Consider the following 72,089-nt stretch of genomic DNA (forward strand, 5'->3'; position numbering starts at 1 on the left):
TGCAACAATGTGAAATCCGGGGTTTCATACCCCCAGGACAACATTTACAATCATTACTCACCTCTATCCGGTCCAAACCCTAGCCCGCGATGCCTTTGCCCCTCGAATCGGTCTCCAGATGCTCCAAATCTAACCAAAATCAATATATAACCATCAAAATATGCTGAGGGAACAAAGCCCACTCGAAAAAATCAAACTACAACACAAATTTCGAAATTAACCAAAACCCGACCCCCGGGCCCACATCTCGAAATCTGATAAAATTACATCAATAAACTCCTTATCCTCCCACGAGTTCATCCATATCAAAAGTACCAAAATCCGACAAAAAATGACCCCTCAAATCCTCAAGTTAAGGTCTCTAATACAAGCCCTAATCCCTCAATTTTCTTTCCTTAATTTTCACTAATACCATGATTAAACAATGGAAAAATAACCCAGGGATTCTGCACTTGCGGTCCATTTCCGGCTTCTGCGGTCCCCCTTCTACGGTCTAACCACGCATCTGCGGGTCTCATTTAAAGGTCTGGGACTCGCCCCTGCGGTCTCTCACTCGCCCCTGCGCCATCGCAGATGCGTCCAGGCATCCGCTTATGCAGCTCCTCATGACTCGCCTCTTGGCCGCTTCTGTGGCTTGATTCTGTATCTGCGGGAATCGCACCTGTGGCCTCCCAACCGCAGATGCGATTATGACAACAACCATAAACTTCAGCTGCAACTCCAAATTCCTAACTTTTCGTCAACCATCCGAAATCACCCCGAGGCCCTCGGGACCTCAACCAAAAGCACAAACAAGTCACACACCACTATCCGAACTTATACCAATCTTCAAAATACCTCAAACAATATCGAATCAACCAAATCACATCGAATTCAAGCCTAAGGTTCCAAAATTTTTTCGAATTTCACGTTTGATCAAAAAGTCTATCAAACCACGTTCGAATGACCTGAAATTTTGCAGACACATCCCAAATGACACGACAGACCTACTGCAACTCTCGGAATTCCATTCCGACCCCTATATCAAAATCTCACCTATAAACCAGAAAATGCCAAAATTCCATCTTCGCCAATTCAAGCCTAAATCTACACATTCCGATCACGCTCCTAAATTTCAAATCATCTCCTTAAGCTATCCGAACCATTGAAGTTCACATCCGAGCCCTTTCTCACATAAGTCAATGTCCGGTTGACTTTTCCAACTTAAACTCACTCAAAAGAGACTAAGTGTCTTAAACCTTTCGAACCCGAGCCAACCAACCCGATAACACATAGTACCGATAAACACAACAATAAGAAGCAGAAATGGGGAAAACGGAACGGTAACTCATGAGACGACCGGCCGGGTCGTCACAGTTCAAGTTCCGTAAATATTAAATATCATATGAAGTCGTACATATATAGTAACATCTCCAAAAATGAGTACTTAATGCCGAAAAATAAAAAGGAAGGAAGAAGAAAAAAAACCAAAAAAAAATAATATTCCACAAATTTGAAGATCATGCAGGAAGCAAATAAATTCTCATTGAATTTTGAAAGGCACATTTATAAACTAAAGAGGGAAACACACTTGTCCTAATCACATTATTGAAAAAACACTCCTATTTCTGATAGGTATCCATCTTTAGTTTCTTCTCAATATATATCTTACTTTATTGAACCGGCATTCTTCAATTTAATTACTTAAAAGAAATATTCATGTATCATATAAAACTATAATACTAAACACTTTATTTACTAATATTGAAGACTTTGAAATCAATTAATAGAATTCTTTAAACAAGTGATGTAACAAAGTTCCATTGCATACTAATCCCTTAGAATAACAATGGACAAGGAATGTGAAATTGAATTTCATTACGTTGTTTATAATTCCTTCAACCTTAATTTTGATAAGGTTCAAGATGAGCATGACTTTTGGGAAGTACATTGTCACGACCCGAAATTCCACCCTCGAGATCGTGATGGCGCCTAATATATTACTTGTTAGGCAAGCCAATGTTAGAATAGTTTCTAGCCATTTTTAGCAATTCAAATTAAGTGATACCGAGTAAACTAAATAAACTGACATAAAACTGAAACAGTGTGAGAAAACCCATAATAACAACAACATCTTGATACAATCCCAGAACTGGTGTCACAAGTACACGAGCGACTAGAAAAATATAAATAATAGTTTGAATGAAAGTAATGCTGTCTGAAATGAAATAAACAACTAGGATAAGGTAGAAGGGACTTCAGGGCTGCGAACACCGAGCAGCTATACCTCAAGTCTCCAATCCGACAATCAATCCGAGCAATCTACTGACCGCCGCTAGGACTGACTCCAAAATCTGCAAAAGAAGTGCAGAGTGTAGTTTGAGTACAATCGACCCCATGTACTCTGTAAGTGTCAAGCCTAACCTCGACGAAGTAGTGACGAGGCTAAGGCAAGTCAATAACTTGTACACAGTATAAAAACAATAACAGAAAAGGAACATAGGAAAAATAAGGCAGTCAACTTATGAAAATAAACTCAATCCTCGAAATCAGTAAAACCAGGAATATCAGTCCTCAGAATCTCGTACGAAAACCCTGGAAGCTAACACAATACACAAATTAATACAAAACGCACAATTTGTTGCGACGCGCAATCCGATCCCAACGTACAAACACAATCCTACCTTATTTCACTATTTTAATATCAAGAATAATATGTAAAATATGTTGCGGCGTGCAACCCGATCCCATCATATAATCAGAATTAATATCATATTCCTCCCTTATTTTACCATATCAAAATCACATATAAAATTCGTTGCAGCGTGCAACCCGATCCCACCATATCAATATCAATCTTATCTTATTTCACTTGTTGCGGCGTGTAACCTGATCCATAAATAAAAATCAATAAATGTAATCCACTCAACAACTCAAATCACAAGAATCTCTATGATTAAGGAATATGAAAGCAAAGTTATAAAGGAACCTCATACCAAATTAAGGAATAGTACGATTAATACAAAGCAACAAGAAAAGTCAAATAGATAACAATTAAAGTGTACAAATAAGACAATTAAGGCAAATAGCAACTAATCATGGAAGCGTGGAAGAAACGAACATTTTAATATGAGAGAAACAAGTGCCAAGAAGCAAGTTAAGGCATAGGAAGCAATTAAAGCATGTAACAATTAAGACTTGGAATAAAATAATTAATAAAATGTGGGAAAGCATGTAAACAAGTATTTTTGATGGCGTATACACTCCTCACCTCGCATATACGCCGCTACACATGTAATTCACATAGCACATAGCTTAAGGGTTCCTAATTCCCTCCAATCATGGTTAGACCCAACACTTACATCGCTCCGCAAGCAAATCAAATCTCAACTGGGGCCTTTCCTCTAAAATCCACTTCCAAACCAATGGAATCTAACCAAAATTGACTCAACAACATAAAATGTTACGGCCCAATTCTATTATAGGTCATGATGGTGCCCAACACCATTGTCAGGCAAGCCAACGCAGAAATATTAATATTTCTCATTTTACTTTACTAAAACAAGTACAACAATTTCTAAATTTGAAGTTTAAAACAAGTGATAATTAGTAACGTACAAAAATAATTATACAATTCCCAAAAGAATAGTCTACTAATATGTGTGCCAAGACCTGGTGTCACAAGTATGTGGGCATCTAGTAGAATATACAAAAGAATAAATCTATCCTACTGTCTGAAATAGAATAGATAGCCAAAAGTAAAGAGAGACTCCATCGTGATGCTTAACGACATAGGAAGGGAGCATCTCACCGTGGAATCTCGGACTACGATCAAGAATGTGCACCAACCTGGTAACCATATGTACCTGCCTCAGATCCTCGCTCCAAAGCGTACTTTCAATACCAAGAACGTGCTCAAACTCTCAATTTGGAGCCGAACGATCCGAAACTCAAGATGCTAGGTGAAAGTCTTCTCTCAAGAGCTCCAAAACCGCCCAATAAATGAGTGAAAATGAGCAAAAATGGCCTAGAGTCCGTAATAAATGAAGGCCACTGCCTTTTGTGATTTCTGCATTTGCGGTCCTGGGCCGCACTTGCGCCCACCGCTTCTGCGAAAAGAAGACCGCTTCTGCGATCTGGGCCGCTCCTGCGGATAGGCCCATCGCTTATGCGGCTCCGCTTCTGCGGATTAAGGGCTGCATCTGTAGTCTTGGGCTGCCTGGCCTGGGCATCATCTGCGATAGATAGACTGCTTTTGTAGTCTCGCACCCGCGGCTTACCAACTGCAGGTGCGGTTTTGACAGCAACTAGCAGCTTCAGCCCTTTCCTAAATTCCTAACTCAACTCGAGTCGCATTCGTTCGACGCTCGAGGCCCCCGGGGCCCTTCCCGAACATACCTACAAGTCCAAAATAATAAAATGGACTTGCTCGAACCCTCGAAATGCCCGAAACAATGCTAAATCTAAGAATCATCCCAAAACCAATTGAATCAAGCTTATGAAGTTCAAGTTCTTCAATTTACTTCTAACGCGCCGAAACATACTTATACTACTCGGATTGACACCAAATTTTGCGTGCAAGTTTTAAATGACACTACAGAACCATTCTCGATCTCGGAATTTCGTTCGAACCTCGATAACACAAAAACCCGCTCCAAACCAAATATTTAAGAACTTCAAAATCCTTAAGGAATTAACTTTCACTATTAGGCACCAAAACGCTCCCGGGTCATTCAAAACCCAATCCAAATATATGCCCAAGTTCGAAATCATGATACGAACCTGTAGGAACCTTCCAATCTGGATTCCGAGGTCGTTTACTCAAAACGTTGACCGAAGTCAAACTTGGCCTTTTAAGCCAACCTTAAGGAATCAAGTGTTCCTATTTTAACCCAAACTCTTCCAAATCCCGAACCAACCATTCCCGCACGTCACAAATTAGTAAAAGCAAGTACATGAAGTCTTATCTAGGGGAACGGGGTTCTAAAAGGCAAAACGACCAGTCGGGTCATTACATTCTCCACCTCTTAAACAAATATTCGTCCTCGAACGGGTTTAGATTCATACCTGAAGTGTTGAATAAATGTAGATATCTGCTCTGCATGTCCTCCTTGGACTCCCGGGTTGCCTCCTCGATTGGTTGGCCCCTCCACTGGACCTTCACTACAGAAATCCTCTTGGATATCAACTAGCGATCCTGTCTATCAACAATGGCAACTGGCTCTTCCTCGTAACCCAAACTCTCATCCAGATGAATGGTACTGAAGTCTAACACATGGGACAAGTCGGCATAATACGTCCGAATCATAGATACGTGAAACATTGGATGAACTCCTGACAGACTGGGAGGTAAAGTGAGCTCATAAACAACCTCCCCAACTTGCCTCAATGCCTCAAATGGGCCTATAAACCTGGGTCTCAACTTGCCCTTCCTCCCGAATCCCACAATACCCTTTATCGGCGAGACTTTCAAGAGAACCTTCTCACCGACCATGAATGACACATCACACGCCTTCTGATCTGCATAACTCTTTTGTCTGGACTGTGCTGTGCGAAGCCTTTCCTGAATCAACTTTACCTTTTCCAAGGCATCTTTCACCAAGTCTATACCATACAACTTAGACTTACAAGGCTCAAACCACTCGATAGGAGAACAACATCGCCGACCATATAAGGCCTAAAATGGAGCCATCTTGATGCTGGACTAATAGCTGTTTTTGTAAGCAAACTCTGCCAAGGGCAAGAACTGATCCCACTATCCTCCAAAATCAATCACACATGATATCATGACCCAAAACCATGTGTGAATTATGACCCAAGTCAATCATACAAATATTTGATATAAAACGATAAGAAATTTAATCAATTCATGACCCTTGTTATTTTAAATAACAACCAACTCAATATAACTCACAACATAAACTTTTAAATCATTTACATCAATCCAAGATTTTGGATAAATCGTACAAAATCATTTTATATACTTTAAGTCATCGAAATCGCTTTCGGCTCCTTAAGCCTAATCATAAGAAATTTATCCTTACCTTTCACTGGGAGTATCATACCATCACCGACATAAGAAGGTCAACTAGGTTATATACCTAGCGGCAAGTATCATATACCCTACTTGCTCAGGTCATCTCATCGTAGTGCCGTACGAATCGACTCAGCCGTGCTAATAATAACACAAAATAGTACTCTCTCAAGGGAGAGCACTCTGCCGTAGTCTATACCACAAAGTGGCCATCTACGCCTACACCGACACATGTAGTTTCATGACGACGAACACAATATATCCGAAATCAATCTCGGTGAACACAAGTAACTCCCAAAACATTTGATACTTCAAAAATAGATTCATAGCATAGTAGCTTCAAATCATAGCATTTATATAAAATCTAAATCATTTGAATAAAAATTAAATAAACAGCCTTTTACATGCTAAAGCCTTTAGCAATTTAACGTCAACCTTTAAAAGATACCAGAGGGCTATTCTGCACATCAATTTCCAAAAGAAATACTTTCCATGAAAAATTTTCTTTAGAACTCAAATATGTATCCTCTTGTCCATACATAATTTTTGATAAAAACTTATAACATTTACCTTGAGTGTCATCTTGCCAACTAGATTTAAAATAAAATTTTACAAAATGACATGACACTACGTATGCAACATAGTATTAGTATATGGAGACATCCGTACTTGTTTGTCCCCACAAGCACAAAAGCACATTTGCAAACAACTTAAGTATTAACTTGAAACATGTTTTTAGCTAAAGTCCCTCAAGAAGAGTAAATTTTAATCAACTTACCTTGCTTTCGCTTTATTAACATTCACAAGCTTTCAATCCTCTTCCTTCATTCCAATATTGATTAAGAAGCTCAACATCACCAACAAGTCGATATCTACAATTAGATATCCTAATTATATGAAAATATGGCCTAAGATATTAACCAATATCCATATATGGCTCAAAAATTGGCTACAAGCCTCCAACAACTCAAATCGCCAAATACATTTACAAGCTAGACCATTCAACTTCATCCTTATATTTTAATACCCATTCGAAGTCATTAATGATACTACATCAATTTTCCAATGCCACCAAGTTACTCTTCATCATCTTCCATAATCAAAACTTGCACAATATACAATTTGGATGATTACTTACTTGATCACTGCCATCTTTTGCTAACAATAATTCCATAGGTTGATTGTATTCAATCAATTTCATCACCAAGATTCACCATTCATCTTCTCTCTTATTTTCTCAAAAGTACTATTCATGCCATGAATTAGATTTTTATAATCCAATCTTTCAACCAATAAAACTTGTAAAAAATAGTTCAAATACTTCTAACTACTCATAATAAACGAGTTTGAAGCATTGGAATTACCTCTGTAGATCAATCTTGAAAAATCACAACTTTGGTGATTTTCATGTTCTTGAGGATTTGATGATGAAATCTAGAATTTGGATGTTATAATGATGTTAGAACTCATGTATATTGATTAATATCAACTCAAAACATCATTAAAAACTTACCTCGGTTGATTTGGACTTGATTTGAGCTCAAAATCGCCCCTTCACCTCAAGAACCTTAACCCCCAACACTCAAAATACTCTCTCCCCCAACTTGGTATTGATAAGCCCAGATTTCTAGGCTTCGGACGCGATCTGGACTCTATGGAAACACTTCACTGCTAGCCTTTCTTTCGGACGCGTCGCTTCCGCAGGCTCCTCCGCCAGCTTTTGGTAATTTGGTCATAACTTCTTGTAGGAATATCCAAATAACAAACGGTTTGAAGCGTTTGAAACTAGACTCAAAGACCTTTAATTTGATATAGTTGTCCATTACATAACTCTTTATAAATATGTAGATATGCTTATCCAAAGTTAAGTCTTGTGCGTACTTATTTGGAACTTTAGTCTACCATGTAATTTCCAATTTGACTTGGACTTAGGGCTATCCTTAGACCCCTCATCACTTATAATATACCTCGTACACTTATTATCATATTGAATTAATATTCATCATATTAATAGTCCTCGTCTGCATACAAAATAGTACAATTAACACACGTCAGCTTTCTTAATAGCGCTTATGTACTTCGAAATTTTCCGGGGTGCTACATTCTCCCCCACTTAAGAAAATTCGTCCTCGAATGTTTTACAAGTCGCTTCTAATAATAGAGTTACCATCTATTTACCTCCAACCATTATGCATAGGTACTTATGACTATATGAGTCTTATACTTTCTTTCCCAAATCTCAACTTGCTCATGGCCCTCAAAATTTGGCTATCTTTACAAATTCTTAATATTTTTGGCAGAGTTTCCCCTATAACTAAGACTATCCAAAAATATTAACCTGTCCAGAACAAGCCCCCACACGGGCACCAATAACAATATCGCTCAACAACCAACAATACACGACATAATGTACCATCTTGACCCCACGCGGCCGTACATATACCATAAGTGCATCAAATGTGAATCTTTAAAACTTTTAACTAGTGACATATATGAATACCATTCAATATCAATAATAGCTACTACACATAGCTCCCATATTATTATTAAACCTGCATGCCTTTTCTTTAGTCATGCATAGGTCAAATTGTACCTGAAAAGTATCTTTAAATAAACCAAAAATCTCTCTGTGATGGGACGTCCTTAATATTTTTTTTTTGAATAACGTAGAATGGCACATTTTTATACTGCCTAAATTCTCAGCTTCCTCAAAGCTATGGCTCATGCTTGGTGAGAGCAAAATTATATTGCCCACTTGGTACCTGTAAACTTATCCATTCCAACTCATAGTCTCAAAATTTTCTTATAATCAATACTTTCAAATTAGTCTATTGCTCTTTTGAGTCCTGTTTCCAGGAAAAGTTTTCCCACTTAAGACTTTTAAAATTCTCTAATCATCAAAATTATTTTGGAATATCCTTTTATTCCTTCCAAAGATTAATAAGATATTTGTCTCAGATTTATCCATCATATGATAATTTAATACCCCTACTTTTGCTCATACCTTTAGATCTCATGTTAGATTCATAACTTGATAAATATCATTACCAACAAGTTTACCCGGAAAGCAATTCAACTCACTTCATTCGATTTCCTGATACTAGTTTGCCACGTAATCGCGGGCATCTGTGTCCCAGTTTTATTTCTTAAATTTTAACAATTCTTTGATCCCATTAAGTATCTTGTAATATTTTTCTACCAAAAACTTGGGATTGCATTTATCTCCATGCGCACCATAGACATGCTACCGTAGCCCGTAAGTTTTCAACAATCGAGAGTCACTGCTATTACGATGGTACTTGCTCCCTTGTAATATTAGTGCTCTTCCTTGAACCCATACCCTTTACTGGCATACATTATTTTTATATAGGAGAGTCTTTTATCATTCCAAAATGCGCATTACATTACCCTTTTTTTATTTTATCTCGTGCTAAAGTGTGCACACATTAAAATACCATCTTATTCCACTTAATCCCACGTGCAATTTAAAGTACTTCCTTGTTCTCCGCCAATACTTGAATTTAATTCAAATTGCACATGCCCCCAAAGTTGTAGGAATACATTCGAGTTGCCCATTAAATCTTTGACTATCAAGCATAAATTTTAATATCCCTGATGCAGAACATCATAACTATTACTTGTAATATGAGTCTTTGAATCCCAACAAAAACTTTATGGTAATTGTGCTCATTCCGCCATGACGTTACCGAATGTTTCCTCTTCATCTTGACTCTAGTAAATAAAATATCTTATTTCTCAAACCATTATCTTTAAGGTGAATCCTTTTTGTTCCGATGCTCCCCACTTAGGAGTAAACCCAATTCAAAAACTCTTACTTGCCACTCGAAGTCAATATTAAACTTATTTCTCAGATAGAAATTTTCATTGAAAATCAATTTGTCCACCCACTACAATAGGTTATTTACCACTCCCAATTAGAAATCTCTATTTCAGCGCTTCAGTCTTTCATCGTACATTGACTTTTATCTCATCATTATGCCGATATGCTCATTATTCTGACAATAGGATAGATTGATTATGCTCATAGGAACTTTCTTTATTCATTTTCGTATCTAACATATATTTTCCGCCCTTACAACATCATTATAGTTACCACTTCACTCTTTCATGTTCACTCTACCATTGAGATCTCTTACAATATTTCACCCTTCAATCCATGTTCTAATACAGTTCTAGCAAGTACAACTGCCTTGCGCCTCTCCACTCACGCTTAAATATGCTGAACTAGTATGACTCCCTTAGGCTAAATTCACATATTCACATCAACATCATATGATAAATATATACTTGCATATTTTTCCATTATTCATGGTATCATTGACCTTGTCCATACATATCATGTTAGGGATTTAGACACATTATCATGTACACTTAGAATTCTTGTAACTCCTCAATCTCCAAATCCATACCATAATTGTTTTCAATTTTGTTTTTGAGCCTTACGTCGTACACATTATATGTATAACTTTCCAACAACTTTAACTTAGCCCATGAGCCAATCAATATTTATTCTTCTTAAATCATAAGGATCCGTTCATTCACAAGTTAACTGCTCTTTCAATATTGGACACATACAGAGTTGCTTTGGGATCATTCTTGGAAATTCTCACTTTGTTTTTCATCATTTCAGCAGAATAAAATAAAACATACCTCAATTAGAAAAACTCAAGATTATTATTCCATATCAATCTTTTTTTCTTCCTTCTCTAATAATCTATATTGCTTCTTATAACCTCCATGATTACGCCTTTTGTGCATCTCATGCCTTAATATTTTAACGCTTATCCATTTAAGTCAGCATACTTTATCCTCCCATGCCTTGACATGCATAATTAGAGGTTTACTTTCACTTGTATTACATTCATCATCTGGAGGAACTCAAGGTTGTCATGCCCATCTTTTATATACGACATGCTTCGTCCATCCTCAACTCTTACTTACGCGTGGAACTTTATTTCTTCTGCATCACTTCTATTACATATGACACAATCATGATGATAATCAATCATGCTTAGAAGAAACCCAATCTCTAGTATAATTAAGGGTCATCTCCCTCATCTAATATTATTCTCTTTCCAGATAATCAAGAACGTCTTATTTTTTTCTTTTTTTTTTCCTTCGAGAAGGTGTCTTTGGCCATTGTTGACATTGTCTTAACTACGCCATACTCTTTATGAGTCATACAATGTTTACCATAAATTTGACTGATTCATATCGACTTATCAATTAGATCCATATCACCTCTCTATATCTTGTCATGACAGTTTAAGATGCAACATCTTCATTTAAACTTTTTTTTGTAGCTTTGCTTAAATCATTATTGGTGATTACCATAGTAAACAGTCGCTCCAACATCTTGACCAACAATCTTAAATTGAAATCTAGGTCTAACATAGGTGCCCTTATTCGCATCCTTTAGTAAAATCCTTTATAATTCAGGACACCATCCTGTCAATACTAGCTGATATCATCACCTTATTTTCTTCCATGATTTCTCAGTATTTGACTGATAATTCTTATTCACCAAAGTCAAACATGTTGACTATCTCATTCCCAATCTATTCTTAATTTATCCTCCCATTTTGAACAAATCTGACACTTTCTTGCTATTAGCCCAAACATCTTGTATTGTAACTTGAACCTTGAACATTATTCTCGTTACCTCTATATCTTCCACAACAGGTAGTTAATACGATCGAGAATCCGTACTCTCACTTCAGGCACAAACGCACGATCTGGAGTATGAAGAAAATGAAACACCCTATATATCATTGTAGCCTCCCCGATATAAGTGTGGCCGGCAACACACCGATAAGAGGGAATCTACTTGACACGGCTCCATAGACTTCCTAGGACTCGACTTAGAACCTAGTGCTCTGATACCAAGTTTATCACTACCCAAAACCACGTGACCGGCACCCGGCACACTACCCGACCCTAGTGAACCAAACCATGTGATGCACCCAAATCATATGCATGAAAACCAATTTAACTGCAGAAGCTCATTGAAAATCTTATACATTTTCAAGTTAAATTATAAAATATTTTCCAATTCAAAATCACACATGACGCCCTTTCATAATAATAGTAACAATGAGACTAAGTAAGATAAATACACTTTCATGAATGTCGTGTACAACTCCGTTATACAACTTTTCACAACTATCTATGGAGCCTCTATACCAAAGAATAGAACCAACGGTTAGGGTAATTCCAACAAAATAAAATAAGGAAGAACATGATAGCTACCACGAAATAAAAGTGGTTCTTCATAATACCTCGGAAAGAGAGTCATCCTGGCCTGACCGCATGCCACATATCATACATCATCCTGAAATATGTAAAGTAAGCAGGGCCCTGGAGGGGGGCCCTAAGGGCTGAGTATACCACATCTGTACTCAATAAGTATCATAGACTCTCTCTACTTAAGTTCTTGGGACAAACTTTATAAAAATTAATGCACCAATATTTGATATAAAATGATAAGAAATTTTATCAATTCATGACCCTTGTTATTTTAAATAACAACCAACTAAATATAACTCACAATATAAACTTTTAAATCATTTACATAAATCCAAGATTTTGGATAAATCGTACAAAATCATTTCATATACTTTAAGTCATCGAAATCGCTTTCGGCTCCTTAGGCTTAATCATAAGAAATTCATACTAGTTTATCACGACCCAAAACCACGTAACCGGTACCCAACACACTACCCGACCAGAGCGAACCAAACCATGTGATGCACCCAAATCATATGCATGAAAACCAATTTAACTGCAGAAGCTCATTGAAAATGTTATACATTTTCAAGTTAAATGATAAAATATTTTTCAATTCAAAATCACACATGACGCCCTTTCAGAATAACAGTAACAATGAGACTAAGTAAGATAAATACACTTTCATGAATGTCATGTACAACCCCGTTACTATAACCTTTCACAACTATCTATGGAGCCTCTATACCAAAGAATAGAACCAACAGTTGGGGTAATTCCAACAAAATAAAATAAGGAAGAACATGATAGCTACCGAGAAATAAAAGTGGTGCTTCATAATACCTCGAAAAGAGAGTCATCCTGGCCTGACCTCATGCCACGTATCATACATCATCCTGAAACATGTAAAGTAAGCAGGGTCCTGGAGGGGGGCCCCTAAGGGCTGAGTACACCACAACCTTACTCAATAAGTGTCATAGACTCTCTCTACCTAAGTTCTTGGGACAAACTTTATAAAAATTAATGCACCAATATTTGATATAAAAAGATAAGAAATTTTATCAATTCATGACCCTTGTTATTTTAAATAACAACCAACGGAATATAACTCACAATATAAACTTTTAAATCATTTACATCAATCCAAGATTTTGGATAAATCGTACAAAATCATTTCATATACTTTAAGTCATCGAAATTGCTTTCGGCTCCTTAGGCCTAATCATAAGAAATTCATCCTTACCTTTTACTGGGAGTACCATACCATCATCTACATAAGAAGGTCAACTAGGTTATATACCTAGCAATAAGTATCATATACCCTACTTGCTCAGGTCGTCTTATCGTAGTGCCGTACGAATCGACTCAGCCATGCTAATAATAGCACAAAATAGTACTCTCTCAAGGGAGAGCACTCTGCCATAGTCTATACTACAAAGTGGACATCTACGCCTATACCGGCACGTGTAGTTTCATGACGATGAACACATTATATCCGAAGTCAATCTCGGTGAACACAAGTAACTCCCAAAACATTTGATACTTCAAAAATAGATTCATAGCATAGTAGCTTCAAAGGATCTATTTTTTTTATCAAATCATAGGATTTATATAAAATCTAAATCATTTGAACAAAAATTAAATAAACAGCCTTTTACGTGCTAAAGCCTTTAGCAATTTAACATCAACCTTTAAAAGATACCACAAGGGCTATTCTGCACATCAATTTCCAAAAGAAATACTTTCCATGAAAACTTTTCTTTAGCACTCAAATATGTATCCTCTTGTCAACACATAAGTTTTGATAATGACTTATAACATTTACCTTGAGTGTCATCTTGCCAACAAGATTTAAAATAAAATTTTACAAAGCGACATGACACTACATATGCAACATAGTATTAGTATATGGAGACATCCGTACTTGTTTGTCCCCACAAGCACGAAAGCACATTTGCAAACAACTTAAGTATTAACTTGAAACATGCTTTTAGAGAAAGTCCCTCAAGAAGAGTAATTTTTAATCAACTTACCTCGCTTTCGCTTTATTAACATTCACAAGCTTTCAATCCTCTTCCTTCATTCCAATATTGATTAAGAAGCTCAACATCACTAACAAGTTGATATCTACAATTAGATATCCTAATTACATTAAAATATGGACTAAGATATTAACCAATATCCATATATGGCTCATAAATTGGCTACAAGCCTCCAACAACTCAAATCGCCAAATACATTTACAAGCTACACCGTTCAACTTCATCCTTATATTTTAATACCCATTCGAAGTCATTAATGATACTACATCAATTATCCAATGCCACCAAGTTACTATTCATCATCTTCCATAATCAAAACTTGCACAATATACAATTTGGATGATTACTTAGTTGATCACTTCCATCTTTTGCTATCAATAATTCCATAGGTTCATTGTATTCAATCAATTTCATCACCAAGATTCACCCTTCATCTTCTCTTATTTTCTCAAAAGTACTATTCATGCCATGAATTAGATTTTTATAATCCAATCTTTCAACCAATAAAACTTGTAACAAATACTTCAAATACTTCTAACTACTCATAATAAACGAGTTTGAAGCATTGGAATTACCTCTAGTAGATCAATCTTGAAAAATCACAACTTTGGTGATTTTCATGTTCTTGAGGATTTGATGATGAAATCTAGAATTTGGATGTTATAATGATGTTAGAACTCATGTATATTGAGTAATATCAACTCAAAACATCATTAAAAACTTACCTCGGTTGATTTGGACTTGATTTGAGCTCAAAATTGCCCCTTCACCTCAAGAACCCTAACCCCCAACACTCAAAATACTCTCTCCCCTGATTTGGTATTTATAGGCCCAGATTTCTGGGCTTCAGACGTGATCTGGACGCTATGGCAGCACTTCACTGCCAGCCTTTCTTTCGGACGCGTCGCATCCGCAGGCTCCTCCGCCAGCCTTTGGTAATTTGGTCATAACTTCTTGTAGGAATATCCAAATGACAAACGGTTTGAAGCGTTAGAAACTAGATTCAAAGACCTTTTATTTGATATAGTTGTCCATCACATAAATCTTTATAAATATGTAGATATGTTCGTCCAAAATTAGGTCTTGTGCGTACTTATTTGGAACTTTAGTCTACCATGTAATTTCCAATTTGACTTGGACTTAGGGCTATCCTTTGACCCCTCATAAATTATAATATATCTCGTACACTTATTATCATATTCAATTAATATCCATCATATTAATAGTCCTCATCTGCATACAAAATAGTACAATTAGCACACATTAACTTTCTTAATAGCGCTTAAGTACTTCAAGATTTTCCGGGGTGCTACACATGATCTAAGCATGTCCTCCAAAATCTGAACTGTCCGCTCCGACTACCCATCGGTCTGAGGATGGAATGATGTGCTAAGCTCTACACGGGTCCTCAACTCACTCTGAATAGCTCTCCAGAAATGGGAAGTGAACTGAGGGCCTCTATATGATATGATGGAAACAGGCACGCCGTGCAACCGGACTATCTCTCAAATGTAAATCTGAGAATACCTCTATGAAGTATATGTAGTTGCCACTGGAATAAAGTGGGTCGACTTGGTCAACCTGTCAACAATGACCCACACTGCATCAAACTTCTGCAAAGTGCGGGGCAACCCAACTACAAAGTCTATAGTAATGCGCTCCCACTTCCACTCTGGTATAGGCATCTACTGAAGTAGGCCACCCGGCCTCTCGTGTTCATACTTAACCTGCTGGCAATTCAAGCACCTAACCACATACTCCACTATGTCTTTCTTCATCCTCCGCCACCAATAATGTTGTCTCAAGTGACAATACATCTTCGTAGCACCCAGATGAATGGAATACTGTGAACTATATGCCTCCTATAGGATCCTCTCCCGCAGACCATCAACATTAGGAACACATAGGCGACCCTGGAGTCTCAAAACACCATCCTCGCTAGTAGAAACCTCCTTGGCACCATCCTGTAGCACTGTCTCTCTGAGAACCGCCAAATGTGGATCATCGAACTACCGGGCCTTGATCCATCCCAATAATGAAGACTGAGCAACAACACATGCAAGAACTTGGCTGGGCTCTGAAATATTCAACCTCACAAGTCTGTTAGCCAAGGACTGAATGTCTAAAGATAGTGGCCTCTCCTCTGCTGGAATGAATGTCAAGCTACCCATACTCCCTGCTTTCTTAATTAAGGCATCCGCGACCACATTTGCCTTGCCCGGATGATAAAGAATGGTGATGTCATAATCCTTCAGTAACTCAAGCCATCTACGCTGCCTCAAATTGAGATCCCTCTGCCTGAATAAATGCTCTAAGCTGCGATGATCAGTATAAAACCTCACATGACACCCCATACATATAGTGCCTCCATATCTTAATAGCATGCACAATCGCGGCCAACTCTATATTGTGCACAGGATAATTCTTGTCACGACCCAAAATCCACTAAGGGTCGTGATGGAGCAAGACACCGCTGTCAGGCAAGTCAACCATAAATACTTAATTAAATTCTCGTTTTAATAATTTTGAAGACTATGATTTTTCCTTTAATTTTACTAGTAAAAGATAATCATTTCAACTCAAATAAAAAAATGTTTAGAAGTTAACACAAAATTTCCCATAATCATCCTAGAACCCGGTGTAACAAGTGCATGAGCAGTTTCTAGGAAATTTTGTAATACAACAACTGTCTAGAATACAAATCGGACAGAAAAGAAAAAAAAATACAGTACAATACTCTGAAGGAGACTCTACTGGTTGCAGATCGTCTCGCAAGATGCAGCTCACCCAAGTCCCCGCATCAACCATGCCACTGCGCCTAGCTAGGCGACTAGCCACACATGAACTAGTGCAACAAAATGCACAACAAGTGTAGTATGAGTACGAAAATAATGTGTACCTAGTAAGTATCTTGTCTAACCTCGAAGAAGTTGTGACGAGAGGCCGAATTCTACACTTACTAGTGGTCCGGTAATAATATATTGAAAATGTGAGGAAATTATGGAATTTATAAAGCAAATATAAACTCATATAGCCTAAAAGCAAGTAAACAACTTCTCAAATAATAATGGATTTCCAAAGATTTATTTTTCATCATCTTTATCAATTTATCTCAGTACAGGAGAGGCAATTATCAACATCTATAAATCTCAGGCAAGCAATACAAGCATGCACATATCATGTCGAGGTCGTACGGTCCGATCCAATATAAAAATAAAATGTGCACTGCCATAGGGTCGAATGGCGCGAACCATAGATGCATCTATTACCCTGCTCGCGAATCATATGTGCGACGCGATCAAATATAAATAATAGAGTTACCCCGCTCACGGATCATATATGCGATGCAGGTACTCAGAGATACACACATTCAAATAGTCAATTAAGAATTTATCAGGAAACATTTCTCCAAGGAAAAGCCAATTCTCTTTTAACGATTTAAGAAAATGAAGTTTAACCCTTTTTAGAAATTCTTTTACTAATTCAATATGATTTAAGCAATTTAAGTTGCCAATAAGATTACAAATAGTTCAGGTATAGCATGCTTTAGGGTCCTAGACTACCCGGACTTAAGCACAATAGTAGCTATGCACAGACTCTCGTCACCTTGTGTATACGTAGCCCCCACAAATAGAAGCATATAACCAATTATTTTACCTATGGGGATAATTCCCCCTTACAAGGTTACAAAGGAGACTTACCTTGCTCCGAAGCTTACTTCCAAATTCAAGAATGCGCTCCAACCCTCAAATTGGAGCCGAACGATCCCAAACTATTCAAATGGGGTAAGAACTAGCCAATATACGCCCAAGAGTTCATATTCCATCTATTAAAATAATTTCCCAACCCTAAATACAAGTTTCCTAAAATTCATCTGCGGGGCCCACGTCTCGAAACCCCATAAAATTACGGAATATCACCCCCGTCCAACCATGAGTCCAACCATACCAGTTTTGCTAAATTCTAACATCAACTCGACCCTCAAATCTTTAATTAAAGTTTTGAAAGATTTCTACCATTTTCAACCCAAAAACAAGTAATCATGACGAAATATTCGATGATAATCTCATATTATTGATTAACAATGATCACAAGTGACTTATCTCAAGTTTCCCGTGAATTCTTGCTAAAAAATCATCCAAAACGAAGTTGAAGATTAGGGTATAGAACCTTACCTCTTAGATGAAGATTTTGTGATTAGGTTCCTTGATTCTTGAAGATTAGATGATTTGAATGTTGGATTTCCTCCTTATCTCTCTAAAATTCTCTCACCTCTCTCTAGAATGCTCAGAGAATCATCCCAAAGTAAACCCCAAAGAATATTTATCAAAATGGGGTCGGGTTATAAAAATAGGAAGATTAAGCCTTCGAAACAAGGTCTGCAATCGCATAATGCGTCGCAGAATGGGTATGCGGGCCGCAAAACCATCGCATAACTCGGTGCCCAAAACTGGGCAATTTTGGCCCAGTATGCGACCTAATTTGCGGTCGCATATCAAGTATGTGGACCACATATTTTCTATGCGATCACATAGTTTCTCCTCCAGGATCACATTTTCCAACCTTTGGTAATTTGGTTATAACTTTGTGTAGGAATGTCCAAATGACGAACGGTTTGAAGCGTTGGAAATTAGACTCAGAGATATTTAATGTGATAGGTTGTGCATCACATAACACCTTATATACATGCGGATATGCTCGTCCAAAATAGGGTCTTGTGTGCATTCTCTTTGAAAATTTAGTCTATTATGAAATTTTTCAACTGGGCTTAGACTTAGGACTTTCCTTAGACCCCATATATCTTATAATATGCCTCGTACACTTATTATCATATTCAATCGATATCCATCATATTATTAGTCCTCATCTGCACATAAGATAATATAATTAGAACGCGTTGACTTCTTATTGATGCTTATGAAACTAAGAACTTCCAACTTCTATGTTCGACGTCGAAACCTATCAAATCAAGTCTGATTGCCCTCAAATTTTGCACACAAGTCATATTTGACATTAAGGAACTACTCCAACTTTCGAAATTGGATTCCGACCCCGATATCAAAAGGTCCACTTCCGGTCAAACTTCTCAAAAACCTTCAAATTTCTAACTTTAGCCAAATGACTCCAAAATGACTTACAGACCTCCGAATTTACTTCCGATCACGCTCCCAATACCATAATCATCGTACGGAGCTATTCCTAAACTCAAAATCCCAAACGGACATCGATAACACTAAAATTCACTTTAACCAAAACTTATGAAATTCTTCTAAAATGATAACTTCCACAATAGGCGTCGAGACGCTCCCGGGTCATCCAAAACCCAATCCGAACATACGCCCAAGTCCAAAATCATCATATGAACCTGTTGGGACTTTCAAATTCTGATTCCAAGGTCATTTACTCAAAAATCCAATCTTAGTCGATTTTTCCAACTTAAGGCTTCCGAATGAGAATTCTCTTTCTAAATCGACTCTGAACTTCTCGAAATTCAATTTTGACCACGTGTACAAGTCATAATACCTGAAATGAAGCTGCTCATGGCCTCAAACTACTAAACAACGCATTGGAGCTCAATATGACCGGTCGGGTCGTTACAATTCTTCTCATGAATTTTCAGCTGACGCAAAGCATATGCAATAACTCGCCCCTCCTACATCAACACACAACCCAAGCTAATGCATGAATCACCGCAATATACCGTATACATCCCTAAACTGAAAGGCAACACAATAACTGGTGTTGTAGTTAAAGCTGTTTTGAGCTTCTGAAAGCTCGCATCACAATCATCGAACCAACGGAAAAGAGCACCCTTCTGGGTCAATCTAGTCAGAGGTGACGCAATAGATGAAAAGCCCTACACAAATCGTCTGTAATAACCTGCTAACCCCAGGATACTCCTGATCTCGGTCACTGAAGTAGGACGTGGCCAACTCTGAACTGTCTCAATCTTCTTGGGATCCACCTTAATACCCTCTCCTGACACAATATGCCCCAAGAATACCACTGAATCTAGCCAATTCTCACACTTGGAGAACTTAACATATAGCTTCGCAAGGTCTGAAGCACTACTTTCAAATGTTGCTCATGCTCCCCCAGGCTACGAGAGTATATCAAGATGTCGTTAATGAAGACGATGACAAATGAATCAATATAAGGTCTGAACACCCTATTCATCAAGTCTATAAATGCTGATGGGGCATTAGTCAAGCCAAAGGACATCACCAGAAACTCATAATGGCCATATCTAGTCCGAAATGCAGTCTTCAGAACATTTGAGTCCCGAATCTTCAACTGATGGTACCCTGACCTCAAGTTGATCTTAGAGAACACCCTAGAACCCTACAACTAGTCGAACAAATCATCAATGCGTGGCAATGGGTACTTGTTCTTGATGGTAGCCTTATTCAACTGGCGGTAATCAATTCACATCCGCATGGTCCCATCCTTCTTCTTTACGAATAACACTGGTGCACCCCAAGGTGGCACACTCGGTCTAACAAACCTCTTTGCTAAATACTCCTCATGCTGCTCCTTCAACTCCTTCAAATCTTTCGGAGCCATACGGTATGGTGGAATAGGTATAGGCTGGGTGCCTGGAGCGAAATCAATATAGAAATCAATATCACGATCCGGTGGCATTCCAGGAAGGTCAGAGGAAACACATCGTCGAACTCCCGAACTACTGGAACTGAATCAATCGTCGAAGACGCTACAGTGGTGTCCGAAACATAAGCTAGGTAAGCCAAACAACCCTTCTCGACTATATGTCGATCCTTCAGAAAAAAGATAACCCGACTAGATGTATTAACTGAGGAACCCTTCCACTCCAACCTTGGCAACTCTGGTATTGCTAATGTAACAGTCTTGGCATGGAAATATAGGACGGTGTGATATGGAGATAAGCAATTCATGCCCAGGATGACCTCAAAATCAATCATGTCAAGCAATATAAGATCTGCTCTAGTCTCAAAATTGCAAAATATAACCACACAGGACCGGTAGATCCAATCCACAACCACATAATCGCCCACAGGAGTGGACACATGAATAGGAGTACCCAAAGGCTCACTAGGAATATCCCGAAAATGAGAAAATAGAGATGACCCATATGAATAGGTAGACCCTGGATCAAATTGTAAGGCCCCGTGAAAATTTTTGCTCAAAAACCCAAGATCTCGTAGTGCCAAGTTAGGAATATTTGTTAGAAATTCGTAAAATTCTTTGTGGCGAGATTGCAAACCGTTGTTCGGACCCTTTGGATTAATTTGTGCATTAAAAAGTTAAGGAATAATGTTTTTCAGAAAAGCGTGTTTCTGTGGTCTATTATGCAGTCGCATAATAGCTATGCGAACCGCATAGTCACCGTAGAGTGAGGCAGTTTGATGGTTAATTTTGAGGTCAACTATGCGGCCAATTATGCGATCGCATAATAAATATGCGGGCTGCAGAGTCATCGCATAATATCCTTGGAATTTTTGCAAGGGGCAGTTCTGCGGTGCATTATGCGACCGCAGAACAGATATGTGGACCGCATCTTGTCGCATACTCGGATAGTTTGTTCAGGTTTTGGGGGCTATTTTTGCGGTCCATTTTGTGGGACGCATGTCCATTATGTGATCGCATATGCGATCACAGATTGTGTCGGGGCTCCTATTTTCTAACTTTTAAAACCCGACCCCATCCCATTAAAAACACCCCATTAGACCCCTTTAATGTATTTTACTGCAAATAGAGTGAGAGAGGGAGTTCTAGAGGGAGAAACTAACACTCACCAAGTCACTTTAATCCTTGCCCAAATCTTTGTAGACTTTTAAGTAAAATTTGCTAGACCTCCATCCTAAGAGGTAAGAACTTGTGGCCTAATCTATGATTTTGAAATTTCTATTAAAATAAGTGATTAACAAGTAGGTTCATGGGTATAAGGATTGATTATCTTGCATGTATAAATGATAATAGGGTATGGGGAGATTATGAGTTAAAAAGATAGCAATTGGGGTATAAGATGATAAAATGTTGTAAGTCCGAAATTTTATTGATGTGGTACTTGTTATATCAAATGAATTGGTGTTGTGATGATATATGTGGAAGGTGCGTCTCCATGTGTTTATTGTGCTGTTCTTTGTAAAATTGAGGATGTGTGGAGAACATAAACGATGTGCTAAAATGCCTAAATTTCAAGTCGAGATCACATTATGATTATTATACTGAACTAGGTGAATTCCTCTCTATGCTTACAACTTGAATTGATCTTGTGTGTGCCTATGATCTTCAATGGCAAGGTTAATGTTGAAAATGGCAATAATGTGAAACGTGAGTTATGAAATGTGGCCTAGTGCCAAGTATGATGTGGTAATTTGGCCCCAAGTGTCAATGAACTAATATATATGAAACCAAAAATTGAAGTGAGATAATTAATGGAAAAGGGTAACGTCTTGGTAAGACGGCTTAGACGATCGGGTCGTGATCGGATGCCATGCTACACACATGGTGGTATTGTGTTGATAATTGAAACCGGAAAGTGAGAATGAAATAGTGATCGATGTATATGTCTCAAATGAGGCAGCTTAGCCGATCGGGCCGTGATCAGACTCCACGCAAGAAAGCGGTGGTATTGTGAATGATGATGAAACAATATGGAATGCCCCAACCTAAAGTTACGAAAATTGTATGAAAGCTATGTGAACCCTTTTATTTGATGACATGGTGATCGTTTGAAGCTTTGTTAGTCCTTATGTTTTCTTTACTCTTGTATGGTTGTTCTTTCTAATAAGATGACGTTTAGTTATACATACTAGTACTATTCCATGGTACTAATGTCCCTTTTGGCGGGGATGCTACATTTTTGAATGAATATGATAGTTCTATAGTGGATAATGCTGATCGTAGGTAGCAGAGAATCCTCCTTTAAGCAATCTTGGTAAGCCCCTCTTCTTCCAGGGGTTATGCAGCATGTCTTTTATTATAAATTTCCACTTTTGAGGTATAGCCGGGACCTTGTTGCCGGCGTTATCATGACTGTCTTTTGTATCTTTAGAGGCTCCGTAGACGTTTGTGTAGGTTATGTTTGGGTGTTGGATGGGTCACTAGACTATGTTGTAATTCTAAACTCATGTTTCCTCTAAATTGTAACTGCATAATGTTTTGGGAATATAACTATGGTTTGAGGATTGTAACATAAAATGAACTAGTAATGTTTCATGTTCGATCTTTCCTACTGTCTAATTTAAACGAGAGTATGGTTTCTTGATCATAGTGAGTTGGGTAGAAGGTGTCAAAAAGGCTTGTTCAGTTGGGTTCACTCGATTGAGCGCTGATTGCGCCTCCTGAGGTTGGGGCATGACACAAATAACACTAAAGCATCCCTACCGTAGATGGAAATAATACCTATGATAACGACATCTGAGGCCAATGCATTTGGTCTGGCTGGAATGGCATAGAATCTGGCTGGAGCGCCAGCTGGCTGGCCTCCACCTGTCTGAGCAGTAGCTGGCTGACCTCTCCTTGTCTGGCCTCCACCTCTATGACGGCCTCTACCCATCTGTCCCCTGCCTCTGGGAGGCTGGGCAATCGGTGCTGAAACCATGGGCTGCTGACCCTACTGTACTGCCTTGCCCCAAAGTCTAGGGCAGGTCCTCTTCATGTGACCCCGATCTCCACACTTGTAGCAACCTCTCGGCACCATAGCTTGTTGTCCTGAAGTCTGAGCCTGCTGACCTGAATATCTACTAAAACAACCCTGAATGGCTGGTGGGCGATATGAGCTCTCTGGCATGGCACTGGAGTAAGGACTGGAAGAACCTGGATGACCATAATACCCGTCGGATGAATCCTTAATAGCTGGTGGACGGAAGAACTCTCCGGCATCGCACTAAAATAAGGCCCCACTGGAGCACCTTAGGGAGGTGGTGGTGGTGCTGAATACGGGGGGCTGCTGGGCTGACCCCTCCCGAAGTGACCTCTGCCCCTAGCTGGGACATCTTTAAACTCTCCAGAAAACCGAGCCCTCTTGTCCTGTTGAATCTTCTCTCTACCCATCTGGCGATAACCCTCAATCCTACGAGTAATCTCTACCACTAGCTGATACTCAGTAACCATCTCCACCTCTCGGGCCATGCTAGCTCGAATACCGGGGTGTAACCCCGCAACAAATCTCTGCACTCTCTCTGCATCCGTGGGAAGTATCATGAGTGTGTGGCGAGATAACTCAGAAAACCTCACCTCATAATCTGTCACAGACATCTGACCCTGCTCAAGCTGCTCAAACTGATACCACAGCTCTTCCCTCTCAGAGGGTGGAATATACCTATCCAAGAATAATTGTATGAACTGACCCCAAGTGATAGGAGGGGAACCTGCTGGCCTTCCAAGAACATAAGACTGCCACCATCTACTGGCCCTGCCCTCTAGCTAAAAAGTAGTGAAGTCAACCTCATGCAACTCCAATATCCTCATGTTGTGCAGTTTGTTCCTACACCTATCAATGAAATCTCAGGCATCCTCATGACGCTCACCCCCAAAGACAGGAGGGTGAAGTCTAGTCCATCTATCCAATAACTTTTTTGGGAACCACTACAGCAACTGGCTGAGCCCCATCCGTGGGTAGTACACCCGGAGTCTGATACACTACAGCTGCATGACCAGGAGCCTGAGCGGTAGGGGTTTGTACTCCCCCTCTTGGCTGTGATGTAGCTGGACCCACTGGAAATAAACCAGCCTGAGTCATGGTGTCTATGAACCGCAGCATACGGCCCATGACCTCTTGGAAACCTGGTGCTGTCATAAAGTCCGTCGGGTAGGCTCAGTTGCGGGCACCTCGCCTTGCTCCTCAATGATAGGATCTCCCGCAGGATCTGCCGGTGGTGCTACTAGAATAGCTTTGGGACGCCTTCATCCCCTACCTCGGGCCGGTGCCCTCCCCTGGCCTCTACCTCAACCTCTAGCAATGGGAGGAGCAGCCCCTCCCAGGTCTGGAACATCTAACGTGCGTGCCCTCACCATCTGTGAGAGAATAGAAGAGAGAAATTTAATATACCCACCACAACACAATAGGAAATGAATAAAGAGTAGTTTCTTAGCACCCTATTGCCTCTCAAAGATAAATACAGGCGTCTCTGTACCGATTCGCAAGACTCTATTAGGTTTGCTCATGACTTGTGAGACCTACGTGAACCTAGTGCTGTGATACCATGTTGTCATGACCCAATTTTATTATAGGTCATGATGGCGCCCAACACTATTGTCAGGCAAGCCAACGCATAAATATTAATAAGTTCTCATTTTACTTTACTTAAACAAATACATCAATTTCTAAATTTGAAGTTTAAAACAAGTGATAATTAGTAACGTACAAAAATAATTATACAATCCCTAAAAGAATAGTCTACTAATGTGTGTGCCAAGACCTGGTGTCACAAATATGTGGGAATATAGTAAACTATAAAAAAGAATAAATCTATCCTACTGTCTGAAATAGAATAGACAGCCAAAAGTAAAGAGAGACTCCACCTGCTGAACGACATAGGAAGGGAGCAGCTCACCATGGAATCTCGGACTACGATCAAGAATGTGTACCAGCCTGGTAACCAGATGTACCTGCCTCAGATCCTCGCTCCAAAGCATATTTCCAATACCAAGAACATGCTCAAACCCTCAATTTGGAGCCGAACGATCCGAAACTCAAGATGCTAGGTGAAAGTCTTCTCTCAAGAGTTCCAAAATCGCCCAATAAATGAGTGAAAATGATCAAAAATAGCCTGGAGTCCGTAATAAATGTAGGTCACTGTCTTCTGCGATTTCTGCATCTGTGGTCCTGGGCTGCACCTGCGCCCACCGCTTCTGCGATCTTGGCTGCTCCTGCGTACAAGTCCACCGCTTCTGCAATTCCGCTTATGTGGATTACGGGCTGCATCTGTGGTCTTGGGCTGCCTGGCCTGGGCCGCATCTGCGATAGAGGGACCGCTTCTACGGTCTTGCACCTGTGGCTTACCATTCGCAGGTGCGGTTTTGACAGTAACCAGCAGCTTCAGCCCTTTCCTAAATTCCTAACTCAACTCGAGCAGCGTTCGTTTGATACTCGGGGCCCCCGGGGCCCCGCCTGAACATACCTACAAGTCTAAAATGATAAAACAGACTTGCTCGAACCCTCGAAACGCCAGAAATAACGCTAAATCTAAGAATCACCCCCAAAACCAATTGAATCAAACTTATGAACTTCAAGTTCTTCAATTTACTTCTAACGCGGCGAAACGTACTTATACTACTCAAATTGACATCAAATTTTGCGTGCAAGTCTTAAATGACACTATGGAACTATTCCCGATATCGGAATTCCATTCGGACCTCGATAACACAAAAACCCGCTCCAAACCTAATATTTAAGAACTTCAAAATCCTTAAGGAATCAACTTTCACTATTAGGCCCCAACGCTCCCGGGTCATCCAATACCCGATCCGGACATACGCCCAAGTCTAAAATCATGATACGAACCTGTTGTAACCTTCCAATCCGGATTTCGAGGTTGTTTACTCAAAACGTTGACCGAAGTCAAATTTGGCCTTTTAAGCCAACCTTAAGGAACCAAGTGTCCCAATTTCAACCCTAACTCTTCCAAATCCCGAACCAACCATTTCCGTACGTCACAAATCAGTAAAAGCAAGTATGGGAAGTCTTATATAGGGGAACAAGGTTCTAAAAGGCAAAACGACCAGTCGGGTTGTTACATAAAATAATGCTAGAAAAATCAATTACAATACACAATGTTAAGTTCTTTACTCTTTTCTCAAAAAGTCAACACTGGGCCCGCTTGATCAAAACTCGAGATTTGGACCAAAACCCAATTATCCATTCACTCCCGAGCCCGGTTATGTAATTAGTTTCGAAATTCAACCTCAATTCCAGGTCTAATTTTCAAATTTAAAAAGATCCCTAATTCTGCCCAAATCCCTAATTTTCTAGCATGAAAGAACATAGATTAAGGTTTGAAATTAATGGGTGTTGATGGAAATGGAAGAAAATGAGTTAAAGTATACTAACCCTATGAAAGGGTGATGAACTTTTTCTTCGAAATCGCCTCTAGGCTGAGCTCTAATGAGAAGATGGTGAAAAATGGATGAAATCCTGATTTTTGGAAGTTTAAATGACTGGGAGTTAGGTGTTCATCGCATTCGCGAGACACATGATGCGTTCGCAAATGGTACTGCCTAGTTGTCTTACGCGATCGCAGCAAACTCTACGCATTCGCGTAGGCTTAGCCCACCTCGTCTTTGCATTCGCAAGCCTGGGCTCGTGTTCGCGTAGAGTAAGAGTTCCATTCTCAGCCCCCGCCTCCGATCACTATGCGTTCGCGAAGGACACACCCCCTACTGCTCCGCGTTCGCGACCAAAACCTCACGTTCGCATTGAGCAAATTCCTCCCCAGCTCATATAACTCATCGGGATCGCGGGAGTATCTTCGCAATCGCGAAGAAGGATGCACTAGATGACAGCAGAAGCAAAAACCAGCAATTTGTTTTTCTAAGTTCAAATGGTCTGTAGCTTATCTGAAACTCACCCGAGCCCCTTGGGCTCCAAATCAAACGTGCACACAAATGTAATAACATCGTACGAAATCACTTGCACGATCAAAATATCAAAATAACACTTAGAACCACGAATCTGACACTAAAACAATTGAAATTTTCAAAGAAATTCAAGAACATGAAATTTTACAACCGGACGTCCGAATCACATCAAATCAATTCCGTTTTGTACCAAATTTTGCAAAAAAGTCTTAAATACTGAGATGAACCTATACCAAGTTTCAGAACTAAAATCCAAACCCGATGGAAACAAAGTCAACCTATGATCAAACTTAGGAATCCTTTAAATATTCAAATTACTAGTTTTAAACAAATTACGTTTAGGGACTTCCGAATTCGGTTTCGAGCATATGCCCCAACTCCCAAATCACGATACGGACACTTCGGGACTGTTAAAATACTGATCCGAGTCCGTTTACATAAAATATTAACCATAGTCAATTCAAATGAGTTTTAAGGCACGATTTCACTTTTTCGTCAATTTTCTCATATAAACTTTTTAGAAAAAAGACACAGACTGCTCACGCAAATTGAGAAAGGGCAAATGGAGTTTTTTGAGGTTTCGGAACACAAAAGTGAAAGGTAAAACTATAAATGACCTATCAGGTCATCACATTCTCTACCTCTAAAACACACGTTCGTCCTCGAACGGACATAGAAAGTTTCTTGGACTGGTGAAAAGGTGTAGATATCTACTCTGCATGTCCGAATCGGACTCCCATGTGGCTGCCTCGATCGGCTGACCTCTCCACTGCACTCGAACTGAAGGTAACTCTTAGACCTCAACTGTCAGACCTGCTGGGCTAGAATAGCCATCGGCTCCTCCTCATATATCAAATCCTTGTCCTTGGTCTGAGCTGAAATTTAACACATGGGTTGGATCACCGTGATACTTCCGAAGCATGGACATATAGAACAACAGATGGACTGCTGACAAACTAGGTGGCAATGCCAGTCTATAGGCCACCTCACTCACTCTCTCAAGAATCTCGAAGTGTCTGATATGTACCTAGGGCTCAACTTGCCCTTCTTCCCGAACCTCATCACACCCTTCATGGGTGAAACTCGGAGAAATACCCTCTCTACAACCATGAATGCAACATCATGAACTCTATGGTCGGCATAACTCTTCTGCCTAGGCTGAGCAGTGTGAAGTCAATCCTGAATAATCTTGACTTTATCTAAGGCATCATGTACCAAATCTGTAAACAACAACCGAGCCTCCCCCAACTCGAACCATCCAACTGGCGAACGATATTGCATCCCATATATGCCTCATAGGGAGCCATATGCATGCTCGACTGGTAGATGTTATTATAGGCAAACTCCGCAAGCGATAAAAACTGATCCCAAGAACCCCCGAAATCCATAACGCAAGCGCGAGGCATATCCTCCAATATTTGAATAGTGTGCTCAGACTGCCTGTCCGTTTGGGGGGTGAAATGTTGTATTCAACTCAACACACATGCCTAACTCACCCTATACGGCCCTCCAGAAGTGCGAGGTGAACTGCGTACCTAGATCAAAAAAGATAGACATGGGAACACCGTAAAGATAGACGATCTCGCGAATGTAGATCTCAGCTAACTGCTCTGAAGAATAGGTAACTGCCATTGGAATGAAATGTGCCGACTTGGTCAACCTGTCCACAATAACCCATATCGTATCGAACTTCTTCTGAGTCTGTGGGCATCCAACAACACAATCCATAGTGATACGCTCCCACTTTCACTCAGGAATCTCTAGCCTCTGTAGTAAACCATCAGGCCTCTGATGCTCGTAATTTACTTGCTGACAATTTAGAAACCGAGCTACATATATAACTATATCTTTCTTCATCCTCCCCCACAAATAATGTTGCCCCAAGCCCTGATACATCTTGGCGGCACCCGGATGAATAGAATATCGGGAACTATGTGCCTTCTCACGAATCAACTTAGAAAGCCCATCCACGTTGGGCACACCAATACGACCTTGCATTCATAAAACCCCATCATCTCACACAGTAACCTGCTTGGCATCACCGTGCTGCATCGTGTCCTTAAGGACAAGCAAATGGGGATCATCATATTGATGCTCTCTAATGCGCTCATACAAGGAAGACCGAGCGACTGTGCAACCAAGGACACGACTGGTCTCTGAAATATCTAACCTCATAAATTGATTGGCCAAAGCCTGAACATCTGTTGCAAGCAGCCTTTCACCAACAAGAATATAGGCAAGGCTACCCATACTCACAGCCTTTCTACTCAAGGCATCGGCCACCACATTGGCTTTCCTGAGATGATACATACTAGTAATATCATAGTCTTTCAACAGCTCCAACCACCTCCTCTACCTCAGGTTGAGATCCTTCGGCTTGAACAAATACTACATACTCCGATGATTCGTGAATACCTTGCACGACACGCCGTAAAGATAGTGCCTCCAAATCTTCAGCGCATGAACAATGGATGCCAACTCTAAATCATGAACAGGGTAATTGTTCTCGTGAACCTTCAACTATCGCAACGCGTATGCAATCCCCTGCCATCCTGTATCAATACTGCACCGAGCCCAATATGAGATGCATCACACTACACCATGTAAGATCCTGAACCTGTGGGCAAAACTAATACTGGCACCGTAGTTAAAGCAGTCTTGAGCTTCTAAAAGCTCAACTCACACTTATTCAACCATCTGAATGGGGCACCCTTTGGGTCAATCTAGTCAATGGGGCTGTTATAGATGAAAAACCTTCCATGAATCGGCGATAATAACCCACCAAATCAAGGAAACTCCAGATCTCTATAGTTGAAGTAGGTCTAGGCCAGTTCTGAACTACCTCAATCTTCTTAGGATCCACCTTTATGCCCTCTATCGATACAACATGCCCCAAAAGGCAATTGAGTCTAAACAAAACTCACTTTTTGAAAACTTGGCATATAACTAGCTATCTCTCAGAGTCTGAAGTACAATCCGAAGATGCTGCTCATGCTCCTCTCAACTGCGGGGTAGATCGAGATATCATCAATGAATACAATCACAAAACAATCCAAATAGGGCTTGAACATCCGGTTCATCAAATCTATAAATGTTGATGGGGCATTTGTCAACCCAAATGACATAACTAGGAATTCATAATGCTCATACCGAGTTCGAAAAGCCATCTTAGGAACATCGGATGCCCTAATCTTTAGCTGATGGTCGCCAGACCTCAAATCAATCTTCGAAATACTTTGGCACCGTATAGCTAATCAAATAAGTCATCAATCCTCAGCAACGGACACTTGTTCTTGAAAGTGACCTTGTTCAACTCCCTATAGTCTATACACATTCTCATCGACCTATCTTTCTTCTTCCCGAACAACAAAGGCGTACCCCAGGGCGAGACACTAGGTCTAATGAATCCCTTATCCAGCAAATCCTGTAACTGTCCTTCAATTCCTTCAACTTCAGCGGGGCCATATGGTATGGTGGAACAGAAATGGGCTGAGCTCCCGGAGCTAAATTGATACAGAAGTCAATATCTCTATCGGGGTAGCATCCCCGGCAGATCTGGAGGAAACACCTCTGGAAACTCACGCACAACGGGTACTGAATCTATGGAAGGCACCACCGCACTCGAATCACGAACATATAACAAATATGCTAGACATCCCTTCTCGACCATACGTCAAGACTTCACATATGACATAACTCTTCTGGTAGAATGGACAGGCGTCCCTCACCACTCTAATCGAGGAAACCCCGGCATGGCTAAGGTTACCGTCTTGGTGTGACAGTCCAATATAGCATAATAAGGTGACAGCCAATCCATACCCAAGATAACATCAAAGTCTACCATATCAAGAAGTAGATGATCTACGCTAGTCTCAAGATTCCCAATAGTAATCACACACGAGCAATAGATACAATTTACAACAATAGAATCTCCTTTAAAAATAAATTTTATACTAGGGAAAATAGTCATTTTAATAGTTTCCCTCATATTTATGAATAGTCATTTCATTATTTTTCTAATATTTAGGACTCCAAAAGCAACTAAAATTTGTGTACTAATGCTTCCTTATTTAATTTGTATAAAATATCTATAATTCAATCAATCATTATTATCTTGTATTACTTTTTAACAATTAGTCAAACATATTAACGTACATATAGCTAAAACAAATATTTTTATAACTTAAAGATGCTTAGTCTACAACTAACTTAAGAAATATATTAAAAATACTTCTCTCTTCCACCACAAGAATTAAAAGTGTGAGCACGTGATTCTTGCCCTATATGAAATAATCCTATAGAATTCCAAGGAAATAGATTTTTCTTTTAATTATTTTCTATTTTAGGAATTTTTGTAGAATTTTCTTAATCATTTGCATTTTTCTGTGCATGTTTAATGTTTATTTAAATCATGAAAATACAAAAAATACTTTGCATTGCATTTGGGGTTTATTTTAATATTTTTCAGGTTAATTAGTAACTTAGTTGTTTTATAAAAATGGAAAAATCAAAAAATGGCTCACTTTGCATTTTTTACCTTTTTATTTTAAGTTTTATAGTTCTTCTTTTAATTCAGGAGTTATTTAATTTTTGTAAATAGTATGATGAGTAGTTAGTTTAAATTGGTAAATTATTTTAAGTTAAGAGTTATTTTGTTTTGTTAATCAATTTGAAAAGAAAAAGAGAAATTGGGAAATTGAAGTAAAAAAAAAGAAGAGAAAGAGAATCATAATTGGGGCAATTTGGGCCAAAGGTTCAACTGAGCCCAAACCCCACATAATTTTTGCCCCAAGTCCCATACCCGGTCCAATTCGTTCAGGTGTTGAGACCCTCGAAACGACGTAGTATGGGGATAATACTACATCGTTCTGAGTTCAAGTGTGTTAGGCTAATTTGATCCCTTCATCTCCTTTCATCGAATGACCATCAAGGCTTCCCCCCATTTTAATTAAAATTGTCCGAAAAAAAAGCCTCATAACAATTTAGGATGTTCTTCAGTTTCTCCCTCATCGCCTCTATTCAGAGACTGGGAACACTAGCGCCTCCCTAAAAATTCACCATCATCTCTGGTGGCGGCGCAGCCTTACACCACTCTAACCCGCCTCAAAATCACACCACAGAATCCCCTTCGTCCTCTCATACCAAATTCCCAACCCGTTCCCTTCAAATCGCCATCAAACTCTTCGAATTTGAGATCGAAGGTTGGACACTCAAACCTTAACCTACCCAAATTCGCCCAAATTTGCACCATACAGTCACTATGTCTCCCCACACCCAAAACTCCAGAAAATTTGCCCAAATGAACCCTAGAGTTTATCGAATTTGGAATCTAGGGCTCAACCTAATTTCAGAATAGGAGTCGAGATGAAGTTCTTTGCTCGTCGGGGTTCGAAACTCGCCTTGACAGAGCACTCTTGTTTGAGGGAGTTCATTAGGGTGAGTTTCCTACCCTTGATGAAGCAATTCAAGTTGGACAATCATTCATCTCTATTTCCTTTGCTGTGGTTAGTCATTTCATTTTCTTTCTTTTCTTTTGTTGGCGTGTTTCTGTCTTCGTCCTCTCCTGGTGTTCCTCTTCCTTTCTTTCTTTCTTGTTTAAATCTGTGTCTGTTTTCATGATAGGCCATCTAATTTAGAATTGGTTAATTTAATAATTTTAGTTAGCAGTAGTTAATTTCATTCGTCTTTTTGCCTTTGTCCTTTTCACATGATTTTCTTTTAAAAAGAGAGAAAGGGTACGGAACCCCTTGTGAGTCATTGGAAGTCTGGGCTTGCTAGTGCAAGAAGCCCAAAGGTGCTAGAGTCTGCTAACGCAGAAGCCCAAGAGGCAGAGTACATATTTGCTCAAAGGCCTGTTTCGGTAATTAGTAAATCTTCAAAGGTTAGTTTAGGAAAATTGGGCAGGGGAATCTTTTGTAACTACCTAAGGAAGCTGCTAGGAAAGTGGGGGAAGGGATTGGTTTATCAAACAAGCTAGAAAATCAGGGTTTAAAATAAAAAATGAAAATTAGGGAAGGGATAATTGTTAATTTGGTAAAATCATTTCTGCTTCCCTAAAAGCCCTCTATATAATGCTTGCCTTCAATGAGAATGAGCAGAGATTAAGAGGACTAAGAATGCACAAACGGCTGAGCCCTTTACACTCTAAAAAATACTGAAAAATTTCCTGCATTTTGGTTAAAACTTGCTTGGGTTATGCTCTTGATCTTCGTAGTTAGCCAGAACTTTCAAAACTTTCAAAAAATTTTGTTTGTCTGGATTACAAATGGTCTAGAGAAGCTGAGATTATATGTGATTGGATCTGCTGATCCATTTCCTCTGTTACTGCTGCTGAAATCTTCATTCTTTTGGTTTATTTGGATATCCAGGTACCTCCTTGGACTCTACTCAATGTGAAGCTCAAAATTGAAGCGTATAATTGAAAACGTATCAACTGATTTGTTTTAAAATTTAGCCTTGTTATCTGTATTACATTGTTTTTTTACTGTATTACCTATTGTGTTTGCCGATGCTGTTGGCAGTACCTTTCTAAGGGTTTTATTAAGTTTCAATTCAGCATGTGGGTTTAGGCTTCCAATCAATTACATTATATTTAGACTTCAGTTTTGTCAATTGGACTCTTGTTGTTGTGTATTTGATCATGGACTATCATGGTATGGACTAAGCTTTGGTGAATAATATTTAGTTTAGTGATGATGTAGGATTCAGGTCAGCTTTCATCATTGACTTTGTTGCGTTAAAATTCGGTTTTCAATGTTTGAATGGATTCAGAGATTACTATTGCATTGTAATATCAGGTGTGAACGTTTGAAGCATTCTACTGTTGGTTTCATTATATGTATTGAATTTATCATCAGTTAGTGGTGGTTTTAATCTTTTAAAAATATATGTGGTTTGAGTATTCACTAAGTGGTAGTGGTCTAATGTTCTGCAGTTGAGATTTAAATTAGGTGATGAATTTTATTTGGTTTTGATGAAATCAATTGGTTTAATGTAAATTGAAGCTTGGATAATCAAGGTATAAAAATGCGTTAGATGCAGAATCTCACCCTTGGGACTAACCAGGCCATTTAAGTGGCCCAAATGAGATTGTTGGGCCCAAGCCAGGCTTGTAGATTTTCAGCCTTCGCACTGTTGAATAAATGAGAGCCCTGGTATTGTTTTCTTCAGTATTTTTTTTGGACTTTGACGGCCCCATAGGACTAAATGTTGGTCCATTTCATTAGAATAATCCGCTGCTCCATCTGCTCTTGGTTATTAATCCTTTCCAAGTTCGAACTTTTGTGAATGCAAATATCATTGGGCTTAATTGAGAATGACTCTTTTACTTAAATTGGAGTGTGCCATATCGATGAAACTAGTAATGTATGGCCCTCATAAGACTAGACTAAGAAGTCATTTGAAAAAATAAATTTGAGGTGTGCCATAAGCAATTAAATCATCCATGGCCCTCACACATGTTATAATTTAGATATTAAAAATGAACTTCGAAGTTTGCTTTAGGCGCGTTAATTATAATTATCATGGTTATTGTTATAAGTCCGGGTGTACATTTCATGTGACCCGATTCTAATTTCCAACAAGGTTAAATAGAACGCGTCGTGACTCACGGGTGCATTTCATGTGGCGTTGTTTGTGATGTATTTTAAATAACCTTGAATTAATTCTTCAAATAAGTAAAAATGGTTTTCAATAGTTAAAATGCACATAGGTTTAAAAGTATTTTAAAATCAAACAAATAGGCCAATAATAATAGTTGAGCGACCGTGCTAAAACCACGGAACTCGGGAATGCCTAACACCTTTTTTCGGGTTAACAAAATTCCTTACCCGGATTTCTGTGTTCGCGGACTATAAAACAGAATCAATTTCCTCGATTCGGGATTCTAAACCGGTGACTTGGGACACCACAAATTATCCTAAGTGGCAACTCTAAATTTTAAATACATAATCCCTTTTCGATTGTCACTTAAATTGAAAACAACTCCCTTATACCCTTACGGGGGTAGGAAAAAGGAGGTGTGACAGCTCTGGCGACTCTACTGGGGATAAAAACCCAGAATCTCTGGTTCATGGTTCAAGAATCCGAGCTTAGAACAATTGTTATATTTGGCTTTATTTATTATCTGGTTTTATTCACATGTTTGGGCCTAATGTGCTAAATGTTGCTTTTTACCGCTTTGATATTGTTGAACTGTATATAAATTGTTACGAATCCCTCCTCTCTCTGAATATTCTAAATCATCTAGGAAGTGTGCACCTCGTGTGACTTCTTTTCTGTTAGAGTCATATTCCAATTTTAGAACGAGGTTCGGACAAGTTGCAAAGCTGGCGAAGCTTCTGTATTCCTGGTACGCTGCCCCCCCGGCTCGAGCTGTCCGCTCGGGTAAGCTAGGTCTAGAACAAATAAACCCAGGTTTTCAAACCTAGTATAACATAGCCTCATGCCGGATTCCTAGTAGGAGCGCTTGTTTGCATCATGTGCATTTTGACTTTGGGGACTCAACACAGGGGTTGGGTCCGTCTAGGACAGGTGTACCTGAAATCAAAAGACCATCCTGATACATTTTGCTTGCTACTTGCGCATTTATTTGATTCGGACTGCATGTTGACCGGCTTCTAGAATAAGGAAAAAATTGAGAAAAACCAAATTGAGGTGAGAGAGAGGAAATTACCCGCCTGTGAAAAACCTAGTGTCCAAAATACCCCGAAATTTTGCCAAAATTTTTAGGAAAAAAGCTATTTCAAAAGTTTGTGTTTTCTGTTGCATCAAATTGGCCGAACTACACAATTTCAATTCTCTCCGAATGTGGGATACGTAGGCAACCCTCATCGGGTCCAACTCCTTTTGCAAAAATAACCCAAAAAATGTGAAGTGTCGCTGTTTGTCATAAATAAATTAGATGGCGCCATTCTTGTCCCAAAATAGCAAAAAAATCCCCAAAAGGCGCCGGAAGGCTGTTTTTGCAATAATAGCCACCAAGGGTCCTTTTTCAAAATTTTGGTTGATTAACAAAAACTACCCTAAAATTGTTTTTAAATTTTTATCTTGAGGTGTTGAGGGGCTGTATTTGCAAGAATGTTTTGTTCTAAATTTTGTGAAAATGGGTGTTTTTCTCTTGAGTCAAAGTAAATCACAGTCTTTTAATCAATCACCTTAAATAAATGTGTAGGATGAGCACAATTGAAAATGAACCTTTCACAGTCCGCAAGGAAATCCCGTTAGAACTACATATGTGGTGGCATGATTTGGGAGAAGTCAGCAGAAAAACTGTGATAAAAGCTTTGGGTAGTTTTGTTGGGCTTCTGAAGATTAAGTCAAGGAAGGATATAATTGAGGCTTTGATACCCTTCTGGGACCCAGCACATAATATGTTCCATTTTGCTGATTTTGAGCTAACTCTTACGCTGGAGGAAATAGCGGGCTACACTGGTTTTAGTGAGAATATCAGAAACCAATACCCGGTGGCACCTAGAACAGTGACTCCTCATAAGTTTCTGGATCTACTAAGCATCAGTCGGGAAGTTCAAGATGGAAACTTGGCCAAGGGATTCTGCACATTCTATTTCTTGTACCGACGTTACGGGAATCCCCACGGTTTTGAGATGCCAGGTACCGGTCTTACTCATTTGGGGAACAAAGACAAGTGGGAAGCTCGGCGGGGATTGACTTTTATAGTGGCATTCTTGGGCGTTTTGATTTGTCCAAGAAAGGATGGAAACATAGAGATGGGGCTTATGGGAATAGCCGACTTCATGACTAAAAAAGCAAATGGCACCATTGTACCATTGATCTTGGCGGAGATTTATCGAGCTCTAACCGTCTGCCGAGAAGGGGAAAAGTTTTTTAAAGGATGCAATATGTTTCTACAACTCTGGATGGAGGAACACCTTTGCCACCGTCCGGGGTACATGAAGTGTGGCATGACCCGTCTTGAATGCATTGAAAAACATGAACAACGGGTGGATGGCTATGAGTTCCTGGATGGTACGGAAGCATGGTTTGCACACTTGAGCTCCCTGACTGCAAACAAGATTGAATGGATATTCGGGTGGGTCTCGGTCAGTGAAGTCATTTATATGTCAGCCGAGGTGTGTTTTCTTCTATTAATGGGTCTACAGAGCATTCAGCCTTATGCCCCGCACAGAGTTCTACGTCAGTTAGGCAGGTACCAGACTATCCCACATGATGAGGACTTGAGCCGGCAAGTTATCGAATTAGAACCAAAAGCTGCTTTTCTAGGAAATGAAAATAGCTACTGAAAATTAGGAAAGAAGCCAAAAGTATGAAAGACTCATCAGAGGTCTCAAGAGGAAAATAGCTGAGTGTGAGGATGATCTGGAAAAATCCGAGTGTAATCTGGCGAAAGCCTCGGCACAGTTAGTGAAGAACGCAGAGGGGCGAGCAGAGTTTGTCCAACAGTTGAAGAGGAAATACGAGGGAACAACCCCCAATTTGAAGAAAAGACTAACTATCCTCGAAAATGAGATGACCAAGCAAGCTGAGAACTTTAAAGCAAAAAAGGAACATTGTTATGCATTAATAACCCAGCTGGAGGAAGATATGCAATAGTTGCAAGATCAAAACCATCGTGATGTCCAGGTGCTAGAAGCTAGTACTCAGCAAATAGGGCGTTTGCTCCAAGAAAAGGGTATCATCAGGGAGAGGGTTAGAGTCATCGCCGACTACATCGTCATGAAGTGCCATGAATGTGAAGAGATGACTAGAACCACCTTCTTTGTTGCAGTAATTAACTTTGTTCGCCAAATAATGAGTGACCTGGAGCGTCTTCAAGGAGATCTTGAGCATAGGCCCGTGGCGAGACTGGCTGATGTCCCACGGGCCCCTAGAGCAGTTGAGGCATTGATGTATTCATGATTTTCCTTCGAGTCTATATTCTCATTTTCTTTGATAGAGTCTGTTAGTTTGTTTTTGATTCTGTGTTTTCATCTTTCTGTTGGAGTCTGTTAGTCTCTCTTTTTGAGTTTGTTAGTTTAAATTCTGTAGGATGAGTCATTGTAATCAAGACGTTTATGAAAAATTTGAAAACCCCAAAATGCTTTTATTTATTTATTTATTTATTTTACACTTATTCCCAGAACTATGCTTGGTCTAATTCATGCGACGTCATGATAGGTAGGCAATCCCCATAGGATTCGATCATAACCAGAAAAGAATAAGGAAAAAAAGAAAATAAAAAAAAAGGAAAACAGGAGACTGTGGGAAGGAAAAAATGGCAAAACAAGATAGAAAGAATGAGAGAATAAAGAATAACGAGAAATAAAGTAAAGAAAGGCAGGAAAAAATAGAAGTTGCAAAATGGTAATTAGGGAAAGCCGGGATGACGCAAGCAACCAATCAAATGCATAATAGAAATGGTTAATTGTTTAGGTGCATTACATCCCCAACATGCGGTTGCCTATCTGTCGAGCCCTAATCGCTAACAAGTTTGTTGTTGTCATCAAGTTCAGGCAGGTGGTTAGTTTGTTTGGCATTCTAGCAACTCATCTGTACTACACCAGGTCCAAAGATAAGTTGGTCATGGCTAACCAAGAACTGGATGCAAGTGTTATTGACCCATCAAGAGAGGGGAAGAGTCTGATGTTAACCTAAAAGAGGAGTTGTATAAGTTGAAACACCAGATGGTAGAGATGTATCAGGCATGGGTAAAAGGGCATCCACCACCATCCTACCCCGCCAACACTGCATTCGTCCCGTCACTGGCTCAATCCTAAGAACCCCCCACTATTGATTCATCTCCAGGCTTCCCCAATTACCACCACTACCAGGGCACCATTTCCCAAACACCACAAGCTCCACCACCCAAACCAGTTCCATACCCTCCTCCACCAGCCACCCCTGTTTTCGTGGAACCCCCACCCGCTACACTCCACCGATCCTCTAGTGAGCCTTTATTCCAGACCCAAGATAACCAATACTATCCCCTAGAGCCTACTTTCAATGCCCCAGAACCTTACTCCTACACTCCTCGTTTTGACCTCCCCGTTGAGACTAAGAAACCACCTAAAAATTTAGAAAAGGAAGAAATGTTCAGGAACGCTAAAAGCCTGGAACAGTCATTCAGAAACATGCAGGGATTGTGATGCCAGGTGAGCGTGGCCTACAAAGATTTGTGCCTATTTCCCGATGTTCAACTGCTGGTGGGATTCAAGATGCCTAAATTCGATCTATATGATGGGCATGGAGACCCGGTAGCCCATTTGAGGGGATTCTGCAGTAAAATGAGAGGAGACAATGGGAAAGAGGAGCTATTGATGGAATACTTTAGCTTGAGTCTGATCAGCGCGACGTTGGAGTGGTACACTCGTCAGGATCACGGTAGATGGTATACATGGGATGATTTGGCCCAAGCATTCACTTGTCATTTCCAATACAACCTCGAGATTGTTCCAGATCGTTTGTCTCTGACTAAGATTGAGAAGAAGCCTAGTGAAAGTTTCAGGGAGTACGGTTTTCATTGGGGAGAACAAGCGGCGAGTGTTGACCCTCCGATGAAGGAGAGCGAAATGGTGGATTATTTTCTGCAGGCTCTGGAGCCTGCCTACTTCAGCCATATGGTATCGACCATAGGCAAGTCCTTCAACAAGGTAGTGAAGATGGGTGGCATGGTGGAAGAGGGGCTTAAATCAAACAAAATCATGAGTTACTCGGCCATTAAGGCAACTACCCAAGCCATTCAAAATGGTACTGGCAGAGTGATCGGAAAGAAGAAGAAAGAAGATGTGGCAACAATTGATTCAGGATCATGGTTTGGACCCAGGGGCCCATCACACCATTATACTCAGCCTCAACCCCACCACCAAACCTACACCCAAACCCCGTATAATCCACTCCAGCATTACTTCCCTTCACCAGACCCTCATATTTCCGTCCACCACGCCTAGACATATACTCAACCTCCTGTTTATTCACAATGGAATGCCCCAACCTCCCAAAATACCTACCCAGCTCCACAAAATGCTTACCCACCCCCACGAGCCTTCCAAAACCCTGCCGGACTAGGTTTCCGACCCAATCCAGTATTTAAAAATGAGAGGATGCAGCGGAAGAAAACTTTTACCCCGTTGGGGGAGTCTTATATCAGTTTGTTCCACAGATTGAGGCAATTGGATATGTTGAGACCAATTGAGTCGAAATTGCCAAACCCTCCTCCAAAGAATCTTGATTACTCTGTAAGTTGTGAATATTGTTCTGGCACTCCAAAGCATGACACGGAGAAGTACTGGCACTTGAAAAATGCCATCCAGGAGCTCATTGACACAAACCGGATTGAAGTCCAAACTCCAAAGGCACCCAACATCAACCAGAACCCATTACCAACCCATCAGGAAACAAATATGATTGAGATAGTGCATAAGGGAGGGGAGCCCAAGAAACCTTCATAGACCGTCATGATGATTCGGTCCAGTGAGGTCAAGCAAGTCAAAAAACCCATGGTTGAAGGAGTAGTGAACAAGTTGAGTGGGACAAACGGCGAACCATCTGCGGTAGTCAAGAAAGGATCCCTAAGTGATGTTGCGGCGAAGCAAGAAAAGTCAAAAGTGGTTGCTCCAGGAGTGGAAAACAAGCCTATCATAATTGTAGAGGGTGCTCGTACGGATCCTATCATCATCAAGCCTGTAACCCAGTTGATGATAATCAGCACCAAGACAATCCCATGGAACTATGAACGGGTGATAGTGACCTACAAGGGAAAGGAAGTGAAAGAGAAGTCAATAAGGCCCAAGGATTAACTCGTTCAGGGAGATGCTTTGCCCCGAAAGAGTTGAGGAAAGCTAAAACATCCAGAGATAACCCTGTTCTAGTGAAGAAACCAGTGACCGAGGAAGAGGCAGAGGAGTTTCTGAGAAAAATGAAGGTACAAGATTATTCCATCATGAAGCAGTTGAGAAAGACACATGCTCAGATTTTATTGTTGTCATTGCTAATCCACTCATACAAACATCATCGGGCCTTGATCAAAATTCTGAACGAGGCTCACGTTCCCGACAAAATTTTAGTGATCCATCTGGAAAAGATAGCCAATAAAATATTCGAGGTGAATAGGGTCACCTTCTCTGATGATGAGTTGCCTGTGGAAGGTACTGAACACAATAGAGCTCTCTATCTTACTGTAAAATGTGAAGATTATGTGGTTACCAAGGTATTAATTGACAATGGGTCCAGTGAAAACATCTGCCCACTCTCTACTCTAAACAAGTTGAAAGTTGATGATGAAAGGATTCACTAAAACATCATATGCGTCCGAGGTTTTGATGGTGGAGGAAAAGACTCGGTCGGTGATATAGTGTTTGAGTTAACAATAGGACCGGTGGAATTCACCATGGAGTTCCAGGTGTTGGACATGGCCGTCTCCTACAATTTGCTATTCGGTCGCCCTTGGATTTAAGCCGCAAAAGCAGTCCCGTCCACTCTGCACCAGATGGTCAAGTTCGAATGGGATAGGTAAGAGATCGTCGTGCATGGCAAAGATAATTTGTATGCTCACAGTGATGCCTCTGTCCCGTTCATTGAGGTTGAAGATAACAAGGGGCCCTGGGTCTATCAGGTTTTTGAAACAGTGCTGGTCGAGAAAGTTCCAGAAGGAAAATTTGTTCCAATTCCAAATATAACCTTCGCATCAGTCATGGTGGCCTTTGAAATGCTGAAAAATGGCTTTGTGCCCAGTAAAGGTTTGGGTGCATCTCTGCAGGGTATCATACAGCCAGTGTCCCTCCCTGAAAATTTGGGTACGTTCGGTCTTAGATTCAAACCTACAGTGGCAGATATGAAAAGAGATAAAAGGTTGAAACAGAAGGTGTGGGTACTTCTAAAGCCTATTCTGCGTCTCTCCAGGTCATTTGTCAAGTCCGGTGCCAGGAAACGCCCAATGACGACAGTTCCAAGCTCTGTGGTTGACATTGATGAGGATTTAATTGAAAGGTTCCACAGGTTGTTTGATGATGTGAACATGGTGGAATTGGGAGAAGGTTCTAGCAAAGCGGACATGCCGTTCGTCGGGCCGAATGTAAAGCTTAACAATTGGAAGGCTACTCCTCTCCCTACCCAGAAGGAGTCTTGGTAGTTTGTTTTGTTTTCCTTTCTGTCTGGGTCATTCCAGGGTTGTGACCCAGATTTTTATTTTCCGCTTGTTGATGTACAAACCCTGTTATCCTTTATTTTCAATGAAATACAATTTCCCTTTCCATCACTCTTGATAGTTTTATTTTTGTTTTTATTTTCTTCTCTGTACAGTTCTTTTTATGCTGTTTTCAATGACACAACATGCATGAGGAATCTTCAGCCCAGTCTTAAAAGTCAATCTAATTCTGAAATAATAATCCAAGAAATAGAGTGTGATGATGAATCGGAATATGATGAGGATAAGGCCTTTGAAGAGATTAGTAAAGAACTAAGTCATTTTGAAGAAAAACCGAAGCCTAATCTGAATGAAACGGAAGCAATCAATCTAGGGGATCCAGATAATGTCAGAGAAACTAAGATAAGCATCCATCTTGAACCACAAATTAGGGAAGAGATAATTAAAGCATTTCTTGAGTGTAAGGATATTTTTGCATGGTTGTATGATGATATGCCCGGCTTGAGTACCGATTTGGTGGTTCATAAATTGCCAATTGATCCAACATTTCCTCCCGTTAAGCAGAAGTTGAGAAAGTTCAAAACTGGTATGAGTGTGAAGATTAAAAAAGAGGTCATAAAGCAGCTTGATGCGAAGCTCATTTGGGTCACGCGGTATCCCACGTGGTTAGCCAATGTTGTGCTTGTGCCAAAGAAGGATGGTAAGACTAGAGTATATGTTGATTACCGTGATCTCAATAAAGCAAATCCAAAAGATAACTTCCAACTGCCAAACATCCACATTCTGATCGATAATTGTGCCTAGCATGACTCGGGGTATCATCAGATTTTAATGGATGAGGAAGATGTGGAGAAGACGGCATTCATCACGCTGCGGGGAACATACTGCTACCGGGTCATGCCTTTTGGTTTGAAAAATGCTGGAGCAACTTACATGAGGGCAATGACAACCATATTCCATGACATGATACATAAAGAGATTGAGGTTTACGTGAATGATGTGATCATAAAGTCCAGGAAGCAGTCTGACCACGTCAGAGATTTGAGAAAGTTCTTCCAAAGGCTCTGCAGGTACAATCTTAAGCTCAATCCTGAAAAGTGCGCATTCGGTGTTCCATCGGGAAAGTTGTTGGGATTCATAGTCAGCCGGTGGGGTATTGAATTGGATCCGTCAAAGATCAAGGCTATCCAACAATTACCACCGCCAAGGGACAAGACCGAGGTGATGAGTCTGTTATGGAGGCTGAACTACATCGGCAGGTTTATTGCTCAGCTCACGACAACTTGTGAGCCCATCTTCAAGTTGCTAAATAAGGATGTTGCAGTCAAGTGGACTGACGAGTGTTAGGAAGCATTTGATAAGATAAAGGGGTACTCGTCGAATCCACTTGTGTTGGTCCCGCCGGAACCGGGAAGACCTTTGATTCTGTATTTGATGGTCTTGGATAATTCATTTGGCTGTGTGTTGGGTTAGCATGACATCACTGGCAGGAAAGAGCAAGCCATCTACTATCTCAGTAAGAAATTCACATCTTATGAGGTTAAGTATACTCCCCTTGAGAGGACGTACTGTGCCATGACTTGGGTAGCACAGAAGTTGAAGCATTACTTGTCGTCCTATACTACTTACCTCATCTCTCGCCTGGATCCCTTGAAGTATATCTTTCAGAAGCCCATGCCCACAGGGAGGCTCGCAAAGTGGTATATCTTCCTCACAGAGTTTGACATCATATATATGACTCGGACAGCGATGAAAGCCCAAGCATTGGCCGATCATTTGGCCGAGAACCCGGTCGATGAGGAATATGAACCATTGAGGACTTATTTTCCCGATGAAGAGGTAATGCATATTGACGAGGTGGAGTAGGTTGAAAAACCAGGTTGGAAACATTTCTTTGATGGAGCGGCTAACATGAAAGGTGTCGGGATAGGGGCAGTGCTTATTTCTGAAATAGGGCATCACTACCCTGTTACGGCCCAACTACGATTCTACTGCACCAACAACAAGGACGAGTACGAAGCAAGAATTTTGGATTTGAGATTAGCTGTAGATATGGGAATCCAGGAAGTCTTGGTCTTGGGAGACTCGGACCTCCTGGTGCACCAGATTCAAGGAGAATGGGAGACACGAGATTTAAAGCTTATACCATATCGACAATGTTTGCATGATCTTTGTCAACGGTTTCTATCAGTAAAGTTCAGGCATATTCCAAGGACCCATAATGAGGTTGCCGATGCTTTGGCTACCTTGGTGTCAATGTTGCACCATCCGGACAAAGCTTATATTGACCCGCTGCATATTCAAGTTCGTGATCAGCATACTTACTGTAATGTGATTGAGGAAGAACTTGATGGTGAACCATGGTTTCATGACATCAGGGAGTATATTAGGATGAGGGTGTATCCGGTACAAGCTACGGGGGATTAAAAGAGAATAATTAGACGTTTAGCGAGTGAATTTTTCTTCTGTGGGGGAGTTTTGTACAAAAGAACTCCAGATCTTGGATTGTTAAGATGCATAGACGCTAGACAAGCCACGGCCATCATGACCGAAGTGCAATCCGGAGTCTGCAGACCGCATATGAGTGGGTATGTTCTAGCAAAGAAAATTCTCCGAGTAGGTTATTATTGGCTCACTATGGAGCGAGATTGTATCAGTTTTGTGCGCAAATGCCATCAATGCCAAGTACACGGAAATTTAACTCATTCTCCGCCATCTGAATTCACACAATGTCTGTACCATAGCCCTTTGTTGCTTGGGGTATGGATGTAATTGGACCAATTGAGCTGGCAGCATCCAATGGGCACAGGTTCATTCTAGTGGCCATTGATTATTTTACCAAGTGGGTTGAAGCTAAAACTTTCAAGTCTGTGACCAAGAAGGCAGTGGTTGATTTTGTTTATTCAAATATCGTTTGTCGGTTCAGAATCCCAAAGGTGATCATCATAGATGCCAAGTCGAGCAAGTAGAGGTGAGATTCATATTAGGGGCAACACTCTAGTCTAAGCAGGAAAAATCAAAAAATAAGAGAGTCGTATTGGTAAAAAACCTCACAGGCACTGTAAGGCGATGGGAAGCTGAGAAAAATTAAAATGAGAGAGTCTTATTGATGAAAACCCTCGTGGTTACCGTAAGGCGACGAGAGTTGAGATATGAACAAATGAGATAGATTTGTTGGTGAAAACCCTTCAGGGCACTGCAGGCCGAACAAGGTCAGTGATTTGGCAAAGAAATTGGGTTTTGAAGATCCCGGGGTGTAAAGTATGACAACTGAAAGGTGATTGGTTGAATAGGCTGGGCTGATTAATCTGAAATGCATGTCATGATCATTGGTGCCAGCTGTTCCACTCAGATAAGTCTTTTCTTTTTCCCCTTCAAATAGTCATCCAGTTTTGGATTTTCTTCCTTATTCCTAACTGTCAAAGTCATTGCATTTCATTTCTTTTGGGTTTATTTGTCTAAGATTTTTCCAATGTCAGTTTTGTTTAAGCAAGTAATAAAGAATTTCAAAGCTTACTACCAACTTCCAAAATTGCACAAAGCATAGTGCGGCCAAAGCATACCAGAGATAGCATGATGTGAAGTGGGAAATAAGGTGTCAGTGAAAATTCCATTGGTCGAAGGGTTTAGTAATCTGGTAGGAGATACAGAGATTCAGGTAGAAAGGTCAGAAATATTAAAGAACGGTTTGGGTGTAGAACACTTGGGTTATCTAAGGTCCTGCGGTTGAGAGTCAGTCAGAAAGTCAAACGGTTCTTGGCCAGTTCAAGGCAACCAATCAAAGCATAGCACGACAGCGGAGAGGCCACTTTCAGCAAGAATCCACAAACTAACCACCGTATTTTAAACTGACAAGATTTTCTTTGATTTGAAACAGGGGTAGAAAATTCTGTTTGATTTGGAGAAACCTTCCGTAAAGAAAGCAAGTACCGGACAGGTTCGACCGTAAATCCTTAGGACCCTCCTAGACAATGGGACTTAGTTAAAATTCAAAACATTCATGAGTAACAAGATCTAGCATAGGCTCTACCTTGAGGAAATATAAGTTTGGCTTTGAAGTTTTCTTGCATAGGATAAGATTCAATTTGAAATTTTCAGAACCCTCCTGAATAATGGGACTTAGTTTAAGACCTCCCTTAGATGCTGAGATTTAGCATAAGTTTCACCGTTAGGAAGTTGAATTTAGCTTTGAAATTTTCACCCTTAAGATGAGATTTGATTTTAAATTTCAGGACCTTCCTGGATAATGGGATTTAGTTTTAAGGTCTTCATAGATAATAAGATTTAGCGGAAGTCGTACCTTTAGAAAATATAACCTAACTTTAAAACTATCATTTAACTAGGATTTTTCAGGACCCTCCTGAATAATGGGATCTAACTTTTAAACTCTTTGTGATTTTCTGGTAGCATGATTCAATTAACACTCACAGATGTGCCCAGCTACCAAACTGGGACAGAAAAATTTCGTTTGTTTCGTCTATTTTGCTGAAATCACCTGGAGAACAAGGGAAGACAACACGGGTTTTAAGAATGGAAAGTAGTTCAGGCTCAAGAAATCAGGCACCCACCTGGAGAACAAAGGGAAAGTAGCGGTTTAAGAGGAATTAGTTCGAGTTCGGCAATTAGGAACCCATCTGGAAAACAAAGGGAAAGCAGCAGTTTCAGAGGAGTCAGTTCATGTTTTGGAAATCAGGCACCCACCTGGAGAACGGAGGGAAAGAAGTTCAGGTGTTGATAATCAGGAGCCCACCTAGAGAATAAAGGGAAAAGCAGTTCAAGTGTTGGAAATCAAGAGCCCACCTGGAGAACAAAAGGAAAGCAGTTCATGTTTTGGAAATCAGGCACCCACCTGGAGAACAAAGGGAAAGCAATTCGAGTGTTGGTAATCAGGAACCCACCTGGAGAACAAAGGGAAAGCAATTCAAGTGTTTGTAATTAGGAGCCCCCTGGAGAACAAAGGGAAAATCATTTCAAGTGTTGGTAATCAGGAGCCCACCTGGAGAACAAAAGGAAAGCAATTCAAGTATTGGTAATCAGGAGCCCACCTGGAGAACAAAGGGAAAAGCAATTCAAGTGTTGGTAATCAGTAGCCTACCTAGAGAACAAAGGGAAAAGCTATTCAAGTGTTGAAAATCAGGAGCCCACTTAGAGAACAAAGGGAAAAGCAATTCAAGTGTCGGTAATCATGAGACCACCTAGAGAACAAAGGGAGACCGATTCAAATATTGGTAATCAGGAGCCCACCTAGAGAACAAAGGGACGCAGCAGTTCAAGTACGGCAATCAGGCGCCCACCTGGAAAACAAAGGGAAGCAGCAGTTCAAGTGCGGTAATCAAGCGCCCACCTGGAAAACAAAGGGAAAACAAGTCAAGTGTCGGATGAAAGGTAGATAATTCAAATGTTGGTAGTCAGGCGCCCACCTGGAGAGCAAAGGGAAAGCAGCAACATTCGAAGGAAGACGATTCAAGTTCAGCAATCAGGTGCTCGCTTGAAAAACAAAGGGAAAGCACCTCAGATTACAATTCAAGTCAACAACAAAGGAATTTCACCTGGAGAGTACGAGTCAACAGAGGAACAGGAATTGCAAGTGCAAGTTTGAAGATATAGATAGGATTCTTGTAATTCATAAATCATAGTTTAGCCTAGCTTCTTTTATTTTGTCTTGGTGTAATAAGGAGTTCAGCAAGCAGTAGCAGCAGTAGCAACAGTGAAATCACAACTTCCTGGTAGTCCCAGCTACCAAAACTTTCCGAACTACACTGACCTGATTCCTTTATAGCCAAGGATATGTAGGCAACCTCGGAAGCAGGGTGCGGTCAAATCTTTCAAAAATGCTTCCCACAGAATATTCAAACGGGAAAAAATCGCTCGTATCCGCTCACTTTATCTTTACAAAAAACTCTTCGTGCTTTCGAGGAAAGATGGACAGCTGTGAGCACGTGATTTTTGCCATATATTAAATAATCATACAGAATCCCAAGGAAATAGATTTTTCTTTTAATTATTTGCTATTTTAGGAATTTTGTAGAATTTTCTTAATCATTTGCATTTTACTATGCATGTTTAATGTTTATTTAAATCATGAAAATACAAAAAATACCTTGTATTGCATTTGGGGATTATTTTTACAATTTTCAGGTTAGTTAGTAACTTAGTTGTTTTATAAAAATGGGAAAATTAAAAAATAGCTCACTTTGCATTTTTAACCTTTTATTTTAAATTTTATAGTTCTTCTTTTAATTCAGGAGTTATTTAATTTTTGTAAATACTATGTTGAGTAGTTAGTTTAAATTGGTAAATTATTTTTAGTTAAGAGTTATTTTGTTTTGTTAATCAATTTGAAAAGAAAAAGAGAAATTGGGAAATTAAAGTAAAAAAGAGAAAGAGAATCAGAATTGGGGCAATTTGGGCCAAAGGTTCAACTGAGCCCAAACCCCACATAAATTCCGCCCCAAGTCCCATACCCGGTCTAATTTGTTCAGGTGTTGAGACCCTCGAAACGATGTAGTATGGGGACAATACTACATCGTTCTGAGTTCAAGTGTGTTAAGCCAATCTGGGCCCTTCATCTCCTTTCATCGAACGGCCATCAAGGCTTCTCCCCATTTTAATTAAAACTCTCCGAAAAAAAAGCCACAGAACAATTTAGGATGTTCTTGAGTTTCTCCCTCATCGTCTCTATTCGGAGACTAGGAAACCTAGAGCCACCCTAAAAACTAACCATCATCTCCGGTGGCGGCGCAGCCTTAGACCATTCCAACCCACCTCAAAATCACACCATAGAATCCCCTTCGTCCTCTCATACCAAATCCACAACCCATTCCCTTCGAATCGCCATCAAATTCTTCGAATCTGAGATCGAAGGTTGGACACTCGAACCTTAACCTACCCAAATTCGCCCAAATTTTCACCCTACAGTCACTATGTCTCCCCAAACCCAAAACTCCGGACAATTTGCCCAAATGAACCCTAGAGTTTATTGAATTTGGAATCTAGGGCTCAACCTAATTTTAGAATTGGAGTCGAGTTGAAGTTCTTTGCTCACCGGAGTTCGAAGCTCGCCTTGATAGAGCACTCTTGTTTGAGGGAGTTCATTAGGTGAGTTTCCCACCCTTGATAAAGCAGTTCAAGTTGACTAGTCGTTTATCTCCATTTATTTTGATGTGGTTAGTCATTCATTTTCTTTCTTTTCTTTTGTTTGCATGTTTCTGTCTTCGTCCTCTCCTAGTGTTCCTCTTCCTTTCTTTCTTTCTTGTTCAAATCCGTGTCTGTTTGCATGATAGGCCATCTAATTTAGAATTGGTTAATTTAATAATTTTAGTTAGCAGTAGTTAATTTCATTCGTCTTTTTTCCTTGGTCCTTTTCACTTGATTTTCTTTTAAAAAGAGAGAAAGGATCTGGAACCCCTTGTGAGTCATTGGAAGTCTGGGCTTGCTAGTGCAAGAAGCCCAAAGGTGTTAGAGTCTGCTAACGCAGAAGCCCAATAGGCATAGTACATATTGGCTCAAAGGCATGTTTTGGTAGTTAGTAAATCTTCAAAGGTTAGTTTAGGAAAGTTGGGCAGGGGAATCTTTTGTAACTGCCTAAGAAAGCTGCTAGGAAAGTGGGGGAAGAGATTGGTTTGTCAAACAGGCTAGAAAATTAGGGTTTAAAATGAAAAAATGAAAATTGAGGAAGGGGTAATTGTTAAATTGGTAAAATCATTCTGCTACCCAAAAAGCCCTCTATATAAAGCTTGCCTTCAATGAGAATGGGCAGAGATTAAGAGGAATAAGAATGCACAAACGACTGAGCCCTTTACACTCTAACAAATACTCAAAATTTCTTGCATTTTGGCTAAAACTTGCTTGGGTTCTGCTCTTGATCTTCATAGTTAGCCAGAACTTTTGAAACTTTCAACAAATTTCTGTTTGTCTGGATTACAAATGGTCTAGGGAAGCTGAGATTATATGTGATTGGATCTGCTAATCCATTTCCTCTGTTACTGCTGCCGAAATCTTCATTCTTTTGGTTTAATTGGATATCCAGGTACCTCCTTGGACTCTACTCAATGTGAAGCTCAAAATTGAAGCATGTAATTGAAAATGTGGAGTTTAAGCATAGTATCAAATGATTTGGTTTAAAATTTAGCCTTGTTTTCTGCATTACATTATTTTTTTTACTGTATGACCTATTGTGTTTGCCTATGCTGTTGGCAGTACCTTTCTAAGGGTTGTATTAAGTTTCAATTCAGCATGTGGGTTTAGGCTTCCAGTCAATTACATTATATTTAGACTTCAGTTTTGTCAATTGGACTCTTGTTATTGTGTATTTGATCATGGACTATCATGGTATGGACTAAACTTTGGTGAATAATATTTAGTTTAGTGATGACGTTGGGTTCAAGTTGTCACACCTCCTTTTTCCGCGCCCGCGGGGCGCAGGGGAGTTTTTCCAATTAAAGGACAATCGAAATGGGATTGGTTTATTAATTTCAGAGTCGCCACTTGGGAGATTTAGGGTGTCCCAAGTCACCAATTTTAATCCCGAATCGAGGAAAAGAATGACTCCATATTACAGTCTGCGCACCAGAAATCCGGATAAGGAATTCTGTTAACCCGGGAGAAGGTGTTAGGCATTCCCGAGTTCCGTGGTTCTAGCACGGTCGCTCAACTGTCATATTCGGCTTATTTATCTGATTTTAAATACCATTATGAACCAATGTGCCAATTTTAACTTTTTACCGCTTTATTGTTATTATTTCAAAAGGATGTGAACATCGCTTAAAACATGTCCTTGGACTGCGTCACATGAAATGCACCCACAATCTGGAACATATTTTATTTGATGTTTTGGGATTTGGATCTGGGTCGCATGAAATGCACACCCCAAGTTTTAAGAAAGTAGATTATTAAACACGCACCTAAAGAGACTATCGTGTTATTATTTTGGGAAGGGCCGTGAAATTTGCTAAACGGCCCGTCCCGGAATCTAAGTATTTAATATATACATTTAGAGGGCCCCGCAGCTTCTACATTTTTGTTTGTCGAGGCTCGTCTCATTTTTATTTTAAAGGATAAACCTATAATGACTATATTTCCTATTAAGTTCGTCTCTAAAATAAAAGAAAATCTCTTAATTATTTACATGCTTGCAGATTATTTACAGCAGGATCCGAAATGCTTTTACAGAATAAGGAAACATGACCATGCATACGGACAGCTGATCGAACATTATGGGCCCAAATCCAGCTCATGCGGGATGGGCCAGACCTGGGCCACTGTTTATCCGAGGCGGGTCTGTTTGGTCTGTTTTGACCTGGGCTCGACCTTCATAAGGTTGAGGGGCGCGGACTTGTGCTAATTGTTATAAGGGTGTGGCTTGATAATTATAACGAGGCAGTTTATCAAAAGAGAATGAAAATTAACTAAGGCGGATAGTTTTATTCTTTGACATGCATTAAAAGAGAACGCTAATTACAAAACACAACTAATTTTCAAGACATAGCCTAGTATACTGCCAATCCCTTTGTCTGTTAACCTAACCAACATATGATATCAAACCATACTACTACATTTTTTGTATTCACTATATGAAAGGACCAACTCCAATACCCAAACAAGATTGTAAACCATTACGCACTACATAATCATCTATATAGCAACTACATGTGGACATAGATGTCTTCAAATCTTCCCTTTTGTATTCATGCTCGACTTTCAAATTACATGGACAGTATTAGTTGTGTACCTGGTATAGAGGAACAAAAGAAGAAGGAAAAGGATCAGCTGAATAGTACACAGCAAACAACAGCACAGCAGATTCACAGCAACAACACAGCAACAACACAGCAACAACGACCAGCCAACAATGATGAAGCTCAGCAAGGAGTCGAGCAACAAATAAACAATCCCAGAAAAACAGAGTAGGAAATAACAACCCAGAATGTTGAATGTAACAGCAACAGAAATCCAATGACCACAAGAAAGCTTGGCAAACGACAGAAAAAGCAAAGCCACAAAGACAACCTGATCAAACTGGACTCTTACACAGTTTCTTCTAGACAATACTCATTCACAATGTTCTGAAATTTATTCCTGTTTTTTCCTTTTCCAGTTTTCTTACTCACAGAATCTCTCAAGACTCGAAAATCAACTCTCCCTTTTCTAATGGAAGGTCTGCCTCTTTTATAGCCTAACCTTAACACTTTACAGTCTTTTTGACAACTCAAAATTTCCCCTCCCTGTTGTTTTTCCACTCACCTCTTTTAAATAAACAAAACTCCCATCAAATTCCTGACAGCCCCTCTCTCTTTTGTTGTTAAAATGTACTAATCACTTGTTTATTTAACCAAAGTATGGGCAGCGGGAATATAATCTGACAGCACATGCTGTCCAATTATTTTAATCCCTTAAAGCTAACCATACACATGCTGCCCACGGTCCAAACCAAATGGCATTGTGTTTTAAAACCAAAATCTGAATCTGCCATTATAACCTTTCCCCTAGATGTTCTTTTAATTCAATTTGAACAAAATCAACAGGCAATACAATTCAGTTCCTAATGAGACTCAAATACGATCACAGCAGAAATAAGCAATACGAATCAAGTTGTTACCATTAACGATTGAAACTAATTGACGACATATATCGACTCGACTATATTAATCGTAACACATAACAATCAATCGTTCATATAAACAACACGTATAGAGTCCCGAATGGCTTCAGACAAATTTGTTCAAACACTGGGAACTTATATGAATTAAACTCGCTTGACGATTAATCTAATTGATGAGCACGTATATCACAGGGTATATTCAGAACACAAACAGAAGACAATTGACCAAATAAAAGGCCTTTAACATAGATGGAAGAAATCCGAATGGAAAATAACAAAAGAAAATAACCAATCATACACAATGAAACATGCTGACAACTTGACTAGCAGTTGAATAAAACAAAAAGGAAAAGAAAACTTACCAAAAAATGTCCAAACAAAACTGAACCAAATCTGACTCAACATTGAACTTTTGAGGCCGAACAAACTTTAATCAGGGTGTTCTCACATGAGAACACCTTGATTAAGGTCCATTAGACCTCAAACCCCCGTTAAGGCTAGCCGGATTCCCCATGTGCATGTGTTCTAAAGTCTGGATTTTCAGATCTGGATTTTTGGGAGTTGTGGGTAGATTCGGACCAAACCAAGCTTGGTTTGGTCACGAGGACGGTCAGGGGGGTGTCTGGTATGAAGATGGGGTGGTTTGGCATAGATCGAGTTTTTTCTCGAATCTTCAAATCCAGATTCGAGACGATAGGAGGCGATTCGAGGTTCGTGGTTAGTGGATTCGTGTTCAGGGTGGTTGGATGCTTTAGGGGTGTGAAGGGGGCGGTCACCGGCGTTCGTGCCGCCGGGTTTTGGTGGAGGGGAAGCTAGGGCGGCTTGCTAGGGTTTGGGGTTTCAGCTTGGGGAAGGAGACGAGTGAGGGGTGGGGTTCGGATAGGGGGCGTGGGGTGAAGGGTTGAGTTTATATATGGGGAGTCTGATTGGATCTGAGCCGTTAGATCAGATGATCTCAACGGCTTGGATCTGAGGATGAGACATGAGACAGGGTCGTTTAGTAGTTAAACGGGGTCGTTTGGTTTAAGTGAGGGGTTGGGTCAGGCTGGTTATTTGGGTCGGGTTTGAACATGGGTCGCTGAAAGAGGTCCTGAACCGTTAGATCGGCTGGGACGGACGGCTCAGATTGATTTGCCTGAAACGACGTCGTTTCAGGAGGTGCCTGGGCAGGCCTGGTCTGGACTGGGTTTGAGTGCTGGTTTGGGCCTGTTTTTGTTCCATTTATTTTGGGCCCAACCGATTTTCTTCCTTTTTTTGTTTTTCTAGTTTTATTTTTCTTTTAAAACAAAACAACAAAAAAAATAAAATAATAGACAATAAAATAATGAAATTAAAACTAAACAACAATGGAACATTTTAACACAATTATCACCAAATATTCAAGTAAGTTAACTAAAAGCCTAGAACGAACGATGCACACATATGTATATATATATTTTTTTTGAATTTTCTTTTACTGACACATATTTTTGTATTTTTGTTTGGCAATGACTAGATGTAAAATGGACAGACCCATAAATGACTAACAACACATGTCACGGAAAACTCGAAAAATTGTACAGCGAAATCATTTGTCACTATTTTTATTTTCTTTTGGAGCGATTGCTCGTAAAGCAAAAATCACGTGCTTACAGCTGCCCCTCTTTGCCCGAAGACACGAAGGGTTTTCGCGCAAAGATAAAGCGAGCGATTTTTGCCCGTCCGAATACTCCGTGTGAAGCATTTTTTGAAAAAGCTTTGACCGAACCTTTGCTTCAGAGGTTTCCTACATATCCTGGGCAGAACAGGAATTAGGTCAATGTAGTTCGGGAAATCTTTGGTAGCTGGGACTACCGTGTGACTGTAGTGTTTGCTGTTGTTGTGCGCTGTTGTATGCTGTTGTAGGATGCTACTGCTCAACCGATCTCCCTATTACACTACTCTAAAAGGAAAACAAGAAGCTAAGCTAAACTGAGGATCCTGAAATCTTATCCATCTTCAACTTGTTCTTGTTGCCTTGCTTCCTTGTCGGCTAACGCTTTCCTCTGATGCCTTTATCTTGTGACTTTGGGAGATGATGCTGGTCCTTTGCTGACGTTTGAATGCCAGTTTTCATCACTTTGCTTGATCCGCTGGGGACACGGCTTCCTTCTTTAAATCTTCCAGTGGTTTCTTCAGTGGTATGTTTCTTCATCAGCATCGTCATACTGGGCATGCTACAACGTTCCCAAACTGCTTCTTTTGAGACGCGTTCCTTTTTCCTTTTGAATTGTGCGCTTGCCTCTGCAGTTGTCTGCTTCTTGGTGCTGGGGATTTCATTGTTTCCCGTTTGGGGATCTCTGTTGCAATCTTCCTTCTTCAGGTGGGGCTACTGATTCCAAACTCTAGAGCTAAAAGTATTCCCGCATTATACTGGTGGGCGACCTAGAACTTAAAAGTATTCCCGCATTATACTGGTGGGCGACCTAGAACTTAAAAGTATTCCCGCATTATACTGGTGGGCGACCTAGAACTTAAATGTATTCCCGCATTATACTGGTGGGCGACCTAGAACTTAAAAGTATTCCCGCATTATACTGGTGGGCGACCTAGAACTTAAATGTATTCCCGCATTATACTGGTGGGCGACCTAGAACTTAAAAGTATTCCCGCATTATACTGGTGGGCGACCTAGAACTTAAATGTATTCCCGCATTATACTGGTGGGCGACCTAGAACTTAAATGTATTCCCGCATTATACTGGTGGGCGACCTAGAACTTAAAAGTATTCCCGCATTATACTGGTGGGCAACCTAGAACTTAAATGTATTCCCGCATTATACTGGTGGGCGACCTAGAACTTAAAATGTATTCCCGCATTATACTGGTGGGCGACCTAGAACTTAAATGTATTCCCGCATTGTACTGGTGGGCGACCTAGAACTTAAATGTATTCCCGCATTATACTGGTGGGCGACCTAGAACTTAAAAGTATTCCCGCATTATACTGGTGGGCGACCTAGAACTTAAATGTATTCCCGCATTATACTGGTGGGCGGCCTAGAACTTAAATGTATTCCCGCATTATACTGGTGGGCGACCTAGAACTTAAAATGTATTCCCGCATTATACTGGTGGGCGACCTAGAACTTAAATGTATTCCCGCATTATACTGGTGGGCGACCTAGAACTTAAATGTATTCCCGCATTATACTGGTGGGCGACCTAGAACTTAAAAGTATTCCCGCATTATACTGGTGGGCGACCTAGAACTTAAAAGTATTGAAATTGTTTCCCCGTTCTTCCGAGAAAATTTTCGACAATCGGCAGAAAATTTTCTGCCCCGGTTTTTGGTAACTTCCATGGCATTGCATCTTGTTGCCGTCATCAATTCTTTGCTCTCCTGCAAAAGACAAAAGGATTTAGTCAGTTTTAATCGTGGTGGTAGAGGGTGCCTTTCTGGCGAGCAATTTTTCTCTCTTCCCCTTTTCTTGCTCTTTGTCCCCATAATTGGTTGGCGGGCAAAGTTGCCTGTTGGGGGTCTCTAGCCTGCTGGGGAATTGGTTTTCAATTTATCCCCTTTTCTGCTTTCTCTTTAAACACATGATGTGGGAGTCTGCTTCTAACTCCCGAAACCACTCCCTTTTGGAGCTTACTTCTTCCAAAATTTCCGGGCACAATCTCTGCATTGCCTGGGACCGGCCTTTAAGACTGTTTGTATTATCCTGCATTGGATGAATTCCCCTTCGGTTTCTGGTAGTAAGCTTTGAAAAATCCTTTCAAGACACATTTTTAGGAAAAGAAATAAAAGATATGGAAAGGAGAAAATCTTTCTGAACCAATATTTTGTGGGAGGAGACAATCAAAAGAACTTATCTGGAGGACACGACTGGTTCCCGTGATCATGGAGTGCACCATAGATTCCCGACCCAGTCTATTTGCATCAATTGATTTGTCCGATGGTTTGACTTGCTGGGGATGATAAAGGAGTGTTCATTTCGTTCCGAATGTGGTAGCTTTGCTGATCTGTCTTGTCGCCTCATAGTGCCCTTCAAGGGGTTTTCACTAATGAGACTCTCTCTTTTCTCTCATCTCACGGCGCCTTATGGTGCCTGTGAAGGTTTTCACCAATAAGACTCTCTCATTTCATATTCCTCATCTTACATCGCCTCTCGGTGCTTGTGAAGGTTTTAACCGATAAGACTCTCTCATTTTATTTCTTTCGAGGATCCGGGGTGTTGTAGATACGACCCTCTCTTCTGGAGATTCTTTTGACTATCAACCCATTCCCAGTCTTAACGATCCTCTTCTTTGCTGGGGATCAGTGTATTATTCTCGGCCTTATTTGCCGGATTTGGCATCTCTCGAACATTGATCGGGAGGTCTTTTGGATGTTGATGTTGGTTTTGGTGTGGGATTGAAGAAAGGCTACAAAAATGAAAACAATTTGAAGGGTGATGTGCTACAACTTTTGGAATCAAACCTTTGTTGGAACTTAAAACATAACCTCTGCCCCAGTTTTCTTGCTTGGGGAATTTATTTTTTATGCTTATGTTGAGCTATGTGCGTTACGCACATTGTGCCTATTATGCACACTATGTACATTATGCATCCTATATTTGCTATGATGCATACTATGACCGAGCCGTGAGGCGCCTACGTATCCTCTTTGAGGAATCAGGTCAAACGTAGTTCCCACGGTTTTATATTCCTTGATTTTTCTTTTCTTTCTTTTCATTTTCTTTTCCTTTTCTTTTTCTTTTTCTTTTCTTTTCCTTTCTTTTTTTTCGTATCTTTCCCATTAGTGATTCCAAAAGAGGGGTATTGAAAGAATTTGCTTAAGGCTCAAAGGGGGAAGCGAGGGTTAAAAGTGTTTGGATAGAAGAAAGAATTGCCTCCGTCATCTCATTATTCAACAAATGCCAAATACAAACAAATAAACCAAAATTGCCATAATTTAAAGAAATTACGCATAATATCTCTTGACTGCATCTGAATTGATAGCCATGTCGACACATCTACCTTCGACATCTGTCAAACACAAAGCACCATTGGCCAAGACTCTGGTCACGATATAAGGCCCTTGCCAATTTGGGGCGAATTTGCCTTTTGCCTCGACCTGATGTGGGAGGATCTTCTTCAATACCTGCTGCCCTACTTCAAACTTCCTGGGGCGCACCTTTTTATTATACGCTCTTGCCATTCTCTTCTGGTACAGCTGACCATGGCACACTGCTGCCAATCTTTTCTCATCTATCAGGCTCAACTGTTCCAAGCGAGCTTTGATCCATTCATCATCATCAATTCCGGCTTCAGCGACAATTCGGAGGGACGGAATTTCGACCTCCGCTGGTATCACGGCCTCAGTTCCATACACCAACAAATAAGGAGTTGTGCCTATGGAAGTCCGGACGGTAGTGCGGTAACCCAACAAGGCAAAGGGTAACTTCTCGTGCCATTGTCTGGAACCTTCCACCATCTTTCGCAGTATCTTCTTGATATTCTTATTGGCTGCTTCGACTGCTCCATTCGCCTTAGGACGATATGGGGTGGAATTGCGGTGTGTAATCTTGAATTGTTGGCATACCTCTCTCATCAAGCTGCTATTAAGATTCGCACCGTTATCCGTGATGATCACTTTTGGGATCCCAAATCTGCAGATGATATGGGAGTGAACAAAGTCCACCACTGCCTTCTTGGTTACTGATTTGAAGGTTTTAGCCTCAACCCATTTGGTGAAGTAATCAATGGTCACTAGAATGAACCTATGACCGTTGGACGCTGCTGGCTCGATGGGCCCAATGACATCCATGCCCCATGCTACAAACGGCCAGGGTGCTGACATCGTATGTAACTCTGTTGGCGGAGAATGAATCAAATCTCCATGTATCTGGCACTGATGGCATTTCCTTACGAAAGTGATACAGTCGTGTTCCATGGTTAGCCAATAACACCCTGTTCGAAGGATCTTTCTTGCCAATACATATCCGCTCATGTGCGGCCCACAAACTCCGGCATGTACTTCCGCCATAACCGTCGTTGCCTGCCCGGCATCTATGCATCTCAACAATCCCAAATCCGGGGTTCTTTTGTACAATACTCCTCCACTGAGGAAGAAACCATTCGACAAACGCCGAAGGGCTCTTTTTTGGTCCCCAGAGGCATGTTCCGGATATATCCCCATCCTGAGGTATTCCTTGATATCATGAAACCAGGGTTCGCCATCTGCTTCTTCTTCTATGGCATTGCAGTAGGCGTGCTGATCACGGACCTGGATGTGTAGAGGGTCAACATACATTTTGTCAGGGTGGTGCAGCATTGATGCTAAGGTGGCTAAGGCATCCGCAACCTCATTGTGAACTCTCGGGATGTGTTTGAACTTTACCGATCGAAATTGCTTGCTCAGATCATGCAAGCATTGTCGGTATGGTATGAGCTTTAGATCTCGTGTTTCCCATTCACCCTGAATTTGATGTACCAAGAGGTCCGAGTCTCCCAAGACCAAGACGTCTTGGACATCCATGTCAGCAGCCAAGCGCAGACCCAGAATGCAAGCCTCATATTCGGCCATATTGTTGGTGCAATAGAAGCGCAGTTGAGCCGTAACAGGATAATGCCGTCCTGTTTCAGAAATGAGTACTGCTCCTATTCCAACCCCTTTTGCGTTTGCAGCTCCATCGAAGAAAAGCTTCCAACCCGGTTCCTCGGGTAATTCCAACTCATTCGTATGCATCACCTCTTCGTCAGGAAAATACGTTCTTAAGGGCTCGTATTTTTCATCAACGGGATTCTCGGCCAAATGGTCTGCCAGCGCCTGGGCTTTCATGGCCGTCCTCGTCACATAGATGATATCAAACTCTGTGAGCAGAATTTGCCATTTTGCCAACCTTCCCGTGGGCATAGGTTTCTGAAAGATATACTTCAATGGGTCCAAGCGGGATATGAGATAAGTAGTATATGAAGACAGGTAGTGCTTCAACTTCTGAGCTACCCAAGTTAGGGCGCAGCACGTTTTCTCGAGTTGAGTGTACTTGACCTCATGCACTGTGAATTTCTTGCTAAGATAGTAGATGGCCTGCTCCTTCCTCCCTGTGTCATCATGTTGCCCCAGTACACAACCAAATGAATTTTCCAAGACCGTCAGGTAAAGGATTAGGGGTTTCCCGGGCTTAGGCGGGACCAATACGGGTGGATTAGACAGATACCCTTTGATTTGGTCGAAGGCCTCCTGACACTCTGCTGTCCAACCTACTGCAGCGTCCTTTCTCAGCAGCCGAAATATGGGCTCACAAGTTGCTGTGAGTTGAGCGATGAACCTGCTGATATAATTGAGTCTACCCAGCAAACTCATTACCTCTGTTTTGTTCCTTGGCGGTGGCAAATCTCGGATGGATTCAATTTTGGACGGGTCTAACTCAATCCCCCGTCGACTGACGATGAATCCTAGCAACTTTCCTGATGGAACCCCGAATGCGCATTTGGCCGGGTTAAGCTTGATATCATACCTCCGGAGTCTTTGGAAAAATCTCCTTAGGTCTGCTACATGGTCCTCCTGACGCCAAGATTTGATGATCACATCATCGACGTACACCTCTATTTCTTTGTGTATCATGTCATGAAACACAGCAGTCATTGCTCGCATGTACGTTGCCCCGGCGTTCTTTAACCCGAACGGCATTACCCGATAGCAGTAGGTTCCCCATGGCGTAATAAACGCTGTCTTCTCAGCATCCTCCTCATCCATTAGGATCTGATGATAACCTGCATAGCAATCCACAAAGGATCCGATCTCGCGCCCAGCGCAATTGTCGATCAGGATATGAATGTTGGGCAGCGGGAAATTGTCCTTGGGACTTGCTTTGTTGAGGTTGCGGTAATCAACGCATACCCTGATTTTTCCATCCTTCTTTGGGACTGGTACCACATTGGCCAACCACTCGGGATACCGAGTGACCCGAATGACCTTCGATTGTAATTGCTTAATCACTTCTTCTTTGATCTTTACACTCATTTCTGTTTTAAATTTCCTTAGTTTTTGCTTGACCGGAGGGTATGCCGGGTCAGTGGGCAATTTGTGAACCACTAAATTGGTGCTCAATCCAGGCATATCATCATATGACCATGCAAAAACATCTTTGAATTCCCTGAGAGTTTCGATCAATTCTGCTTTGACATTCGGCTCAATGTGGACGCTAATTTTGGTCTCTTGGATGTTATCAGCGTCTCCTAGGTTCACAGCCTCAGTGTCATTTAGGTTAGGCTTGGGTTTCTCTTCAAATTGGCACAGTTCTCTGTTTATTTCTTCGAAGGCTTCACCTTCGTCACATTCAGATTCGTCGTCACAAACGACCTTTTGCATCATTGAGTCGGTTTCAGATTGATTTATTAGACTAGGTCGAAGATCCGTTGTGCATTCCATGTCATTAGAACCAGTAAAAAGAGAACTGTCCAGAAAGAAAAAGAACAAGACAAAAATTAAAATGAGACAAAAGAAAAGAACTTTATTAAATTTGCGGGATAAAAAGGGTTCACACTTTTACAAAACGAAAGTAAAATTTGGATTACACCCTTGAATAATCCGATCAAACAAACAAACAAACAAAACATTAATCAAAGCCTACTACCAAGACTCCCCTCGGACAGGAAGAGGAGTAACCGTCCAATTGTTGGTCTTGGCCTCAGGCCCCACAAATTGTATCTCTGCTCTGCTGGAACCTTCTCCAGCTTCCACCATACTGACATCCGCGAATAGCCTCTCAAAACTCTGATTCAGGTCTTCATTTATACCGATCAAAGGTCCTCGAATTTTTGGGATCGCTGACCCCTTGGCACTTGCTTTAACAAAAGACCTTGAGAGGCGTGGCACTGGTTTAGGCAGAAACCAGACTCTCTTCTTCATTTTTCGCGCTTGCTTCCTGTCTGCTGCGGTTGGTTTGAACCCCAACCCGAAAGTTTCCAGATTCTTAGGAAGGGAGACAGGTTGGACTATCCCTTGAAGTTCAACTCCCAGGCCTTTTCCCGGCACAAACCCATTACCCAGCATTTCTGATACCATCATGACTGTTGCGGCAGCCACCCTAGGGTGCGGGATGATTTCTCCTTCAGAAATTTTGTTGGCCGACCCTGTATCGAGAATCTGGTAGACCCAGGGACCCTTGTCATCAGTGGTCTCTATGAAAGGCACAATGGTTCCGCCCATGGTGCATGTTGTATCCTCGCCGTGCAACACGACCTCTTGTCTTTCCCACTCGAACTTCACTGTCTGATGTAGGGTGGAAGGCACCGCTTTAGCTGCATGAATCCAAGGTCGTCCTAACAGCAAGTTGTAAGATACCGTGGCGTCCAACACCTGGAATTCCATGGTAAATAGGACCGGACCAATGGTTAATTCAAGTACAACATCCCCCACAGTGGCGGTTCCGTTTCCGTCAAACCCCCGGACACAGATGCTATTCTCCCGGATTCTTCCACGGTCAATCTTTAACTGGTCCAGGGTGGATAATGGACAAATATTGGCGCTTGAGCCGTTATCCACCAATACTCGAGTTACTACCGAGTCTTCACATTTGACAGCTAGGTATAGAGCTTTGTTATGCTCCGTACCTTCCACCGGCAGGTCATCATCTGAGAATGTTACCCTGTTCACCTCGAAAATCTTGCTGGCAATGGTTTCCAGGTGGTTTACAGAAATCTCACTGGGTACATGGGCCTCGTTCAATATCTTTAACAGGGCCCGACGATGTTCCTCGGAATGGAGGAGTAATGACAATAGTGAGATCTGGGCAGGTGTTTTTCTCAGCTGCTCAACCACAGAATAGTCTTGTACTTTCATCTTCCTCAGGAAGTCTTCAGCCTCTTCTTCTGACACTGGCTTCTTGGTTGCCACTGGGTTGGTTTTTCTTAACTCCACCGGAGCAAAACATCGACCTGATCGAGTCAGCCCTTGCGCTTCACAACTGACTTCTTCCACCTGTTTTCCTTGGTACGTCACCACTGCTTTTTCATATTTCCAGGGCACAGCCCTGCTGTCAAGCATTGGCAGTTGGACCACCGGCTTTATGGTCACCCGTTCTCCACATACCCCTTTCAACATGACTGCCGGTGTGGGCAGGATCCCTGGTATTACCAACTTGCTTGGCTCGGGTTTGCTTGCTATGACGGACGGGCTCTTCCCCCATATTACTACCGGCTTGACGCCTTCTCCCTGCGACTGTACATTTGTTCCTCCACTGGTTAAGACTTCTTTTGGGGCAGCTTGGATCATCATCACTGTTTGTGAGGGTTTTCTTAATTCTCCTCCCTCACACACCAACTCAATCATGTGAGTTTCGTGGTGCGCTGGCAGTGGGTTTTGGTTGATGTTAGGAGCCTCCGGTGTCTGGACCTCGATCTTATTGGTGTCAATAAGATCCTGTATGGCATGCCTTAACTTCCAGCACTTCTCGGTATCGTGCCCGAGCATCCCTGAACAGTATTCACAACTGATTGAACGATCCAAATTCTGAGGCGGGGGATTTGGTTCCCGAGTATGGACAGGACTAACCAAACCCAATTGCCGCAGCTTGTGGAACACAGCGGTGTAGGTTTCTCCCAGTTCGGTGAAGGTTCTTTGCTTCCGCAACCTGTCATTTCTGGCATCTGGATTTCCCCGGAAACCTGCCCCTGAAGGATTTCTATATGCCCTTGGTGGAGGGTAAGTGTTTTGTGGTGGTGCATATATGTTCTGGGGAGCCGGTGCGCGCCATTGTGGGCGAACCGGAGGCTGAGTGTATACCTGGGCTTGGTGTACGGAACAATGTGGTTCTCGAGGTGGATAGAAATTTTGTGGTGGGTTGTATGGGTAGTTTGACCTGTGAGGCCTGGGTTGGTTGTAGTGCGGCCTGCCAGCCCTGGACCAACTGCCTGCCTCGATCGTGGCAACCTCTTCTTTCTTTCTTCTTAGCGCACCTCCCGTGCCGCTTTGAATAGCCTGGGTTGTGGCCTTAAGTGCCGAATAGTTTAAGATCTTGTCCGACCTCAAACCTTCTTCTATCATGACCCCTATTTTGACCACCTCGTTGAAAGATTTTCCAACCGTTGTCACCAAGTGACCAAAGTAGGTTGGATCCAATGTCTGCAAAAAGTAGTCTACCATCTCTCCCTCTCTCATGGGAGGATCGACCCTAGCTGCTTGTTCTCTCCAGCGGAACCCGAACTCGCGAAAACTTTCCCCGGGTTTCTTCCCAGTTCTCAATAACGTGAGACGGTCAGGGACTATCTCCAGATTGTATTGGAAATGACCTGCAAAAGCCTGCGCCAGGTCATCCCACGTGTACCACCTGCTGAAATCCTGCCTGGTATACCATTCCAGTGCAGATCCGCTCAGACTTTGGCCGAAATAAGCTATCAAAAGCTCATCCTTGCCTCCTGCCCCTCTCATTTTGCTACAGAATCCCCGCAAATGTGCCATGGGATCACCGTGTCCTTCATATAAATCAAACTTGGGCATCTTGAACCCAGCCGGGAGTTGGACGTCTGGGAAAGGGCACAGATCTTTGTATGCCACGCTGACTTGATTGCCCAGCCCGTGCAAGTTCCTGAAGGATTGCTCCAGGCTTTTGAACTTTCTCAACACTTCATCCTGTTCAGGGGCCTTAACCGGTTTCTCAACCTCTGCCGGTACTTCCAAGTGTGGATTGTAAGCCTATGGTTCGGGTGCATGGAATGTAGGCTCAGGGGGATAGTATTGTGCATCGTGATCCTGAAACAATGGCTCACTGGTCGTTCTCTGCAAAGGGGCTGATGTAGGTCCCACAAAAATGGGAATATTGGGTGTTGGGAGAGGTTGATGGGGTGGTGGAGCTTGGGAATCATGAGGGCTTCTTTCTTGATGATAGAGGGGATTTGGGCGGCTTGTGGAAGGGCCAGAGTGAGGGTACTCCGGCATGTGTCCCAGTGTCTCAGGGCTCTTTTGTGTTTTGGCCAGGGCTAGCTGCATTGCATGCATCTCTAGTCCCATCCTTTCAATCTTTTCCATTGCCTCTTTTAGCAACTGGCTCATCGGCCTTTCTTCCTCATTACTATTCTCTGAAGTAGTCATGCTTGTTGCTACCGGTCCTTTGGATCTGGTTTGGTATGAATGTGTTGCCAGAATTCTTTAACAACTAACTGTCTGGTATCAGACAACAACAAACTTTGTTAGTGTTAGAGCTTAACAGATTTGATCATAACACATAGAGGATGCAATGCACCTAGGCAGTTAACCGTTTCTACATGCTTTGCTTCAAACCACATGCGTCATCCCGGTTTGTTCATTCGTCTCTTTTTAGAGTATTCTGCGAAACCCCGCGTTTTATTTTATTTACATTTTCTTTTCTTTATTTATTAAAAGCGGTCGAATCTTATGGGGATTGCCTACGTATCACGTCCCCGCGTGAATCAGACCAGGCGTAGTTCTGCCTTAAAGTAAAGAAACACACAATTCTTGTGAAATCATTAAATTCATTCTCAAAATTTTGCTATTACAAATTTCATCAAGCAAGGAATAGCAATAGTACAGACTCCATGGTCTTAAACTCGGTTTAATGAAAAGAAAACAACATATGGAAAAACAACCAAAGCCAAATAAACAGGACTTGACCAAAACTAATTCTCCAATTTAAGGGGCCACGAGGCATCATCCGGCCTTTTCGCGGCTCTAGGTGTAAGGTCTCTTTGCAGGCTCTTCAACTCGTTCATAATCCGGCGGACGCAGCCCATGATGGAAACAAGGAGGGTCTTCCGAGGTGTTCGCTCACATTCCAAGCATTTCATGTAGATGTAATGCCCTATTTCATCAATCCTTGCTTGAATGTTATCTCTTTCACTGAGCAACTGCCTGATTTGTTGGTTCTTTAACCCCAGTGCTTGAGCATTGTTGGCAAGTCGATCCTGAAATAACTCCATTTGTCTTTCCATGCAGGCCATTGCATCGTAGCACTGTCTTCTGTCGGCCTGGGCGTCTTGTGCTTGTTTGACGATCCGATCATGTAGAGTGGAGCTCGTCTCCCTTAATATTATGATGCTCATTTCATAATCCCTTATGACCTGTTGCAAACGCTGCTTCCGGGCCATTGCGTACTTTGCCCATCTGACCTTCATCCTTGTTATGCAAGCTTTTGATTGTTCTAATTCTTCTTGACTTTGGATGACCTGATTTCTCAAACTTGCTATCAATCTTTCATCAGAGCGACGCTTCTGTCGGTCAACGTTACTCTTACTGGCTTGGCGAAGGCGGGCCTTCAAGGTTTGGTTTTCTTGGGCTAACTTGTTTCTTTCAGCCTGCTCCGAGGCGACTTGCACATTGTTCTCAAATACAAGCCTTTCAACTTGTTGCTTTAGCTTCCCGATTTCGACCCGGTAACCTTTCTCCCTTTTTAACCATCCCCATTGCTCTTGTGAATCATTGGTGAAGTGTTGGACGTGGGCCCTTTTAGCAGGTCTTTGCCGAGTCTGAAACCTTCTTTCGAACCAAGCATCGTACTTTGGGTCTACCTCACCTTTAGCTAGCTCTCGTACCATGGTTTTGGGCTCCAAGAATCTACATTCATGCCACAGTTTTCTAATCTTCCCCTCGGGGAATATGACCCCCGGGCTTAATTCCAGGGCATGCTTGCTCAGGTTTTCATCATTAGGGACTACTTGAAACCTGCCCAGTTGTCGTAATACCCGATGAGGGGCATATGGCTGGATGCTGCGAAGCCCTATTAAGAGAGCATGACATTCTTCAGCCGACATGTAGATAACCTCAGTATCAGTTAACCAACCAAATGCCCATTCAATTTGGTTAGCTGTTGTTGACCTTAACCGTGTAAACCATTCCTCGACACCTTCAGGAAATCTGGCGCCTGTCATGCGCTTCTTGAATCCGCTGATACAATTCCTCTCGGTTAACCCATGGTTCATGTATCCTACTCGGTGATGGAGGTGTTCCTGTATCCATAGCTGAAGTAACAGGTTGCAACCCTGGAAGAACTTGCCTCCTTCTCGGCATATAGTCAGAGCCCGGTAGATTTCGGACAAAATCAAAGGAACCACAGTACTATTGGTTCTTTTGATCGCCACGTCGGCCATCCCTACCAGACCTATCTCTATCTTTTTGTCCTTCCTTGGGCAGACCATGACTCCCAAGAATGCTGTGATAAAAGCCAAAGTACGTCTTGCTTCCCATTTGTTTCTGTTCCCGCCGTGAGTTAGCCCAAGGTTCGGTTCCTCGAAACCCTGCGGGGTTCCGTACCGCTGATACAAGAAATGGAGATCACAACACCCTCTTGATAAATCGTCATGTTGTACCTTCCGACTAATGCTTAGTAGATCCAGAAACGCATGCGGGGACACTGGCCTTGGCGAAAGCAAATATTGCCCTCTTAACTTCTCATTCAGTCCCGCATATCCGGCAACTTCCTCAAGTGTCGGTGAAAGTTCAAAGTCAACAAAACGGAATACATTGCAGGTGGGGTCCCAAAATGGTATTAGAGCTTCAAGAATATCTGTCCTCGGCTCAACACCCAACAAATTTACAAAACCTCCCAATATTCTTCCTATTACCCCTTTGCTATCGGCTTCCAAGTCATTCCACCACATGTGGAGTTGTAGAGGGACCTCGCTGAGGGCTGAGAATGGTTCATTTTGCTCTGTGTTCATCCTGCACATTTATTAGGGTGACCTTTTAGGTGAAAACAAAAACCTTTATTTTGACTCTAACCAAAAATCTTTGGACAAAAACGAAAAATTTATTTATATACATGTGTATACATATATTTTGGTAAAAATGGAAAAAGAGTCGGACCCGATGAGGGTTGCCTACGTATCTCACATCCGGTGAGAATCAAACCGACGTAGTTCGGGTGATAAACTAACTGGTTTATTTATTTCTATATATATATATATATATATATATATTTTTTTTTTATGTAAAAATTTCTCAACATTCAAAACCGGTCATCATGCATGTTTGAAGCAAATAAATGCACACGCAGTGAGTAGGATGCATCAGGATGGCCTTTTCTATTTCAGGTTGCTATTCCTAGACGGACCCAACCCCTGTGTTGAGTCCCCTAAGTCAAATGCACATGATGCAAATAAACGTTCCTACTAGGGATCCGGCATGTGGCTTTGTTATACTAGGTTCAGAACCTGGGTGTTTGTTCTAGACCTGGCTTACCCGAGCGGACAGCTCGAGCCGAGGGGGGGCAGCGTACCGGGAATACAGAAGCTTCACCGGCTTAGCAACTTGTCCGAACCTCGTTCTAAATTGGGATTTGACACTATACAGAAAAGAAGTCGTACGAAGTACACCCTTCTTCATGATTCAGAAGACTCAGAAAGGATATGGGTTTCGGCACAGTTTATATACAGTCCAAATAATATCAAAGCGGTAAAAGCAGCATTTAACACATTAGGCTCAAACATGTAAAAATCAGATAAAACCAAATATAACAATTTATCTAAGCTCGAATTTCTAACCCTGAACCAGTGGTTCTGGGTCAGATCCCCAGCAGAGTCGCCAGAGCTGTCACACCTCCTTTTTCCGCGCCCGCGGGGCGCAGGGGAGTTTTTCCAATTAAAGGACAATCGAAATGGGATTGGTTTATTAATTTCAGAGTCGCCACTTGGGAGATTTAGGGTGTCCCAAGTCACCAATTTTAATCCCGAATCGAGGAAAAGAATGACTCCATATTACAGTCTGCGCACCAGAAATCCGGATAAGGAATTCTTGTTAACCCGGGAGAAGGTGTTAGGCATTCCCGAGTTCCGTGGTTCTAGCACGGTCGCTCAACTGTCATATTCGGCTTATTTATCTGATTTTAAATACCATTATGAACCAATGTGCCAATTTTAACTTTTTACCGCTTTATTGTTATTATTTCAAAAGGATGTGAACATCGCTTAAAACATGTCCTTGGACTGCGTCACATGAAATGCACCCACAATCTGGAACATATTTTATTTGATGTTTTGGGATTTGGATCTGGGTCGCATGAAATGCACACCCCAAGTTTTAAGAAAGTAGATTATTAAACACGCACCTAAAGAGACTATCGTGTTATTATTTTGGGAAGGGCCGTGAAATTTGCTAAACGGCCCGTCCCGGAATCTAAGTATTTAATATATACATTTAGAGGGCCCCGCAGCTTCTACATTTTTGTTTGTCGAGGCTCGTCTCATTTTTATTTTAAAGGATAAACCTATAATGACTATATTTCCTATTAAGTTCGTCTCTAAAATAAAAGAAAATCTCTTAATTATTTACATGCTTGCAGATTATTTACAGCAGGATCCGAAATGCTTTTACAGAATAAGGAAACATGACCATGCATACGGACAGCTGATCGAACATTATGGGCCCAAATCCAGCTCATGCGGGATGGGCCAGACCTGGGCCACTGTTTATCCGAGGCGGGTCTGTTTGGTCTGTTTTGACCTGGGCTCGACCTTCATAAGGTTGAGGGGCGCGGACTTGTGCTAATTGTTATAAGGGTGTGGCTTGATAATTATAACGAGGCAGTTTATCAAAAGAGAATGAAAATTAACTAAGGCGGATAGTTTTATTCTTTGACATGCATTAAAAGAGAACGCTAATTACAAAACACAACTAATTTTCAAGACATAGCCTAGTATACTGCCAATCCCTTTGTCTGTTAACCTAACCAACATATGATATCGAACCATACTACACATTTTTTGTATTCACTATATGAAAGGACCAACTCCAATACCCAAACAAGATTGTAAACCATTACGCACTACATAATCATCTATATAGCAACTACATGTGGACATAGATGTCTTCAAATCTTCCCTTTTGTATTCATGCTCGACTTTCAAATTACATGGACAGTATTAGTTGTGTACCTGGTATAGAGGAACAAAAGAAGAAGGAAAAGGATCAGCTGAATAGTACACAGCAAACAACAGCACAGCAGATTCACAGCAACAACACAGCAACAACACAGCAACAACGACCAGCCAACAATGATGAAGCTCAGCAAGGAGTCGAGCAACAAATAAACAATCCCAGAAAAACAGAGTAGGAAATAACAGCCCAGAATGTTGAATGTAACAGCAACAGAAATCCAATGACCACAAGAAAGCTTGGCAAAACGACAGAAAAAGCAAAGCCACAAAGACAACTGATCAAACTGGACTCTTACACAGTTTCTTCTAGACAATACTCATTCACAATGTTCTGAAATTTATTCCTGTTTTTTCCTTTTCCAGATTTCTTACTCACAGAATCTCTCAAGACTCGAAAATCAACTCTCCCTTTTCTAATGGAAGGTCTGCCTCTTTTATAGCCTAACCTTAACACTTTACAGTCTTTTTGACAACTCAAAATTTCCCCTCCCTGTTGTTTTTCCACTCACCTCTTTTAAATAAACAAAACTCCCATCAAATTCCTGACAGCCCCTCTCTCTTTTGTTGTTAAAATGTACTAATCACTTGTTTATTTAACCAAAGTATGGGCAGCGGGAATATAATCTGACAGCACATGCTGTCCAATTATTTTAATCCCTTAAAGCTAACCATACACATGTTGCCCACGGTCCAAACCAAATGGCATTGTGTTTTAAAACCAAAATCTGAATCTGCCATTATAACCTTTCCCCTAGATGTTCCTTTAATTCAATTTGAACAAAATCAACAGGCAATACAATTCAGTTCCTAATGAGACTCAAATACGATCACAGCAGAAATAAGCAATACGAATCAAGTTGTTACCATTAACGATTGAAACTAATTGACGACATATATCGACTCGACTATATTAATCGTAACACATAACAATCAATCGTTCATATAAACAACACGTATAGAGTCCCGAATGGCTTCAGACAAATTTGTTCAAACACTGGGAACTTATATGAATTAAACTCGCTTGACGATTAATCTAATTGATGAGCACGTATATCACATGGTATATTCAGAACACAAACAGAAGACAATTGACCAAATAAAAGGCCTTTAACATAGATGGAAGAAATCCGAATGGAAAATAACAAAAGAAAATAACCAATCATACACAATGAAACATGCTGACAACTTGACTAGCAGTTGAATAAAACAAAAAGGAAAAGAAAACTTACCAAAAAATGTCCAAACAAAATTGAACCAAATATGACTCAACATTGAACTTTTGAGGCCGAACAAACTTTAATCAGGGTGTTCTCACATGAGAACACCTTGATTAAGGTCCATTAGACCTCAAACCCCCGTTAAGGCTAGCCGGATTCCCCATGTGCATGTGTTCTAAAGTCTGGATTTTCAGATCTGGATTTTTGGGAGTTGTGGGTAGATTCGGACCAAACCAAGCTTGGTTTGGTCACGAGGACGGTTAGGGGGTGTCTGGTATGAAGATGGGGTGGTTTGGCATAGATCGAGTTTTGTCTCGAATCTTCAAATCCAGATTCGAGACGATAGGAGGTGATTCGAGGTTCGTGGTTAGTGGATTCGTGTTCAGGGTGGTTGGATGCTTTAGGGGTGTGAAGGGGGTGGTCACCGGCGTTCGTGCCGCCGGGTTTTGGTGGAGGGGAAGCTAGGGCGGCTTG

General features: G+C 41.0%; 1 protein-coding gene across 1 annotated transcript; it reads right to left on the bottom strand.

Moving 5' to 3' along the window:
• Positions 1 to 5,167: 5,167 nt before the first annotated feature.
• LOC138888111 (uncharacterized) lies at positions 5,168 to 23,842 on the bottom strand. The gene is made up of 5 exons (XM_070169924.1): positions 23,689 to 23,842; positions 21,136 to 21,427; positions 20,807 to 20,992; positions 20,003 to 20,126; positions 5,168 to 5,656 (listed from the first exon to the last, which is right to left on the bottom strand). Exons 1-5 carry the CDS (start codon positions 23,840 to 23,842, stop codon positions 5,168 to 5,170), a joined length of 1,245 nt encoding a protein of 414 aa, XP_070026025.1.
• Between the last annotated feature and the right edge of the window lie 48,247 nt (positions 23,843 to 72,089).

The sequence above is a fragment of the Nicotiana sylvestris genome, chromosome 3 (assembly GCF_000393655.2).
Source record: "Nicotiana sylvestris chromosome 3, ASM39365v2, whole genome shotgun sequence".
NCBI classification, from domain to species: Eukaryota; Viridiplantae; Streptophyta; class Magnoliopsida; order Solanales; family Solanaceae; genus Nicotiana; species Nicotiana sylvestris.

Excerpts from the sequence above, each read along its gene's own strand:
- LOC138888111 (XM_070169924.1), bottom strand. The coding sequence starts at position 23,842 with ATGGGTAGAGGCCGTCATAGAGGTGGAGGCCAGACAAGGAGAGGTCAG. Across the intron at positions 21,428-23,688 it reads CTCAGATGTCGTTATCATAG|GGTCTACCTATTCATATGGG; the intron begins GTATTATTTCCA and ends AATTTGATCCAG. Across the intron at positions 20,993-21,135 it reads GCAATACCAGAGTTGCCAAG|TTCCAGTAGTTCGGGAGTTC; the intron begins GTTGGAGTGGAA and ends CGATTGATTCAG.